The sequence below is a fragment of the Lethenteron reissneri genome, chromosome 69, assembly GCF_015708825.2.
Source record: "Lethenteron reissneri isolate LAM-NWPU_2019-01 chromosome 69, ASM1570882v1, whole genome shotgun sequence".
In the NCBI taxonomy this organism is placed as follows: domain Eukaryota; kingdom Metazoa; phylum Chordata; class Hyperoartia; order Petromyzontiformes; family Petromyzontidae; genus Lethenteron; species Lethenteron reissneri.
Window position 1 is genome coordinate 1,982,034 of NC_083847.1, and position 63,449 is coordinate 2,045,482.

General features: G+C 49.2%; 1 protein-coding gene across 1 annotated transcript; it reads right to left on the bottom strand.

The window, feature by feature from the left end:
• Window positions 1–37,633: 37,633 nt before the first annotated feature.
• On the bottom strand, window positions 37,634–53,161 carry LOC133360810 (uncharacterized). The gene is made up of 4 exons (XM_061579681.1): window positions 53,124–53,161; window positions 51,892–51,952; window positions 49,508–49,596; window positions 37,634–46,644 (listed from the first exon to the last, which is right to left on the bottom strand). The coding sequence occupies exons 3-4, from the start codon at window positions 49,577–49,579 to the stop codon at window positions 38,593–38,595; spliced, it is 8,124 nt and encodes a 2,707-aa protein (XP_061435665.1). The 5' UTR covers window positions 49,580–49,596; window positions 51,892–51,952; window positions 53,124–53,161; the 3' UTR covers window positions 37,634–38,592.
• Between the last annotated feature and the right edge of the window lie 10,288 nt (window positions 53,162–63,449).

Genomic DNA, 63,449 nt, shown 5'->3' on the forward strand with positions numbered 1-63,449 from the left:
TTCTTGAACCCTCGAGAAGGCTCCGGACCCCGACCACGTAACCCCCAGGGTCGCCCCTGGACCCTGGCCCCCACCTTCATCCAATCACGTGTCTGGCCGGGGTCATCCAGAGTGCCACAGCCTGACACGACCTCCGTGGCACACGTCAACAGCCTCCGCACTGCCCGACCTGGCAGTGACGTCGTGTGTGTACTGACCCGACATGATAGTGACGTCATATGTCACAACACAAGTATTACTGTCTCCGATCTGCGTCACTACAGTTGCATTCAATGAGAGTGCATATTCACTTAAAAATTTGTCCATCAAAGCTAACTGATTCTTCACACGAGGTGGTTATCATCAAATTTGTATTTTTCAAATGTTAATTGAAATCACAACACAAGAACCGTTGTTATTTAAATAGCAATGATTTGCAAAAATAATATATTGTGATTTTGCTTCAAACTTGATCCCTCTTTGGTTTAATTATTCACATTGTCCCAGGAATCACGTGAGCTACCAATTCTTTAATTTAGCCAGGAAAGCCTCGCTGGGCCCCGTAAATGTTTCTTTACATCCTGCATTGAAATGAGTTACGAGTTCTGTTAAATAGCATTTTGCAAAAGTGGGGAATATCTTTACATTCGAAATTTCATCTCTCTCGTTCATAGAAGGGAGTTACAGTTTACTTTGCAATTGTGTTAACATTTATACGCAGTGGCGGCTCCTGCAAAATCTCTCAGGGGGGGGGCAAATTTCTGGATGATTGATAAAGATAAGGTCCACCCATGCAATGGATAAATTAACAGCTTAAGCATGTAAAGGCAACTTCACTACTTTAATATTAATGAAAAATAAAGTGACTCTTACAAGACATCTCCTTGTTTGTTTCTATACTCACTATTATTACACTGCTTACATCACATTACTCGCTTAATACACTGCTTACTTATATTGAAATTTTGCTCTTCTCTCTTTCAAAGTAGCAAAGTGATCAATTACTCTCTCATTGAAAGCAGGCATGTTCCTGACTAGTTCCCTCTCCATGGAAAGCATAGCCATTGCATTCCGACGTTCCTGTCCCATTACATTCCTCAGCAATGTTTTGATTCTCTTTAAGGTTGAGAAACACCTCTCAACTTCAGCAGTTGTCATGGGAGTGGTTATGAGGATGTTCAACAGAGCAACAGTCTCTGAAAAAGTATCCTGGAGGTTGTACTTCAGCAAAACCTGGTACAGCGCCAGTGCACCACAGCAGCCCTTGAATTCTGGACTCTCATAAATGAGAGACAGTTCAGTCTTCAGCTTCGCCTCATTTAACATAGGGTATGCCCTGACAGTGATGTTCAGAGCCTCTACAGGGAATATATGGCCATGCTGTTGAAACATCTCTCCCTGTAGCAGTGTGGCACTTACAAGGTGGTCGGTAAAGGAGAACCTTTCTTTGGTGTGGACCAAGATTGTGTCGCAGACCTGACAAAATAAATAAATTTATTTTAGTTATAAAATAAATTATTTATTATAATATAAATATTGAGATACAAGGTTTTCATCCCGACAGCAACAATGTATCAGGCAGAATCCATATTTTATATCTCCATATTTTTTCAAAAATTAATGCTATTGGTCACCCTTTACATCTGTCAATGTGTTTTACAAATATTTAACCAATGAAAAGCATTAAAAGAGCTTGGAAATTATTTTGGGGAAAAAACAGGTTTTCTTTCGTTTCCTGAAAAGTAACAGTTTTGGACATACAAGGCTTCCGTCCGACAGCGATGATTTGTGTGTGTTGTTACGTTAATTAACATTTTACCAAAATTCCACTAGATGGCGACAAATGATATTGTTGACTCAAACGTGCTTACGTATGATGACGTAGGCACGTTAGTGCGAGCCCTCCCGGAAGCCATAGAGAATGCATTGCAGCGCCAAAGTTCGAAAAAAAACATCTTTGAATGTAAGTCCATGGGAACACTCTGGGCGATTCTCAGCCAGAGTGAAATCGCCCAAAAAGAGGCGGTACTCCACAGAACGTGACATGACGCTGATTGGACTATATCCAGAGGCACAGTAACGGCTAGCGTAACTCTGTGGTTGAATGACAGCTGCTTGCGTTGTGGCCGAAACGTCGTGATAATTATTGTATTATTATTATTATGTTTTATTTTATTATTTTATTACTTCCCTTCTACATGACTTTACCGAAAGAACCAAGAAGATTATAAATGTGATTGAAAAAGTCGCTTTCACACTTTGGTGGTGCGTCGCCCAATCACCCTAATGAAGAAACCGCCCCTGTTTATACGTCAATTTGTACACAAGAGTGGGATATTTTAAAAGTATCTCATTGGAACGAAAGAGAAAACGCCAATCTGCCTGAAGAGCGTTTTAATGAGTGTTTGAATCCTGCAATTACAGTTCGTGTGTACGGTAGCACGGAGTGGTTTATGCTTGGGGATACCTTTATAATTTTAGTTATTATTATTACAGTGATCCCTCGTTTATCGCGGTTAATGGGGACCGGAACCCCCCGCGAAAAGTGAAAATCCGCGAAGTAGGATTGGCCCCCTAGGAATTTCCATATATGTGTGTGTGGGTACCAGAATGTTTAAAATATGTATATTTATACTTTATATATATTTTACTTAAATCTATTTAATTGTAAAACCTTAATATTATACATTCACTCTCTCTCTCATACGATACGTATTATGGTGTTCTACACTCACCAGTTAATTTCGAACACAACACTAAGATACGCGAGACACAGTTGACAGCATGAACGAGAGTGGCGAGATACAACAAGAAGCTGGGAGAGGATGCGATGATGCGCAGCCAATCAGCTCACGGGATACTGTACATCCATTCGTGCTCTCATTCGTCGATCTCGCGCCGGGAACCAATCACGTGCCTTGTCTGAAAAATCCGCGATGCACTGAGGCCGCGAAACTTGAACCGCGAAGTGGCGAGGGATTACTGTACACGCTTTTTATTTAACTCACTCTGTTGTCGTTTTCGTCGTCATTGTCATATCTTCAAATCTTGTAACTCAATTTTAACCCACTTCCCAATGAGGTATCGACTGCAAACTTGGTATACTTGTGTCTTACTGATGACAATACCATATTCTATTATTAAAAAATAAAAATACATTTTTTGTAACAATCATTTGTATATGTTCTGGTTCGGCTTCGATCTAATTGGCCACACTCAACTAACGTTGGCTGTTAATCACCACGGCCCCTTACGCTATGGCAAGCCTCAGGGCCACTTCCTGGAGTCGTGGAGTTCTGCCATTACTCGTACGGTACATTTCATTAAAGCGTGTTTTTAAAAAAGTATTCTTAAATATTACTTATTGTGTTTTAATGGCATGGCGGAGACAGGGGGCCCGCGGAGCGTGTAAAGTGGGTCGTGCGGGGAGCTAAGCGTGGCTCGCCGAGGGGCGGGGGTTGTGGACGGAGGGGAGGGGCGATGGGGGAAGGGCGCACGGGGAGGGGCAGCTCGGAGTTGGCCGGGGAGGAGTTGTGGGGAGACGCGGGGATTCATGGGATGACAGCTCGCCAGTGCTGGCTGCTGTGCTGTGTGGTGGTGTGTTGGGTGTTGTACTGGGTGGTGTTGTACTGGGTATTGTACTGGGTGGTGTTGTACTAGGTGGTGCTGTGTTGGGTGTTGTACTGGATGGTGCTGTGTTGGGTGTTGTACTCGATGGTGCTGTGTTGGGTGTTGTACTGGGTGGTGCTGTGCTGGGTGCTTTGCTGGGTGGTGCTGAGTGCTATCCTATGTGGTACTGGGTGGTGCTGGGTGATGTTCTTCGTGGTATTGGGTGCTGTGCTGGGTGATGCTAGGTGACTTCCTGAAAAGTGCTATTACCTATTGTATCTAACCCCTAAAATGATGTCTCTGATGACCAATATTGAATGATGACGAGGATTGTGCTTCTGTTTTCTTTAGTTTTGACGACAGTCGTGGTGGTGTTGATGGTGGTCATGCTGGTCTTCATATGTGCTACTCGCTAACAGCACTTGCTCCTACAGTCTGTTAAGGCTATACGGGAGATCTTTGTATTTGATGGTGATTATGGCGGTGGTGGTGTTGTTGGTTAGCGCGCTGTGCTTCGAACCTGGCGACCCGAGTTCGATTCCTGCTCACGGCCAACACCAATGACGATTATCTGAAGCGGTCCTGGGCTTCCCCTAGGCCGACTCAGCCTCAAATGAGTACCTGGTGCTGTGTGTAAACATCGCCACTGGGGAGACACAGGTCGTGGTTCTGGCTACGCACACCCTCGTGTGCAATGTCATCTTTCATAGATTCTCGCTCACCGCACTTACTCGACGAAAGAAGCCCTGCAACACTGCTGCCCTAGAAGAAATGGGACGATTGAGAAAGTACGACCCCGATCAAGAGAACCATTATCCTTCATCAAAATTCTTTAAGACTTATAAATGTTTTAACTTTTGTCCATAATTCATCAAATATAATTTGGTAACAATATTTGATGCCACTAAAACGTACTAAATAAAATATATTTAAAACACGTTTTTTTTAACCACGCTTTTATGAAACGTACTAAAAGTTAAAAATACATATTTTCTGTTCAAGTACTTTGCATTATATATGTTTCATATACTCTTGTTGTAACTGACTATATAAAAGCGTGGTGCGCGCGTACTATTTTAGAGCAAATGTCTATTCACAATGGGAAGCAATTGTTCATATCTTGTTAATATGTAATAATTTGAACGTAAAGGTTTTAAGCCGTTTATTTTTGGGAATGTCTGTATTGAGAATGCAAAGTAACTGTTCATATGTAGTGAATATCTTATTATTGTAACGTACAGTTTTTCATGCGTTGATGTTTGTGAATTGTGATGCCGCCGCCACGAAGCCGTTCGGCAGGCGCCCAAATCCCCGACCTCGCCACCACCAAGCAACGGAGCCAACCCCGCGTCCCCCTCACCTCACCTCACATGAACACACCCGCACGCATTTTCCCCCACCCATAGAGCTGGAAGGGGAGGTTACCTGGCCGACCAGTTTTTATCCGAGAAACCCTTATCGGGGTTAACTCTCACGGTTTCTGGCGATCAGGGAATTGGACGACCTCCCCTGTGCTACGTTGCGCCGCGGCGCTGCGACCAGCCTTAATATGGTGTGGTCGCGGCATGGGGCATTCGGCCACCGCGGTTGAGGCGCATTTTCCCCCCACACACACCCCCACGGGTCGACGAGACAGGCGGAGGAGGGAGGGGACAGCATGAATAGCGGAACCGCAGGGGCTCTGGCGGATAGTCATGGAGGGTTGGGATCATTACGCTTGAGCGCGCAGGCCCCATTGTTAGGAAGGGTAAGGGATTAATTAGGATTTACGCCGCGCACGCCGCTCACTGATTAGCATATTAAAAGCGCCCGGAACCGCCGTGCGCGTGCTCGAGGTGCGCGAGCCCATTGTTCAGCACAGCATCCCTTTGAGGTAGGGAGGATAAATAGGGGGGGCGCAAAGGGGAAATCGCTCTCTTCTCTCCAGGCCAGCGGACCAGCCGCAGCTCCAGCCAGCGACCCGGACGTCCGTGCGACGCATCGAGGTGCGCTGTTAGCACAGGGAGCAGCGAACCACCGCGGGCACCAAACAGTGAGTGGGGAGGTGAAGTAGGGTATCGTAAGCCGATAAATAGGGAATAGGTACAGGTTTAGTGGAATAGGCCAGCCTCGTCGACTCACTGATTCAACATCAATTCGCAGGTAGCATATAATAAATCATTAATAGCGAAGCGTGGTCTCGCGTGATCTTGTCGTGCAGAGTGTCGCGTGGGGAGCTGCGTGTGTGTGCGTGCGTCCACCCCGGGTGCGATACAGGTGCGCGATCATAACGCGAGTAGTCAGGGGTGAGTGTAGTGCTGCGGCTCACCTCGGGGGAGCGCTGCGCAGAGCGGCGCGAGAGTGGGTGTCGCGTGTGTTCACTCCGTGTGTGATACAGGTGCGCGATCATAACGTGAGTGGAGTTTCAGTGCGCGGAGCGGCGTGTGTGTGGGAGTGCGCATACGTTCGTTACGTGTCGGATACGGATGCGCATTGGTAACGGGCCGCACAGGGCTATAGGCGGGCACACGCTCGCAGTATACGAGAGCTGTACGTTGCGGTGTAAAGAGGGGGAGTGTGGCGTTTGATTGATGATGCTGTGCGCACGTATGCTCGCAGCGTGGGAGCGCGGCGCGAGGCTGTAACAGTAGGGGCGTCGCGTTCGAATGCCGGCGAAACCGTAGCGGGTAATAGGGAGGTGGGGTAACGTAAACAGAATAGGGGATGCAGGCGGGAGGGACCCCGGGGGCCAACGGCCCCCACATATTGGTGTCAGAAACGGGACGATCCCCTGCACCCCCAAGGGAAAGAGGCCCCCCAACCCAGATTAAAATCAAATGCACATTTACGGGCAAAGGAATTCCATCATGGAAATCGTTTGCCGCAGCATCAGGGGGGCTAAAAAGGTTAATGGGTGGACAGATGAGGAGGCGTTGCAGCAGTTAGAACTACATTTAGATGGACGGGCAGCTGACTTTGTGGAAGCTTTGCCCGCAAGCGCTCAAACTCATTGGGAGGAACTAATGTGCCAACTCGAAGAGCGCTTCGGCAAGTATGATGAGGAGGAGGCGCAGGCGGCATTAGAGGCACGCCGCCGCCAACCCGGCGAAGATTTACGAGATTACGCCGAGGACGTACGCATGTTGACCCAGCTCGCGTACCCGGAGCATGAGTCAAAAATAATTGAGGGCCTCGCCGCCGGGAAGGTCCAGCGATATTTGGCACACACCCCGTGGTGGCAGCCAAATGTCGACGGTGCACGCCTCTCCTTTGACACCCTCGTCAAGCGCGCGCGCAAATGCGAGAAACTCTCGGGTGAGCGCGCGCAGACTCGAGGGAGGGGACGAGAGTGCGCCGTAGCAAGCCTACTCTCCGACGAGGAGGAAGAGCCCGCCATCGCAGTAAGGGGACGGGCAAGGGAGCCCCAGAGACCCAGCGAGACCACCCCGGGGTGGGTAGCTGGGTTACAGGCCGGTGTGGGAGATATGATAACCCAAGCACGCGAGGAAGCGAATAAAAATGTGAAGACCATCCAGTCTGAGATGGGCGAGCTACACTCCACAGTAGAGGGGCTGGCCGGGAAGGTATCCCAATTAGAGTCCGAGTTGGAACAACTGCGTACAGGGAGAGGGAGCGGGCAGGGGACCCACTACGGAGCCGCCACCCCCCCCCCGGACGTGTTATGTGTGCGATCATCAAGGGCATCTCATGAGGGATTGCCCTCAGCTCTCCCGTGCGAGGCAGATGCATAGGTCAAACACTAAGGCCCCCCTAGAGAGGGGACCACCGGGGGGTGAAATCGACGTAACCCCGACCCAAACAAGCTGTAGTGATAATGGCGAACGAGTGATCTCCACACAGGTTCCAGCAACAACGCCCACGGAAACGGTGACTCCTGGCGACTGGCTACGGGAGCTGGTGGCGGGGATCACGGGGGCCACGTCGCTGGTGGAAGGGGAGGTAAACAGAGTGCGTACCCGAATTCTGCTGGACACGGGGGCGGTGGCTTCGCTCGTGAGTGCAGCGCACTGCAGCGCGATCGGGGTCGACGTGCGCCACCTGCAGGCCCCGGACCGCGCGCTGCACACGGCGAGCGGAGCCGGAATGGGGTTGCTGGGGAGAGCCACCCTAGAGGTCCGCATAGGCAGTCAGGTGTGCACCCAGGAGTTCTACGTGTCGAGTGCGTTGTGTCACGAGTGTATCGCAGGTACCGACCTCTTAGAACGGCTGGGACTCAACATGCAACCCCGCCAGCGATGCGCCACCGTGGAGAGCAACGGCGAGCGGATACCGTTCCTGGGACGAGAACCGACGCGCCCCCGCTTCGCACCTGTGGCCGCTATCCTGGCGACGGCAGTCACCATCGGCCCGCTCACCGAGATGCTGGTGCCGGTGGCAACATCCCCCACCGACCCCGCGCTCCGACCATCAGGGGAGGTAATGCTAACTCCTCACCCGGAGTTGGCAAAACGGTATGGTATCGTGGGATCCGCCACGTTGGTAAACGCAGATGGGGACCGATTGTTTATGCGGATGTTTAACCCCCACAGTACCCCAGCGATACTGCGACGGCGCACCCCGATAGCCACCGAACACCCCCTGCACGCACGCCACTCTAACGACTCGGTGTTCGCACTCTGGGCTGAGGACACCGGTCGTCCTGAGGGTGACCAGGACCTGGCCTGGCGAGTCGGCCCGACTCCCCGAGCCGAGGTCGTTCCCCTGCTCGACGCGTTACATGTGTAGTGGTGATACGCGCTGGGATTAGGGATCGTATGCCAGCGCGTAATGATTGGCTGTGTATGTGGTGACGCGCGCTGACGGTGGAGGATCAGGGGTCAGCGCGGGGTCGTGGGTTACGGGGTACTGATTGGCTGTGTGCCGGTGACGCGCTGAGAGGGAGTGATCGGGTGGCAGCGCGGTGTGATTGGTGGAGTAGTGTTAACACGCGCTGGGGAAAACGGATCGTAGAGAGAGTGCGTCGTGATTGGTTCACTAAGGAGCGATGCTCACGTCGACGTCCGCATCAGCTCCGTCTCTCGTGAGCAGGGGCTATAAAAGGGGATGCACACAGGCGTAAGGGCAGTATGTAACCAGCGAAGAATGAAGACGGGGATGAAGACATAGGGCCCTGCGGTACCTAGTCCCGCTGTCCTAACGGGACCGGGACTCTGTGTAACCCAGAGGCGAGTGTAGTGTGTGTAGCCATAGGCATAGGGTCTACACGAGCCGAATACATTGTGTGTAGCCAGAGGCATAGGGTCTACACGAGTCAAGTGTATTGTGTAGCCAGAGGCATAGGGTCTACACGAGTCAAGAGTATTGTGTGTAGCCAGAGGCATAGAGTCTACACGAGTTAAGTGGAGTGTATAGTCCAAAGGATAGAGACCACCCGTTGTATTGTGACACGTCAAGATTTAATAAAAGTGTGTTACCCGTCCAGAAGTTCCTGCCGTCAATTCCAATACTTCAACTGGCGTCAGAAGTGAAACGGTCTTCCAAGCATGGATACAAGGAAGACCCGTCGGACCCATGGGATTGACCGCGGGGACAACCTCGACGACTCGGGCCAGCTGGCATCGGGGGGTGAGGACGAAGAATTGCCCACGCTGCAGGATCCGCCGACGGTGCCGGACGAGCGACGGGGGACCGATGCCGTGCTCCGGGAGGCGCACTCCCGTCTGGCGGAGCTGCTGCTCGCCGCCGCGTCCATCCTGGCGGAGATCAGCTCGTCTGGAGGAGCGGGGACGGCGGCGGATATTCTACAGGGTCGCCCCGCAGATTCCCGCCAAAGTGACTTGGCGATTCCCGCCATTTCATCTGCGCCGACTTTTGGCGGGAACGGCCATCACCACGTGGCAGCGGTTCTTCAAGCGCGCCCGCTTACGTCACCAACGCGCGCTGCAGACCGCCATCAGACACCCGCCACTGGGGCCGCCATCTTACGCACAGACGGGGCGGCGGTGAGGAACCACGAGGCGGAGGACGACTTCATCTTTCAACAGCGCCTTCCCACATTGTCAGCCTTCAAGGCGGAAGGCGGGGACTGGGGCCAATTTCAGCGCAGGTTTTTGGCGCATCAGGAGATGTCCGCCTGGTCCGACGCTACGGCGCTGCGGGCACTGCCTGCCATGCTGGACGACAACGCGCTCGCGGCCTTCACGTCCGCACGCAGGTCGGACCGCTCCACGCTCAAGGATGCGCTGGCTCTCATGGCCAAGGTCTACGGTCCTCCCTCGGCGTGTCGCCATCATTTTTATGCAAGGCGGAAGGCGGACACGGAGACCGTGCTCGCCTATCGCACGGCGTTGCTGGCTCTTGCCGACGCCGCGTTCCTTCGTATGGACGAGGAGGGCAAAGATGCGATGGTTTTGGAGCAACTGCTCAAGTTGGCGCAGGACCTGGGGGTCCCCATCAACACGGCCGACGAGATCGATATTTCTTCCTTGCGGGTCGCTACAAGTATACAAGCGCACGAGGTCCTTCAACGTAAACAGGTGGTCGTCTGCAACGCTGCCGTGGCCTCGGCTCCGGGCCCGGTAGTCACCGAACCCCAAGTCGTCAGCCCACGAGAGGAGGCGTTCGCCGCGGGACGACCGGGGGACTGGAGGTCGGGGGGTCGTTCGCCTCTGCGATCGGCCCGCAAGCTGGAGCAACCGAGATCTCCGACGACCCTCATCACGTGTTATAACTGCGGCCTCCGGGGCCACGTGGCGTCCGGCTGCCGCGCCCCACGTCAGCGCGCCATGGGACCTCGGCTGGACGACGAACAAGGCCCCAAGTCATCCCTACAAACCCCGGCGAGTCGCAGCACCTCACATGCTCGGCCCGCATACTCGACACGCATGGTCCGTCGCGTTGCGGCGGAGGAGAGCCGGTTAGGGTTCGGGGATTCGGTTCGGCGAGGGGGGTTCGGCCGGGACCGGGGAGACATTAAATGGTCGGAGTTGGGGCACAGAATAGTGGCTGCCAGAGCGGGTTCATCCGTCGTTACGGGATCTATTGATGGGGTCGAGGTCAGGGTGTTAGTGGACACGGGGGCATCGGCGACTATTATATCGGATCTCATTTACAACATTCTCCCTGTACAATGTCGTCCGCTGCTTCCAGTGGATGTGCCATTTTACGCCGCTAATGGGGGATCGTTGGGCATTATCGGTCAGATTAGGGCGTCTATTTGCATTGGGGATATCAAATTGTCGGGACCCGTTTTCGTTTCGTCCTCCCTGGCGGTTCCTTGTCTATTGGGCACTGATTTTTTGGCAAAAATGCCCATCAAAATTCTCATTGATCAGCGTTGCATTGAACTACCATCGGGTCGCCGTATTTCATTTTTGACGAACCCTACTGAAATTCGGACGGCGTGCGCTACGATACAAGCGTTAGCAACACAGACCGTGCACGTGCCCCCGGGTTCACAAATGTTAATTCCCCCCCGGTTGCGGAAACCATGGGTGAGGGAGACCTCGGATCAAGGCACGCTTTTGGGTCCTTCTAATAGGGCTGTTGGAGGTCTCGATTTGTCGGTGGCTCACACTTTGGTTGGGGCTGACAGGGATCCGTTTGTCATGGGTTTAAACGCTGGGTCGCGGCCGGCCGTCATTCAGCAGGGCACCGTGCTAGCTCACGCGGCACGGGTCCCTGCGGAAGAGCGGCTGGTTGCGCAGGCTGATCCGAGCCCCACGCAAAACGTTAATCCGAAGGAGGACCTCGAATGGGTCGATTCGCTGCGCGCGCGACACACAAATGCCGATGCTCTGTCGCGATTGTTGCCTTGTCACAAATGTGCGTGCTTATCGGGATCGGCGCGCTGTAAACCGCCAGTTACGGAAGGCGAGGGGGCATTGGTTGCGACCGCGGGCACACCAATTGGGGATGGTCCCGCTACCCCAGGGGGTCAGGACTCGCTGCTCTCACTGTCGCTGATTGAGTGGGGCCGTCTCCAAATGGCGGACAGCTCTCTGCTAGCATTGCGCCGAAGGACGGGGGGTTCCGAAGGTGACCATGAACGAAATGGCTCCTACGTACTTAAGCAAGGCCTGTTAATGAGATGGGACAGTTTGTCCCGGCGGCACGCGATTGTGGTGCCTTCTGCTGTGAAGGGGAAAATTGTCTTGGCCGCACACGAACGCCTCTTGCATTTGGGAGTTAACAAAACGCTTGCCCTGCGTCAGCGTGACTATTATTGGCCGGGAATGGGGAGTGACGTGGTGAATATTCTGAAGGGTTGTGTTGAGTGCGCCAGACGGAAACCACCGCCCGTGGCAGCTAATCCACCGCTGCAATCTATTCAGGTCTCGCGCACCAACGAGCTCGTTGCGCTCGATATTCTGGGGCCTTTTCCAGTCACGCCTAGGGGTAATAAGTACCTGTTGGTGGGGGTCGAATATTTTACCCGGTGGCCTATGGCGTGGCCACTCGCCAACCAGTCGGCGGCGGCTGTGACGGACGCCTTTGTCCAGGGCTACGTCCTGGACAAGGGGGCTCCCGAACGCTTGCTGACAGACCAAGGGAAAAATTTTTCGAGTAAATTACTGCAAGAGGTGTGCGACCTGTTGGGTACTAAGAAGGTGCGTACCTCCCCGTACCACCCGCAGACGGACGGGATGGTGGAGAGACTCTACAGGACATTGACTTCTATGCTGTGCCAGCAGGTGTGTGAGGCACATGTTGATTGGGACCTGCAGGTCCCTGGGGTCCTCGCCGCGTATAGAATGGCCCCCCATGCAGCTACGGGATTTTCCCTGTTCTATCTGATGTACGGTCGGGAAGCCGACCCGCCCATGGAAACGCAGCTGGGCCTGCCCGCACCACGAACTAATTCGAAATTGGCAGAGCATATTAAATTTAATATTCATAAGCTGACGGAGGCAAGGGAGGCCGCACGGCTTAATTCGCGGGCTCGCCAAATTGCAAACGAGCGGTTGCGTGCACGGAAGGTGTCGGTGCACAACTGGGAACCAGGTGACAGGGCCTGGCTGCATTGCCCTCAGGCACCTTTGGCTACGTCGCCTAAATTGTTGAAGCCGTGGCGGGGACCCGTGGAGGTCGTGCGGGTTGCACGCCCCCAGTGCGTTCAGATAAAATGGGGAAAACTCCGTTGGTACGTCCACCCCTCCCGACTGAAACCGTTCTCGCCTCCATATGGCCTCCCCTTGTGTCGTGAGGGCCGAGCATGTGACGTGACCGACGACCCCAAGGGGGAAATGTCTTTGCCTGATCCACACATGTCTCCGCCTGATTTGCTCCCAGGTGTCTCGGAACTGACAGCTGCCGACCACCGGCGGCCGGATCTTCGCGGCGGGGCCGGTCCTTCCTAGGCCCGATCCGCGCCGTCTTGAGCTGCCGGAGCCACCGGACGGTCGCCAGCGTCCCGTCCCATACGACGGACCGGCCAGACGGACTCGCGCTAGGTCGCGCTACTTTTTATGACCTACCACGTGAGGAGTCGAGGCAGCCGGAGCGCCTCGTCACTGCGTTTAGTCACAGAGACACTTGGCGCGTTCGTTTTCTGGAGTTCGCTTTTATTGTGTTGTTCGTCGGGCTGTATATTGCTTCTTATTTAAGTGTTGCTGTTGTGTTGTTGTTGTTGCGTTACGGGGCACACTGGGGGGTGGGGTTTTTTTTTTATTACTGCGTTGACGTTGGGTTGTGTTGTTGGTTAACAGCCGGGCCGGCTGCAAGCTATGTGGGAGGGGGTGATGTAGTGGTGATACGCGCTGGGATTAGGGATCGTATGCCAGCGCGTAATGATTGGCTGTGTATGTGGTGACGCGCGCTGACGGTGGAGGATCAGGGGTCAGCGCGGGGTCGTGGGTTACGGGGTACTGATTGGCTGTGTGCCGGTGACGCGCTGAGAGGGAGTGATCGGGTGGCAGCGCGGTGTGATTGGTGGAGTAGTGTTAACACGCGCTGGGGAAAACGGATCGTAGAGAGAGTGCGTCGTGATTGGTTCACTAAGGAGCGATGCTCACGTCGACGTCCGCATCAGCTCCGTCTCTCGTGAGCAGGGGCTATAAAAGGGGATGCACACAGGCGTAAGGGCAGTATGTAACCAGCGAAGAATGAAGACGGGGATGAAGACATAGGGCCCTGCGGTACCTAGTCCCGCTGTCCTAACGGGACCGGGACTCTGTGTAACCCAGAGGCGAGTGTAGTGTGTGTAGCCATAGGCATAGGGTCTACACGAGCCGAATGCATTGTGTGTAGCCAGAGGCATAGGGTCTACACGAGTCAAGTGTATTGTGTAGCCAGAGGCATAGGGTCTACACGAGTCAAGAGTATTGTGTGTAGCCAGAGGCATAGAGTCTACACGAGTTAAGTGGAGTGTATAGTCCAAAGGATAGAGACCACCCGTTGTATTGTGACACGTCAAGATTTAATAAAAGTGTGTTACCCGTCAAGAAGTTCCTGCCGTCAATTCCAATACTTCACATGTACCATGGGCGGATTTACCTAAGGGAGAGGCCGATCGGCTGTGCGAGTTACTGCGGGAGTATGCCGACGTGTTCAGCGAACACGACTCGGACGTTGGTCGGACCGACCTTGTTAAGCACAAAATTGACACCGGTGCAGCCCGACCCATCAAACTCCCTGCGTACGGAGTGGGCGCACCCGAACGCACCCAGATCAAAGAGGCGGTTGGGGACATGCTTCGTGATAACATAATTCAGCCCTCGGCGAGCCCCTGGTCAGCCCCGGTGGTACTAGTAACGAACAAGGATGGGTCAACCCGGTTCTGCGTCGATTACCGTAAATTGAACGCAGTCACGCTCGGCGACGCCTTCCCCATACCTCGCATCGACGACACTTTTGACAGCCTCGCCGGAGCGCGATACTTCTCCACCCTCGATCTCGCGTCCGGGTACTGGCAGGTGGAGATGGCGGAGGAGGATCGGCCGAAAACCGCATTCACCACCCCGATGGGACTATTCGAGTTTCGAGTACTCCCGTTCGGACTCACCAATGCACCCGCGACGTTCCAGCGGCTGATGGAGTTGGTGATGCGGGGTTTGCAATGGGAACAGTGCCTGATTTACTTGGACGATGTGATCGTGTTCAGTAGATCTTTGTCTGAGCATTGGTCCAGGCTACGAGAGGTGTTCCAGCGACTGCGAGCGGCTCATCTCAAGCTCAAGCCACGTAAGTGTTACATCGCACAACGCGAGGTGGGGTACCTCGGGCATCGCGTCAGCGAGGCAGGCGTGCGCACCGATCCGGAGAAGGTACGCGCCGTAGTGGAGTGGCCACGGCCAAGGAATCTGACGGAGATCAGATCATTTTTGGGGCTCGCCACCTATTATCGTCGATTTGTAAAGGGATTCAGCGAGATTGCACGCCCCCTCACCCAACTCACCTCCCCTAAGCACCCCTATCAGTGGACGGGGGCCTGCCAGACGGCCTTCACCACTCTCAAAGACCACCTCACCCACGCCCCCACCCTCGCTTTCCCCGATTTTACCACCAATTTTATTTTGGACACCGACGCCTGCAGCAGCGGGCTGGGCGCGGTGTTGTCACAGGTACAGGATGGGACGGAACGAGTCATCGCGTACGCCAGCCTGACCTTGAGTGGGGCCGAGCTGAACTATTGCGTGACCCGCCAAGAGTTGTACGCCGTGATTTTCGCATGTAAGCAGTTCCGGCCGTATTTGTATGGCAGGAGATGTCGCGTACGCACTGACCATTATGCTCTTCAGTTCCTTCTTACATTCAAGAGCCGCGGGGGCAGATGGCCCGTTGGTTGGCGCAGTTGCAGGAGTACAACCTGCAAATCGAGTATCGGGCTGGCCGGACGCATGCAAACGCGGACGCCTTGTCGAGGCGGCCCACGGTGTACGCCGAGACAAGGGCGGAGGAGGCCTGCCCGTGTTTCACAGGGGGACGCTGCCGGCAGGCAACGGACCCCCGAGAGGCCGCGGCCACTGACCCCCCCCCAGCGAGAGAGAGTGCAGTGTGCGCCACAGAGACCCTCACAGGTGGCACCGAGGATCCCGTCGACCGCCCGGCAAGCGCGGGACCCGCGGCCCGGGACCCAATCGGACGGATCCAGGAGGACGTCGGCTGCGCCTTCCCGGGCCTAAACGACGAGCAGCTGAGACAGACCCAGCAGCGAGATCCGGATCTGGCGGCAGTGGAGGCGGCACTGCGGGGAGAAAAGAGCGCCCTACCAGGACCCTGGAGCGGTTTGTATGCCCGGTTGTGTGTGCAGAACGGAGTGGTACGGGAATTAACCGAGGCCGGCCAGCCGGGGTGCATCTGTGTTCCCGCCCAGGTGCGACCCCAGCTGCTACGGCTGGTGCATGACCACCCACTCGGGGGCCACGATGGGGAACGACGCACTCGAGAGACCCTGCGTCGCCAGTATCTCTGGCCCAAATTGGCACAAGACGTGGCTGCCTGGGTACAGGGCTGCCGCGCCTGTCAGCAGTGTGGGCCGAAACCGGCACGATACCAGGTACCCCTAAGGCCGTTCCGCGTCAGCCGCACGAATCAGCTGGTCGGGATCGATCTACAGGGGCCATTCCCACGATCCCATCAAGGCAACCGGTATATTCTAGTCGCAGTAGAGTATTTCACCCGCTACCCCGTGGCAGTGGCCATCCCTGATAAAACGGCCTTGGTGGTGGCCCGGGCATTCGTGGAACATTACGTACTCAAGCACGGGATCCCAGAACGAGTCCTCACCGACCAGGGTAGCGAGTTCGAGGCCGAGCTGTTCCAGGCACTGTGCCGAGAATTCGGAATCCAGAAGGACCGAACCACAGCGTACCACCCCCAAGCGAACGGTATGGTAGAGCGCATGAATCAGACCCTAGCGGGGAAACTCAAACGTATGGCGGCCCCAAATCAACGGGATTGGGACGAACACCTCCCTTACGCCCTTTTCGCCTACGCCACCACCGTACACACGTCGACGGGACAAACCCCGTTTTTAATGATGTTCGGCCGAGGGTGTCTCGTTTACCCGCAGATCTGCTATTCGGCGTCCCTTCCCCCCAGCCGGAGGAGGGAAGCCGCCCAGTGGAACACCTGTTGGAGACCCTGCGAGAAGCCCAAGGCTGAGCATACCCGCAAGGGGAAGCCGCGCATCGGCGGCAGGAACAGGGCACCCGACCCCGCATGGAACCCCCCTTATTCCTGACAGGCGCTAAGGTGTGGCTACACACCCCTCGCGTCGGGGCCGGGCAGGTGGGGAAACTGACGACCTACTGGCGGGGACCCTGGACCGTGGTGCGGCAGATATCCCCCTGGACGGTACTAATTTATGGCGGGGAGAGGGGTCGAGAGACGGTGGTCAATGTCCGCCGCTTAAAACCATGGAAAGCGGCCCCGGCGAGAGAGAACCCCGTCACCCGAAGGCCCCGCACCCCTCGTGTTGGGGGGCCTCGCACACTACATGGGCCCCGCCGGGCCCCCGAGACGCCCCGATCCAGTCCGGAGACGGCGCGGACGACGGCCACTAAACCCTTTCGCTGCTGAGTTTGTGCCCCAGCCCACAGGTGCCGGAGGACGGGGAGAGCCGCTGGAGTGGAGGAGGAGACCGCCGCAGGAGCTACAGAGGACGGAACCACCCGCCCCGAGGCCAGCCACCAGGTCCGGACGGATCCCCCAGACCCCACAACGTTTCCTCGTGGGCGCGGCCCAAGCGAGGTGCTCCAGTCAACCCGGGACGGGGACTGGCACCTCGGGGGGCTATGTGATGCCGCCGCCACGAAGCCGTTCGGCAGGCGCCCAAATCCCTGACCTCGCCACCACCAAGCAACGGAGCCAACCCCGCGTCCCCCTCACCTCACCTCACATGAACACACCCGCACGCATTTTCCCCCACCCATAGAGCTGGAAGGGGAGGTTACCAGGCCGACCGGTTTTTATCTGAGAAACCCTTATCGGGGTTAACTCTCACGGCTTCCGGCGATCAGGGAATTGGACGACCTCCCCCATGCTACGTTGCGCCGCGGCGCTGCGACCAGCCTTAATATGGTGTGGTCGCGGCATGGGGCATTCGGCCACCGCGGTTGAGGCGCATTTTCCCCCCACACACACCCCCACGGGTCGACGAGACAGGCGGAGGAGGGAGGGGACAGCATGAATAGCGGGACCGCAGGGGCTCTGGCGGATAGTCATGGAGGGTTGGGATCATTACACTTGAGCGCGCAGGCCCCATTGTTAGGAAGGGTAAGGGATTAATTAGGATTTACGCCGCGCACGCCGCTCACTGATTAGCATATTAAAAGCGCCCGGAACCGCCGTGCGCGTGCTCGAGGTGCGCGAGCCCATTGTTTAGCGCAGCATCCCTTTGAGGTAGGGAGGATAAATAGGGGGGGCGCAAAGGGGAAATCGCTCTCTTCTCTCCAGGCCAGCGGACCAGCCTCAGCTCCAGCCAGCGACCCGGACGTCCGTGCGACGCATCGAGGTGCGCTGTTAGCACAGGGAGCAGCGAACCACCGCGGGCACCAAACAGTGAGTGGGGAGGTGAAGTAGGGTATCGTAAGCCGATAAATAGGGAATAGGTACAGGTTTAGTGGAATAGGCCAGCCTCGTCGACTCACTGATTCAACATCAATTCGCAGGTAGCATATAATAAATCATTAATAGCGAAGCGTGGTCTCGCGTGATCTTGTCGTGCAGAGTGTCGCGTGGGGAGCTGCGTGTGTGTGCGTGCGTCCACCCCGGGTGCGATACAGGTGCGCGATCATAACGCGAGTAGTCAGGGGTGAGTGTAGTGCTGCGGCTCGCCTCGGGGGAGCGCTGCGCAGAGCGGCGCGAGAGTGGGTGTCGCGTGTGTTCACTCCGTGTGTGATACAGGTGCGCGATCATAACGTGAGTGGAGTTTGAGTGCGCGGAGCGGCGTGTGTGTGGGAGTGCGCATACGTTCGTTACGTGTCGGATACGGATGCGCATTGGTAACGGGCCGCACAGGGCTATAGGCAGGCACACGCTCGCAGTATACGAGAGCTGTACGTTGCGGTGTAAAGAGGGGGAGTGTGGCGTTTGATTGATGATGCTGTGCGCATGTATGCTCGCAGCGTGGGAGCCCGGCGCGAGGCTGTAACAGTAGGGGCGTCGCGTTCGAATGCCGGCGAAACCGTAGCGGGTAATAGGGAGGTGGGGTAACGTAAACAGAATAGGGGATGCAGGCGGGAGGGACCCCGGGGGCCAACGGCCCCCACATATTGGTGTCAGAAACGGGACGATCCCCCGCACCCCCAAGGAAAAGAGGCCCCCCAACCCAGATTAAAATCAAATGCACATTTACGGGCAAAGGAATTCCATCATGGAAATCGTTTGCCCGCAGCATCAGGGGGGCTAAAAAGGTTAATGGGTGGACAGATGAGGAGGCGTTGCAGCAGTTAGAACTACATTTAGATGGACGGGCAGCTGACTTTGTGGAAGCTTTGCCCGCAAGCGCTCAAACTCATTGGGAGGAACTAATGTGCCAACTCGAAGAGCGCTTCGGCAAGTATGATGAGGAGGAGGCGCAGGCGGCATTAGAGGCACGCCGCCGCCAACCCGGCGAAGATTTACGAGATTACGCCGAGGACGTACGCATGTTGACCCAGCTCGCGTACCCGGAGTATGAGTCAAAAATAATTGAGGGCCTCGCCGCCGGGAAGGTCCAGCGATATTTGGCACACACCCCGTGGTGGCAGCCAAATGTCGACGGTGCACGCCTCTCCTTTGACACCCTCGTCAAGCGCGCGCGCAAATGCGAGAAACTCTCGGGTGAGCGCGCGCAGCCTCGAGGGAGGGGACGAGAGTGCGCCGTAGCAAGCCTACTCTCCGACGAGGAGGAAGAGCCCGCCATCGCAGTAAGGGGACGGGCAAGGGAGCCCCAGAGACCCAGCGAGACCACCCCGGGGTGGGTAGCTGGGTTACAGGCCGGTGTGGGAGATATGATAACCCAAGCACGCGAGGAAGCGAATAAAAATGTGAAGACCATCCAGTCTGAGATGGGCGAGCTACACTCCACAGTAGGGGGGCTGGCCGGGAAGGTATCCCAATTAGAGTCCGAGTTGGAACAACTGCGTACAGGGAGAGGGAGCGGGCAGGGGACCCACTACGGAGCCGCCACCCCCCCCCCGGACGTGTTATGTGTGCGATCATCAAGGGCATCTCATGAGGGAGTGCCCTCAGCTTTCCCGTGCGAGGCAGATGCATAGGTCAAACACTAAGGCCCCCCTAGAGAGGGGACCACCGGGGGGTGAAATCGACGTAACCCCGACCCAAACAAGCTGTAGTGATAATGGCGAGCGAGTGATCTCCACACAGGTTCCAGCAACAACGCCTACGGAAACGGTGACTCCTGGCGACTGGCTACGGGAGCTGGTGGCGGGGATCACGGGGGCCACGTCGCTGGTGGAAGGGGAGGTAAACAGAGTGCGTACCCGAATTCTGCTGGACACGGGGGCGGTGGCTTCGCTCGTGAGTGCAGCGCACTGCAGCGCGATCGGGGTCGACGTGCGCCACCTGCAGGCCCCGGACCGCGCGCTGCACACGGCGAGCGGAGCCGGAATGGGGTTACTGGGGAGAGCCACCCTAGAGGTCCGCATAGGCAGTCAGGTGTGCACCCAGGAGTTCTACGTGTCGAGTGCGTTGTGTCACGAGTGTATCGCAGGTACCGACCTCTTAGAACGGCTGGGACTCAACATGCAACCCCGCCAGCGATGCGCCACCGTGGAGAGCAACGGCGAGCGGATACCGTTCCTGGGACGAGAACCGACGCGCCCCCGCTTCGCACCTGTGGCCGCTATCCTGGCGACGGCAGTCACCATCGGCCCGCTCACCGAGATGCTGGTGCCGGTGGCAACATCCCCCACCGACCCCGCGCTCCGACCATCAGGGGAGGTAATGCTAACTCCTCACCCGGAGTTGGCAAAACGGTATGGTATCGTGGGATCCGCCACGTTGGTAAACGCAGATGGGGACCGATTGTTTATGCGGATGTTTAACCCCCACAGTACCCCAGCGATACTGCGACGGCGCACCCCGATAGCCACCGTACACCCCCTGCACGCACGCCACTCTAACGACTCGGTGTTCGCACTCTGGGCTGAGGACACCGGTCGTCCTGAGGGTGACCAGGACCTGGCCTGGCGAGTCGGCCCGACTCCCCGAGCCGAGGTCGTTCCCCTGCTCGACGCGTTACATGTGTAGTGGTGATACGCGCTGGGATTAGGGATCGTATGCCAGCGCGTAATGATTGGCTGTGTATGTGGTGACGCGCGCTGACGGTGGAGGATCAGGGGTCAGCGCGGGGTCGTGGGTTACGGGGTACTGATTGGCTGTGTGCCGGTGACGCGCTGAGAGGGAGTGATCGGGTGGCAGCGCGGTGTGATTGGTGGAGTAGTGTTAACACGCGCTGGGGAAAACGGATCGTAGAGAGAGTGCGTCGTGATTGGTTCACTAAGGAGCGATGCTCACGTCGACGTCCGCATCAGCTCCGTCTCTCGTGAGCAGGGGCTATAAAAGGGGATGCACACAGGCGTAAGGGCAGTATGTAACCAGCGAAGAATGAAGACGGGGATGAAGACATAGGGCCCTGCGGTACCTAGTCCCGCTGTCCTAACGGGACCGGGACTCTGTGTAACCCAGAGGCGAGTGTAGTGTGTGTAGCCATAGGCATAGGGTCTACACGAGCCGAATACATTGTGTGTAGCCAGAGGCATAGGGTCTACACGAGTCAAGTGTATTGTGTAGCCAGAGGCATAGGGTCTACACGAGTCAAGAGTATTGTGTGTAGCCAGAGGCATAGAGTCTACACGAGTTAAGTGGAGTGTATAGTCCAAAGGATAGAGACCACCCGTTGTATTGTGACACGTCAAGATTTAATAAAAGTGTGTTACCCGTCCAGAAGTTCCTGCCGTCAATTCCAATACTTCAACTGGCGTCAGAAGTGAAACGGTCTTCCAAGCATGGATACAAGGAAGACCCGTCGGACCCACGGGATTGACCGCGGGGACAACCTCGACGACTCGGGCCAGCTGGCATCGGGGGGTGAGGACGAAGAATTGCCCACGCTGCAGGATCCGCCGACGGTGCCGGACGAGCGACGGGGGACCGATGCCGTGCTCCGGGAGGCGCACTCCCGTCTGGCGGAGCTGCTGCTCGCCGCCGCGTCCATCCTGGCGGAGATCAGCTCGTCTGGAGGAGCGGGGACGGCGGCGAATATTCTACAGGGTCGCCCCGCAGATTCCCGCCAAAGTGACTTGGCGATTCCCGCCATTTCATCTGCGCCGACTTTTGGCGGGAACGGCCATCACCACGTGGCAGCGGTTCTTCAAGCGCGCCCGCTTACGTCACCAACGCGCGCTGCAGACCGCCATCAGACACCCGCCACTGGGGCCGCCATCTTACGCACAGACGGGGCGGCGGTGAGGAACCACGAGGCGGAGGACGACTTCATCTTTCAACAGCGCCTTCCCACATTGTCAGCCTTCAAGGCGGAAGGCGGGGACTGGGGCCAATTTCAGCGCAGGTTTTTGGCGCATCAGGAGATGTCCGCCTGGTCCGACGCTACGGCGCTGCGGGCACTGCCTGCCATGCTGGACGACAACGCGCTCGCGGCCTTCACGTCCGCACGCAGGTCGGACCGCTCCACGCTCAAGGATGCGCTGGCTCTCATGGCCAAGGTCTACGGTCCTCCCTCGGCGTGTCGCCATCATTTTTATGCAAGGCGGAAGGCGGACACGGAGACCGTGCTCGCCTATCGCACGGCGTTGCTGGCTCTCGCCGACGCCGCGTTCCCTCGTATGGACGAGGAGGGCAAAGATGCGATGGTTTTGGAGCAACTGCTCAAGTTGGCGCAGGACCTGGGGGTCCCCATCAACACGGCCGACGAGATCGATATTTCTTCCTTGCGGGTCGCTACAAGTATACAAGCGCACGAGGTCCTTCAACGTAAACAGGTGGTCGTCTGCAACGCTGCCGTGGCCTCGGCTCCGGGCCCGGTAGTCACCGAACCCCAAGTCGTCAGCCCACGAGAGGAGGCGTTCGCCGCGGGACGACCGGGGGACTGGAGGTCGGGGGGTCGTTCGCCTCTGCGATCGGCCCGCAAGCTGGAGCAACCGAGATCTCCGACGACCCTCATCACGTGTTATAACTGCGGCCTCCGGGGCCACGTGGCGTCCGGCTACCGCGCCCCACGTCAGCGCGCCATGGGACCTCGGCTGGACGACGAACAAGGCCCCAAGTCATCCCTACAAACCCCGGCGAGTCGCAGCACCTCACATGCTCGGCCCGCATACTCGACACGCATGGTCCGTCGCGTTGCGGCGGAGGAGAGCCGGTTAGGGTTCGGGGATTCGGTTCGGCGAGGGGGGTTCGGCCGGGACCGGGGAGACATTAAATGGTCGGAGTTGGGGCACAGAATAGTGGCTGCCAGAGCGGGTTCATCCGTCGTTACGGGATCTATTGATGGGGTCGAGGTCAGGGTGTTAGTGGACACGGGGGCATCGGCGACTATTATATCGGATCTCATTTACAACATTCTCCCTGTACAATGTCGTCCGCTGCTTCCAGTGGATGTGCCATTTTACGCCGCTAATGGGGGATCGTTGGGCATTATCGGTCAGATTAGGGCGTCTATTTGCATTGGGGATATCAAATTGTCGGGACCCGTTTTCGTTTCGCCCTCCCTGGCGGTTCCTTGTCTATTGGGCACTGATTTTTTGGCAAAAATGCCCATCAAAATTCTCATTGATCAGCGTTGCATTGAACTACCATCGGGTCGCCGTATTTCATTTTTGACGAACCCTACTGAAATTCGGACGGCGTGCGCTACGATACAAGCGTTAGCAACACAGACCGTGCACGTGCCCCCGGGTTCACAAATGTTAATTCCCCCCCGGTTGCGGAAACCATGGGTGAGGGAGACCTCGGATCAAGGCACGCTTTTGGGTCCTTCTAATAGGGCTGTTGGAGGTCTCGATTTGTCGGTGGCTCACACTTTGGTTGGGGCTGACAGGGATCCGTTTGTCATGGGTTTAAACGCTGGGTCGCGGCCGGCCGTCATTCAGCAGGGCACCGTGCTAGCTCACGCGGCACGGGTCCCTGCGGAAGAGCGGCTGGTTGCGCAGGCTGATCCGAGCCCCACGCAAAACGTTAATCCGAAGGAGGACCTCGAATGGGTCGATTCGCTGCGCGCGCGACACACAAATGCCGATGCTCTGTCGCGATTGTTGCCTTGTCACAAATGTGCGTGCTTATCGGGATCGGCGCGCTGTAAACCGCCAGTTACGGAAGGCGAGGGGGCATTGGTTGCGACCGTGGGCACACCAATTGGGGATGGTCCCGCTACCCCAGGGGGTCAGGACTCGCTGCTCTCACTGTCGCTGATTGAGTGGGGCCGTCTCCAAATGGCGGACAGCTCTCTGCTAGCATTGCGCCGAAGGACGGGGGGTTCCGAAGGTGACCATGAACGAAATGGCTCCTACGTACTTAAGCAAGGCCTGTTAATGAGATGGGACAGTTTGTCCCGGCGGCACGCGATTGTGGTGCCTTCTGCTGTGAAGAGGAAAATTGTCTTGGCCGCACACGAACGCCTCTTGCATTTGGGAGTTAACAAAACGCTTGCCCTGCTTCAGCGTGACTATTATTGGCCGGGAATGGGGAGTGACGTGGTGAGTATTCTGAAGAGTTGTGTTGAGTGCGCCAGACGGAAACCACCGCCCGTGGCAGCTAATCCACCGCTGCAATCTATTCAGGTCTCGCGCACCAACGAGCTCGTTGCGCTCGATATTCTGGGGCCTTTTCCAGTCACGCCTAGGGGTAATAAGTACCTGTTGGTGGGGGTCGAATATTTTACCCGGTGGCCTATGGCGTGGCCACTCGCCAACCAGTCGGCGGTGGCTGTGACGGACGCCTTTGTCCAGGGCTACGTCCTGGACAAGGGGGCTCCCGAACGCTTGCTGACCGACCAAGGGAAAAATTTTTCGAGTAAATTACTGCAAGAGGTGTGCGACCTGTTGGGTACTAAGAAGGTGCGTACCTCCCCGTACCACCCGCAGACGGACGGGATGGTGGAGAGATTCCACAGGACATTGACTTCTATGCTGTGCCAGCAGGTGTGTGAGGCACATGTTGATTGGGACCTGCAGGTCCCTGGGGTCCTTGCCGCGTATAGAATGGCCCCCCATGCAGCTACGGGATTTTCCCCGTTCTATCTGATGTACGGTCGGGAAGCCGACCCGCCCATGGAAACGCAGCTGGGCCTGCCCGCACCACGAACTAATTCGAAATTGGCAGAGCATATTAAATTTAATATTCATAAGCTGACGGAGGCAAGGGAGGCCGCACGGCTTAATTCGCGGGCTCGCCAAATTGCAAACGAGCGGTTGCGTGCACGGAAGGTGTCGGTGCACAACTGGGAACCAGGTGACAGGGCCTGGCTGCATTGCCCTCAGGCACCTTTGGCTACGTCGCCTAAATTGTTGAAGCCGTGGCGGGGACCCGTGGAGGTCGTGCGGGTTGCACGCCCCCAGTGCGTTCAGATAAAATGGGGAAAACGCCGTTGGTACGTCCACCCCTCCCGACTGAAACCGTTCTCACCTCCATATGGCCTCCCCTTGTGTCGTGAGGGCCGAGCATGTGACGTGACCGACGACCCCAAGGGGGAAATGTCTTTGCCTGATCCACACATGTCTCCGCCTGATCCGCTCCCAGGTGTCTCGGAACTGACAGCTGCCGACCACCGGCGGCCGGATCTTCGCGGCGGGGCCGGTCCTTCCTAGGCCCGATCCGCGCCGTCTTGAGCTGCCGGAGCCACCGGACGGTCGCCAGCGTCCCGTCCCATACGACGGACCGGCCAGACGGACTCGCGCTAGGTCGCGCTACTTTTTATGACCTACCACGTGAGGAGTCGAGGCAGCCGGAGTGCCTCGTCACTGCGTTTAGTCACAGAGACACTTGGCGCGTTCGTTTTCTGGAGTTCGCTTTTATTGTGTTGTTCGTCGGGCTGTATATTGCTTCTTATTTAAGTGTTGCTGTTGTGTTGTTGTTGTTGCGTTACGGGGCACACTGGGGGGTGGGGTTTTTTTTTTATTACTGCGTTGACGTTGGGTTGTGTTGTTGGTTAACAGCCGGGCCGGCTGCAAGCTATGTGGGAGGGGGTGATGTAGTGGTGATACGCGCTGGGATTAGGGATCGTATGCCAGCGCGTAATGATTGGCTGTGTATGTGGTGACGCGCGCTGACGGTGGAGGATCAGGGGTCAGCGCGGGGTCGTGGGTTACGGGGTACTGATTGGCTGTGTGCCGGTGACGCGCTGAGAGGGAGTGATCGGGTGGCAGCGCGGTGTGATTGGTGGAGTAGTGTTAACACGCGCTGGGGAAAACGGATCGTAGAGAGAGTGCGTCGTGATTGGTTCACTAAGGAGCGATGCTCACGTCGACGTCCGCATCAGCTCCGTCTCTCGTGAGCAGGGGCTATAAAAGGGGATGCACACAGGCGTAAGGGCAGTATGTAACCAGCGAAGAATGAAGACGGGGATGAAGACATAGGGCCCTGCGGTACCTAGTCCCGCTGTCCTAACGGGACCGGGACTCTGTGTAACCCAGAGGCGAGTGTAGTGTGTGTAGCCATAGGCATAGGGTCTACACGAGCCGAAGGCATTGTGTGTAGCCAGAGGCATAGGGTCTACACGAGTCAAGTGTATTGTGTAGCCAGAGGCATAGGGTCTACACGAGTCAAGAGTATTGTGTGTAGCCAGAGGCATAGAGTCTACACGAGTTAAGTGGAGTGTATAGTCCAAAGGATAGAGACCACCCGTTGTATTGTGACACGTCAAGATTTAATAAAAGTGTGTTACCCGTCAAGAAGTTCCTGCCGTCAATTCCAATACTTCACATGTACCATGGGCGGATTTACCTAAGGGAGAGGCCGATCGGCTGTGCGAGTTACTGCGGGAGTATGCCGACGTGTTCAGCGAACACGACCCAGGCGTTGGTCGGACCGACCTTGTTAAGCACAAAATTGACACCGGTGCAGCCCGACCCATCAAACTCCCTGCGTACGGAGTGGGCGCACCCGAACGCACCCAGATCAAAGAGGCGGTTGGGGACATGCTTCGTGATAACATAATTCAGCCCTCGGCGAGCCCCTGGTCAGCCCCGGTGGTACTAGTAACGAACAAGGATGGGTCAACCCGGTTCTGCGTCGATTACCGTAAATTGAACGCAGTCACGCTCGGCGACGCCTTCCCCATACCTCGCATCGACGACACTTTTGACAGCCTCGCCGGAGCGCGATACTTCTCCACCCTCGATCTCGCGTCCGGGTACTGGCAGGTGGAGATGGCGGAGGAGGATCGGCCGAAAACCGCATTCACCACCCCGATGGGACTATTCGAGTTTCGAGTACTCCCGTTCGGACTCACCAATGCACCCGCGACGTTCCAGCGGCTGATGGAGTTGGTGATGCGGGGTTTGCAATGGGAACAGTGCCTGATTTACTTGGACGATGTGATCGTGTTCAGTAGATCTTTGTCTGAGCATTGGTCCAGGCTACGAGAGGTGTTCCAGCGACTGCGAGCGGCTCATCTCAAGCTCAAGCCACGTAAGTGTTACATCGCACAACGCGAGGTGGGGTACCTCGGGCATCGCGTCAGCGAGGCAGGCGTGCGCACCGATCCGGAGAAGGTACGCGCCGTAGTGGAGTGGCCACGGCCAAGGAATCTGACGGAGATCAGATCATTTTTGGGGCTCGCCACCTATTATCGTCGATTTGTAAAGGGATTCAGCGAGATTGCACGCCCCCTCACCCAACTCACCTCCCCTAAGCACCCCTATCAGTGGACGGGGGCCTGCCAGACGGCCTTCACCACTCTCAAAGACCACCTCACCCACGCCCCCACCCTCGCTTTCCCCGATTTTACCACCAATTTTATTTTGGACACCGACGCCTGCAGCAGCGGGCTGGGCGCGGTGTTGTCACAGGTACAGGATGGGACGGAACGAGTCATCGCGTACGCCAGCCTGACCTTGAGTGGGGCCGAGCTGAACTATTGCGTGACCCGCCAAGAGTTGTACGCCGTGATTTTCGCATGTAAGCAGTTCCGGCCGTATTTGTATGGCAGGAGATGTCGCGTACGCACTGACCATTATGCTCTTCAGTTCCTTCTTACATTCAAGAGCCGCGGGGGCAGATGGCCCGTTGGTTGGCGCAGTTGCAGGAGTACAACCTGCAAATCGAGTATCGGGCTGGCCGGACGCATGCAAACGCGGACGCCTTGTCGAGGCGGCCCACGGTGTACGCCGAGACAAGGGCGGAGGAGGCCTGCCCGTGTTTCACAGGGGGACGCTGCCGGCAGGCAACGGACCCCCGAGAGGCCGCGGCCACTGACCCCCCCCCAGCGAGAGAGAGTGCAGTGTGCGCCACAGAGACCCTCACAGGTGGCACCGAGGATCCCGTCGACGGCCCGGCAAGCGCGGGACCCGCGGCCCGGGACCCAATCGGACGGATCCAGGAGGACGTCGGCTGCGCCTTCCCGGGCCTAAACGACGAGCAGCTGAGACAGACCCAGCAGTGAGATCCGGATCTGGCGGCAGTGGAGGCGGCACTGCGGGGAGAAAAGAGCGCCCTACCAGGACCCTGGAGCGGTTTGTATGCCCGGTTGTGTGTGCAGAACGGAGTGGTACGGGAATTAACCGAGGCCGGCCAGCCGGGGTGCATCTGTGTTCCCGCCCAGGTGCGACCCCAGCTGCTACGGCTGGTGCATGACCACCCACTCGGGGGCCACGATGGGGAACGACGCACTCGAGAGACCCTGCGTCGCCAGTATCTCTGGCCCAAATTGGCACAAGACGTGGCTGCCTGGGTACAGGGCTGCCGCGCCTGTCAGCAGTGTGGGCCGAAACCGGCACGATACCAGGTACCCCTAAGGCCGTTCCGCGTCAGCCGCACGAATCAGCTGGTCGGGATCGATCTACAGGGGCCATTCCCACGATCCCATCAAGGCAACCGGTATATTCTAGTCGCAGTAGAGTATTTCACCCGCTACCCCGTGGCAGTGGCCATCCCTGATAAAACGGCCTTGGTGGTGGCCCGGGCATTCGTGGAACATTACGTACTCAAGCACGGGATCCCAGAACGAGTCCTCACCGACCAGGGTAGCGAGTTCGAGGCCGAGCTGTTCCAGGCACTGTGCCGAGAATTCGGAATCCAGAAGGACCGAACCACAGCGTACCACCCCCAAGCGAACGGTATGGTGGAGCGCATGAATCAGACCCTAGCGGGGAAACTCAAACGTATGGCGGCCGCAAATCAACGGGATTGGGACAAACACCTCCCTTACGCCCTTTTTGCCTACGCCACCACCGTACACACGTCGACGGGACAAACCCCGTTTTTAATGATGTTCGGCCGAGGGTGTCTCGTTTACCCGCAGATCTGCTATTCGGCGTCCCTTCTCCCCAGCCGGAGGAGGGAAGCCGCCCCGTGGAACACCTGTTGGAGACCCTGCGAGAAGCCCAAGGCTGAGCATACCCGCAAGGGGAAGCTGCGCATCGGCGGCAGGAACAGGGCACCCGACCCCGCATGGAACCCCCCTTATTCCTGACAGGCGCTAAGGTGTGGCTACACACCCCTCGCGTCGGGGCCGGGCAGGTGGGGAAACTGACGACCTACTGGCGGGGACCCTGGACCGTGGTGCGGCAGATATCCCCCTGGACGGTACTAATTTATGGCGGGGAGAGGGGTCGAGAGACGGTGGTCAATGTCCGCCGCTTTAAACCATGGAAAGCGGCCCCGGCGAGAGAGAACCCCGTCACCCGAAGGCCCCGAAATCCCGGAGTACCCGCACCCCTCGTGTTGGGGGGCCTCGCACACTACATGGGCCCCGCCGGGCCCCCGAGACGCCCCGATCCAGTTCGGAGACGGCGCGGACGACGGCCACTAAACCCTTCCGCTGCTGAGTTTGTGCCCCAGCCCACAGGTGCCGGAGGACGGGGAGAGCCGCTGGAGTGGAGGAGGAGACCGCCGCAGGAGCTACAGAGGACGGAACCACCCGCCCCGAGGCCAGCCACCAGGTCCGGACGGATCCCCCAGACCCCGCAACGTTTCCTCGTGGGCGCGGCCCAAGCGAGGTGCTCCAGTCAACCCGGGACGGGGACTGGCACCTCGGGGGGCTATGTGATGCCGCCGCCACGAAGCCGTTCGGCAGGCGCCCAAATCCCCGACCTCGCCACCACCAAGCAACGGAGCCAACCCCGCGTCCCCCTCACCTCACCTCACATGAACACACCCGCACGCATTTTCCCCCACCTATAGAGCTGGAAGGGGAGGTTACCTGGCCGACCGGTTTTTATCTGAGAAACCCTTATCGGGGTTAACTCTCACGGCTTCCGGCGATCAGGGAATTGGACGACCTCCCCCGTGCTACGTTGCGCCGCGGCGCTGCGACCAGCCTTAATATGGTGTGGTCGCGGCATGGGGCATTCGGCCACCGCGGTTGAGGCGCATTTTCCCCCCACACACACCCCCACGGGTCGACGAGACAGGCGGAGGAGGGAGGGGACAGCATGAATAGCGGGACCGCAGGGGCTCTGGCGGATAGTCATGGAGGGTTGGGATCATTACGCTTGAGCGCGCAGGCCCCATTGTTAGGAAGGGTAAGGGATTAATTAGGATTTACGCCGCGCACGCCGCTCACTGATTAGCATATTAAAAGCGCCCGGAACCGCCGTGCGCGTGCTCGAGGTGCGCGAGCCCATTGTTCAGCGCAGCATCCCTTTGAGGTAGGGAGGATAAATAGGGGGGGCGCAAAGGGGAAATCGCTCTCTTCTCTCCAGGCCAGCGGACCAGCCGCAGCTCCAGCCAGCGACCCGGACGTCCGTGCGACGCATCGAGGTGCGCTGTTAGCACAGGGAGCAGCGAACCACCGCGGGCACCAAACAGTGAGTGGGGAGGTAAAGTAGGGTATCGTAAGCCGATAAATAGGGAATAGGTACAGGTTTAGTGGAATAGGCCAGCCTCGTCGACTCACTGATTCAACATCAATTCGCAGGTAGCATATAATAAATCATTAATAGCGAAGCGTGGTCTCGCGTGATCTTGTCGTGCAGAGTGTCGCGTGGGGAGCTGCGTGTGTGTGCGTGCGTCCACCCCGGGTGCGATACAGGTGCGCGATCATAACGCGAGTAGTCAGGGGTGAGTGTAGTGCTGCGGCTCGCCTCGGGGGAGCGCTGCGCAGAGCGGCGCGAGAGTGGGTGTCGCGTGTGTTCACTCCGTGTGTGATACAGGTGCGCGATCATAACGTGAGTGGAGTTTGAGTGCGCGGAGCGGCGTGTGTGTGGGAGTGCGCATACGTTCGTTACGTGTCGGATACGGATGCGCATTGGTAACGGGCCGTACAGGGCTATAGGCGGGCACACGCTCGCAGTATAAGAGAGCTGTACGTAGAGGTGTAAAGAGGGGGAGTGTGGCGTTTGATTGATGATGCTGTGCGCACGTATGCTCGCAGCGTGGGAGCCCGGCGCGAGGCTGTAACAGTAGGGGCGTCGCGTTCGAATGCCGGCGAAACCGTAGCGGGTAATAGGGAGGTGGGGTAACGTAAACGGAATAGGGGATGCAGGCGGGAGGGACCCCGGGGGCCAACGGCCCCCACAGAATGTCTCAATTGATAATCGCAAGTCACTGGTGATAAAACGCAGGGTGGCGTTTTGTGGTTTGGGCTGATGTGGTGCCTCTTGGTAATCGACCTCTTCCTCAGCTCGTTGTTCTTGTTCCAGCTGCATCAGATCCTCATTTGACAGCTCCCCACCATGAGACTTTAGCAACTCCACAACGTTCTTACTCTTCCACATTGTCGAGTCCAGCTTCCCTCCATGGAGGGAAATCCCTTCCACGTGGCACGTGCTTAGCACATAGTGTACAGCATTACATCACAAAATAGTCCGTTTTTATCGCGTCCATTCCGAGTAAAAAAAATTGTCCAAAAATATTTGTGCATAACAAAACATTTTCAATTCATTAAAGGTATAAGGAAATGTGTTCCTGAATTCATCAGCAACGTACATGCGAAACCGCATGTGGCAACTTCTAGCGGGGAATTGCTGTATATTAATAACTAGCTTTACTACCTGGCTTCGCCCGGGACTTGGATTCTTGTCTTGAATTAATACACGGCCTACGTGGAGGGAAGGGGGGGTGCGTGACGTCAGCAGGCACACTACGTTACGCTTCCCCATGCGCGGGTGACATGACAGAGGGACGTCACAGCTCACTTGCCGTGCAAAATATATGCATTATTGCGCCCCCCCCCAAAAAAAAAATACAAAGTATATTTTTATATTTTTTGCATGGTGTACAGTCTGGAAAGTACCCACATGGCAAATTTCAAGTTTGTTGCATGTCGGGAAGTACGCTAAACATTTCGAACAGACATATTCACAAATTTCTCCTTTATATATATGTAGGGGTGTCAGGGGAAGGATTCCCACCAATAGAAGGGTTAGTGGGAGGGGTAATCGAGGAGATATAAGGGGAGAACGGGCGGGAAGAAGGGGCCTTTGGCGGGAACGAGATTGGGACGGCTGGGGACGGGTGTGGATGGGAGAAAAGGATTAAAAGACGAAACCCCTGCAATCTTGTGTCGGCTCTCCTTTACATATAGATTAATTAACTAGCTTTAGTACCCGGCCTTGCCCGAGACTTGGATTCTTGTCTTGGATTAATACACGGCCTACGCGGAGGGTGGAGGGGATGCTGACGTCAGCAGACACTGCGTGACGCTACCGCATGCGGGTAACATCACAGATGTGACGTCACCACTCACTTGGCGTGCAAAATATATGCATTATCGCGCCCCCCCCCCACCAAAAATATTAAAATCTATTTTTATACTTTTTGCATTGTGTACAGTCTGGAAACTACCCACATGCCAAATTTAAAGTTTGTTGCAAGTGGGGAAGTATGCTAAACATTTTGAACAGACACATATTCACAAATTTCCCTTGTGTATATATATATAGAAGATAATTAGCATACAATAATGCTTCCACCTATCAATTACAATATTTACATTCATCATACATTCGTTGAATTGAGTCTGAAAGAACTGACTTTAATTTTGTATTAATGATATGCATATTAATTACAAATGTTACCTTTTGGTAAAACGTATTGGCCGTCTTATTAGGAGCCATAATGAGAAAACATACAAAGAGTCGAACGAGACAACCTTTTATATTCATTAAATTGAACTATGATCCATATTCATGACTTCCTTGCATCATGGAGTGTTTGTATATGTACTTATGTTGAACTAATTTCGCACCGTATGTAGCCAACGTTGCTAATCAGAGGCATATGTTTTGTAACCAGTTGAGAGCCCGTTGAGACTAAATGCCTATTTAAAAAGACAGACCAACAGTAATACGGAATAGAGTATATATGTACGTAGTTAACTCAACAGCATCATGAAACTAATAAAAGCGGACATTCAACGGTGAACAATACACTTTTTTTCAGAATAAAACTTCATTTCCATTATATAACTAATATGCTATCGTTTGAAATAAATATACAATTAAAATTTTACATCTATTTTACATTTATAATTTGACATTTATGAGTAATTTGACAAATAATTATTTGTCCAATCATGACTGATGTTAATTCTAATAATATTCGAAGGGCTGTAATCTGAAATGTGCACTAACAAAGTCAAGTTTATGCTGACACCTAAATGTATTAACTTCTGCCCCCTTACATTTTCACTATAAACCCCACAATAATAGCGGTGAAATGTTAACCTAGGCCTACGGAACAGGCGTTTGCAGATTCTCAAGGGTGCTCAACATTAACACAGCCAATATAGTGGGATGCGCTATGGGTATGGCAGGCAAATGGTGGCCCCAACCAAATTCTGATTCTGCCCTTTGAGGTAACCGGCTGGGCTAACACCACACACACACACACACGGCTTGTGGGCTCCTGTGATACAGCGTGGTGGCCGTAGCCACTACTACGGTCATAAGCACACTGCCCATGTATGTGGATTGTGGCGCTAATTAATTGCAAACCGAGGACAGGAAGTCACGCTCCATCTGGCATCACTGCATCGTGGCTATGAACCCAGCAATCCTGGTTCGATTTCGAGCCACGGCTAAAATTAGTGGTGAGAGATTTTTAACCAGCGGTCCTGCATGGTCCCTGCTGCTGCCTCCATCCAATAAGATCTACCATTCAAATATCCAAAATGATAGGCACCTGCAAGCACTGTGGTTCTTCATTTGTAGTAAGTGTTACATTTGATGTTTTATTACTTTATTTAAAATTATCATTTGTTTTTATCGCTGGAAATTTTTTTTTCCAGGAGTGGAAAATGTTGGGGCTAAAACGTATCCCAACTTGTAACAAGGGAACCAATTGGAAAACCATTATCGTTTCATGAGTTTTCGTTTACCGAACAATTTTCACGGAACGTATCTCACTCGTAAAGTGAGAAAAGCCTGCACATGGTATATAACACCCAGACAGGTGCTTAGTTTTTGTGAGGCTGATGGTAAGGCCCTGTTCCTTAGTGGAACGCTACAGGCTCAGCTCTTCAACTCTTCATAGTGAGCAGCAATGACCAGATCATAAACATACATCACCTAGTTGACCAATAGTCATCCCTTGACCACACTTGGGCATGTTCAGCCTCCCATTGCATCTGTACAAGATGGACATTTCTTTGGTACAGCCATGGTAAGCTTCTCAAACTACGTGGTCGAAAAAGAAGTTGAAGAGTGTAAGAGCCAGATGACATTACTGTTCACCCCGATGTGGACAGGGAAAGGCTGTGACACCCAGCCACGCAGCTTCACTCTGCTGGCCCACCGTCATGAAGGTCCTTAGTGATTGTGAGCAGAGTCAGGTTCTCCGAAGCGTATTAGTAAATCGAGACCTTAACTACCTCAGCTTGCAAACAGGAGGTCCTGGGTTCGATCCCGACCCTGACGCCAGCTTTATATTTGGATTTTGAATGTTCTCGTGGTCGCGTGGTATTTTGTCCAGATCCTCCAGTTTTTTCTCCACATTTAGAAACATGCATGTAGAGTATTTGCTTGCTATACATTTCCAAGTGATAAGCCACTTCGTTGAGCTATCATTTGTGGTCAGGTCGCTTCTGAAAAAGAGCTATCGAGCTCGGTGTCCTTGCCTGGTAAAATACAAAATAATTTAAATAATTTAATAGTTTGATCCCGTCCTGATCGACCACACTCATGCACAGAGGCCACACACAGTCTAAGCTTATTATATTTAATTGTACAATCGCAAATGTCACGCAACTCTAAGGGAATGTTACTGAGGGAAGGAAACACTCAACCCTTGGTCAGAGTTCGCTCAGTTTACGAATCGACCCTGCCTCTCTACTCTTCTAATGCAGTTTGCGCACGCACCCACCCTGGATGCACCTATCAAAATCTAAGTATTAAATACTCTAACTAAAAGTTAACACACGCGGCGTGCGTCTCGGTCTCCAAATATGAAATACTGCAGTTAAACAGTCAACACGCAATGCCCGAGAAATTAACACATACACAATTTCAGTATTTTTAATTGTATTAGTTATCCTAATATACAGCGTGGCATTCGAACAAACTACCTACATGTTGTGCGTACCCGTATCTTCACTAGAGCCAAGCTATTATAGCAAAAAAAAAGCCTGCCTCTTGACTCGCCCGGGAAGTGCGTGGTACCATGCCGCCACCTCACAAGCCACGGTTACCACCCTCACGCAGAGGGGCAAATGGCTCCTCCCCTTCCACCCATACCGGCGTGCTCCATGGGGCATCACAGTCATCCGGCTCACCGGGAGGTGGTCCTCTTTGCTCAACTCTTTCGACGACTATCGCAGGGGCTGGGTTTCCCCCTCTGTACATTTGGCTTTGCCCAATTCTCTCCCCCTGAGGAAACCCTCTGCGTCTCCATCCTAGCTATTGTGACTATGCACGTGGCCTGTGGAGGGAGCGACGGTTGTTGGATCACACAAATGACAAACCGTTGCTCGTATCTCTTTACGTGGACATCGAGGCGCAATACCCTGGCTCACCAGCAGAAAGCAGTACAGCAACGTATGAACTAATACACAGGTCAACAAAAAAAACATTGTTTCTGGCCTGGACTTTTGCAGCTGTTTTAGACTCATTTCAGGGTGCTGATTCCATTTCTGATCTCAGATTTGCGCTATCACATCTCATTTTTATGCTATCGGCATACCCCATTTTCATTGAGTTTACCCGAAATTAACTCCGTCACTTATGATTGCAAGTTGTTGCGAGTCAGTGACTGCTTTAGTGTTAAAATATGGTGCTGTATTTTTAGGATAGTGTGTTTATAATATAATTTTATGTAGATATCCACATTTATTGAATATTTTTCTACTGCAGTTTTTATTGAAAATGCAATATTTGATATCTCAAAAACCTGATGTGATAGACAAAAAACTGATGCCAGATTTGGAATCAGCACCCCAAAATTACAATAAAAACCGTTGGAATACCTTATGCCAGAAAAAGTGTGTTGACCAGTGATATCATTGTCCCTTCTCTAAGGAATAGAGTTCATCCCCTCACATTTATTTTCTTCGGGTGGCGTCACAACTCCACGGTCCAGTGCCTAATCAATGTTACCTCGTTGTTCACATGGGGGTTGAGTCGATGCAGCAGAGATCACCTACCTCAACGAGGTAGACTTTTGTGTCACATGGAGTATGGTATGTGCTCACATAGGATGAATATACATACACGTCAAGTCTCACGAATTATCTTTCGCCAAAAGTAGACTCACCCTTGCCTGCCTCCGTGACAGATACATGTTTTCCCAAGATTTTTCAGTGAGTGTCTCAATGATTTGTACCATTTTGGGGTTCTTATGTACATACAGAATACTTCAAAAAGGTGAAACTAAAAAGGTGTTACAGATATTTTGGAATGGTTAGACATTCATGACAAAAAAATGGTGACTGTCGTAAGATTACCCATCTTCAAAATAAAACATTCGTATTATATTTCCGCTCACGTGCAATGCACGCGCTCTTTTTATTTAATGTTGTGCATGAGCACAAGCGCTCGGCTTCGTCTCTGTAGTGCCCAATACACATTTAACTGTCACACAGCCGAGGGCGAGTCTATTTTTAGATAAAAAACGGGTGGGGTATTACCATGAGTCTTACAGATAATCCGTGAGACTTCACGTGTGGAAATGGCACAGCAAGTTATCTGTAATCAATCCAATATTCAGCAAAACGCTGAAAGAAATGTGTGGGAGTCTATAATTCAAATGATTTCTCATATGAAACCTGTATTTAATTTGCTTATGCTTTGTGCTCTTAACCCACTCAAATATTTGTTTAAAAACATAATCATGTCATTTCAGAGATTAGTGCATTGCACTATGAAGTGGATAACGCGGGTTTGATTCCCGGCTTACATCGGTGTTGAGTGATTACTGAAGCAGTCCTGGGTGCCCCCACGTCATCAACCTGCACTTATCAGCATGGTGAAGTATGGCAAAAAAAATCCTTGATCGACATGGCCTGGGGAGGCCTTGGATTCACGAATACATAAACATTTACATACGGTATTAAAATATTTGCAATTTTTTTTACCACTCATTTCAAACTCCAGTCAAATTATGTTTTGCGGACAATGGACGCTAGAGTTTTGGTGGACTCTTGTATTGTTAGAACACACAGCCACATACAGGTCGTTAGCTATCTACCTGCTCTGTGGCATTTTTTCACCCAGGCTGCGTGAAAACCCACAGTCCACTTTGCAGGCCCATCACTTGACACTTGCCCAGATACTTTAACCCCATCTGTGATTATTTCAATATAAATAAATTTCATTCGTGTTTGAAATGCTTTAGTGAATTGATGGGTTACATCGCTGAATTAAATGTGGCTGTTGTTCTTTGCTGCGACCAACCTTGAAGATGCTTAAATTGGATTCGTGGATACGTGGATAGGTGGACAGTATAGAATCCTCACGTGAAGTAATATCAGCAGCTGATATCCCAATCACAATAACATCATAAAACATTCCATGAATGACAACCCTTACCAGAGAGTGCATTGGCTTTATTAAATCAAACATTTGTAAAATCGGAATTAAAACTCAAAATAGCATATAGATGTTCAACAATTCACTGGTGATACAACGGAACTTCTACCCACCACCTTTATCAACGTAAAAAATCCCAAAATACAACAAGCCATAATCCATAGGAATACATGTGAAATCGATACATTACATAAAAGCAAATTATAAATATAACATAATAATGTGATTAAAATATGCACCAATCAAGATATCAAGACTAGATGCAGCTTTATTATACATTTAAGACAATTGATCATGTGTCGGGTTATTATAAAAGGGTTAAAATGATTTTACCACTGGAATAATGAGAAAAACAATGGTCTGTGGATTTTCTCTCCCCTCAACAAGTTATTCAAATAATGCTATCGGAATTATGTCATGAGACTGCATTTGGAACGCTTGCAGTCAGCAGTGCACCAACCCATGTGAGATTGACCAGCAGAAAGAGATCACAGAATTACATCCGATATCGCTTCAAGTGACCCATTTTTTGTATCCACAAAGACGAGGGCACTTTCCAACACACCTTGCTAGAGGAATGTTTGTAACGCTCCTGCTGTGTAATCGGAGCGATTGAAATGACCAATTGTGGGGCAATCCAATGCTGATTAAATTCATTCAATTTTGATGCAATAGATTGTCACGATGAGAATTATACCCTTAACATTTCCTCCATTGTAACACAAACATTTTAAATAATTACATCCCCGAAAAAAATCTCACAAGCTAAAAGCGTTGGTTTAAAAAAAATTACACTGTTCACTATAGCATGACAGTACTTCAGCCTAATTATGGCAATGTAAAATATTTAGTAACTATCATAATTATCAATACAATAGTGGATAGTTATGCTTTGAATTATACTTCATCTTTTCATAACTCACTCAAACATATAATATTCACTTAAGATACATCTACTAGCTCGATGCACCATCGAGTCTTATTTTTCAATCAACACGCGGATTTTCGCCAGGATAGAATTAAGATGCAGATTTCCACACTTATTCGTTTGTAGCTGATCTTTTGTTGCTGGACGCAGTTCCATAGTTTGGGCGATCTGCTGATGCAATTCTTGAAAAAACCATCGCATTAGGGTATCAAAAGTGGCATTACAGTGAGAGTCGAATTTCCAATTGCTGCATTCTGGAAGAGCTTTTGCCTCGGACCATTTCATTTGTTTGTCACCCCAATAGACTCGACGACCATCGCTCCATGAATGGCAACTCTCTGCCAATAACTCTTTAGTTATTTTATTATGTGTACCGTGAAGGCCCAATGGCTGGTGAGAGGAATGATGTTTTCTGGTTTCATCACTATCCTCATCGTGTCCACGGGATCCCCAGCACAGAGCTCCACACCAGGGGCAATTATTTGTGCATCCAATCCTTTTCATCACCTTCATATTTGTTGATGGATTTTTTAAATACAATTTTTTCGGACCATTATACATTTTTGAGTTTTTAAACCCGTTTAAGATGCAATCTCTAAATACAGATAGGCCCATTGTTGAGATGTCATGGTTATTCAAGCTGCTTTTGTATTCAATATTATCAACATTCGCCAAATAATCGTGAGTAAATTGGAGGATTGATGGAATATTTGAGCAATTGTTGATTTTTTCAACCACATGCTCATACTGTGATGTAAATGTATTTTTAAAAATGTATTTCTCCTTAGCACACACGTGACCATCGACGGTCTTACTAAACCACTTATCAATTGACGTCTTTGGACGTCTGAAGTACTCAACTGCCTCTGCTGTTTGTCCTTTCTGGACCTGAGAAGCCAGGCACTCAAAGTACTTTAGCCGAACACTTTCACTGTTGGTTGTCCAAGGCAGATCAAGCACTGCGTCGACCCTCAAGTCATTCACACTCTTTGTGGCTTTCTGGTTGATTGCCTTAAGAAGATATTCTGCAATGAGGATTGCTTCAGAAGCTGCACAAAACCCAAATTTAAGGCGGGTGTCTATCATTGTCTTAAGTTCCTGTTCTCTCTTATTTAGTATTTCAGTTGGCTTGTGCTTTTTTTCCCATTTAATTTGACAGTCTTTCATTTCTTGGCAAAATATCTGCAGAGTAAATATATGGGCATCCTGCTTTCTTTTTGGTTCAAGTTTATTATCAAATTTGGATAAAATATCATCTATTTTTTTGTTTATTTCCCTAATCATTCCATTTTCATAATGTTCAACATTCCGACTATCTAGCATTGACGTTGCAATATTTTCAAGACTATTACTAAGACTTATTATATTGTTAGACGATTTCTTGAAGCATTTTCGAAGAAAATAATCAAACCAGCCTTCATTTCGATTTAATACATTTTCCGAATTAGATGTATTTGCCATTGCTTTGCAAACATAGGGTGAGTTTTCATACACGAGAATAATTTCGCTTTGGATTTTTCTATCATCAGGAATATCAATATTTTTTTCATTCGCGATCTTGTAAAGAGTTTTCCAAATCGTGTCCACAATATGTTTTCGTTCTGCATCAGTAAACTTCCTACCTGGCCGCTTCTCTAATTCCAACTTTAGTTGCCGACTGATTTCATCCAAAAACTCCACCGAGTAGCCTTTACCAACAATAGCAGCATCAAGCATTTGTGTAAGAGTCTTCATTGTGGACTTGCGGACTTGCTGAGTATACCTGTTTATTGTTTGCATTACATCATGCTCACACTGATGTTTTTTGGCGTAATCAATAAGACGTCCACGCTGTTCTATTACACCAATACATTGCTTACAATCCTGACAAGCGATTGGAATTAGTTTCAATTCTTCCTGACACGTTTTCAAAACACTTTCGCGAATTTGGTGCTGGGATTCGTTGGTCAATTTTTGCATCGCCTGGTTCAGAATAGTTTTAAGTCTCTGTCGATGCATGTAAAATGTGGAATCAATTGTATCTTTCAAGGCTGCTATTTGCTTCCCACGTTCAATAAATTCGTCCATCTCCTGTATATTTTTGAATCGGACAGCAAAATTTTCATTCAAAACGCAACTCCAGTAGTTCTGCACGAGTGAGTACCAATCCGAGAACAGCATCTTGTTATCTGATTGCTGGCATGCATCTAGAATAGTTTTGTACAAATCCACCACGTCAGCGTGGTACTGCTCTGATGGGGGGGCTCCAGCACTCGCGCCGTTTTTAAACGGACGGAATTGTTTGAGAAGCTCTTCATTCTGGATTCGGGCTGCTAATTTTTTCAAACAATTCACATCTAATATCCCCACATCAACATCCTTTTCTCGTGTAAGCTTTATTGCATTCTCAAGCGCCTCACAGAATTGGTCTTGTCCTGACGATGTCTTCGTTAGATTTCTCTCTGACAGATGCTGAACCATGAGAATGTCTGGTGCCATTTTAACCTGTTCTAGTCGTGCCATTGCCACAATGGCAATCTGCAGGATCTCAGTCAAACTATTCATGTACTCTCCAAGAACGTTGATGATTGTCAAGTTGCTCACACTCATTGCAAATGTTGCCAGTGTTCGGTCTTTCTTTTCTGCTTCAACATCATTAACTTTCTCTGGCGCTCCTAGTCCCTCTGTGTCAATGAGCAGAATGGCATCCGTCTGGAGTCTTTCACCAAGAGCCTTCTCCAGAAAGAGGAGCCGCATGAAGAGACCGCGGGTGCAGCGACCAACAGAGACCGCAAACTTGCAAGCAAAGAGAGCATTGAGGAGTGTGGATTTCCCAGAAGACTGCAGGCCAAGTATAGAAATCACGAAAATCCGCAAGTTTGGGTAATCTTCAGAAATGTGTTGACATATTTTTAAGAACCAGGCACCAGGCATTTCACCTGTGTCACCATTAAGCAGCTCTATTGCATGCCCGTTGATCATCAGTTCCGCATATGATCTGGGAAGTTTATTGACATTATTATCCACGTAATTTTTTTTGTCTCCTTGTGTTAAATCGTAGATGTGACCTAATTCTCGAAAGAAATGCTCTTGACCCAAGCTAATTTTATCCAACTGTTCAATGTCTGAACAGATCTTCCATTTTATCTGCATTACATTCACCTGGTTTTGACCTGTCAAGGTGCTTTGCCGCCTTAACTCATTTCTGTTTTTCGATATTTTATCCCTAAGATTCGCGCTTTCGCTGTTTGAAAGCACAGAAATTTGTCTCTCAACATGCGTGAATGCTCTTAGCCTGTCAGCAAGTGGTAAACTTAACACTTGACAAAGAAGTTGAATCACTTCTTGTAGTACTTCATTGCCTTCCCATAAAGCAGTTGTTCTCTTATTTTGCTTCTCCTGGCTCTGAAATTTCATGGAACTCCTGATTGTTTGGCAATGCTTTTCTGAAATAAATTGTATAAGTTTCTGCGATTCCTTGCACTCAACACCCTTAGTTGGATGCAATGACATACCAAGCTGAGAATAGTTCAGCTCCATATGATCTTCCATCTTAACTAATTGTGATGTTAAGGCTTTGCTGAATATCTGTCGCACCTTCCCTAACATGTCATCATTTGTCAGCAATGCTGTTTCAATTATACAATCTGCTTCATTGTACTCATTTGGATCCACCATTAGGTAAAGCATATTATCTTCAGAATCGGTGAGACTGGCTAATGTGTCACATTTTGATGACATGTTTTCTTCATCTGGCATGACAAACACAATGTACGTTGAAGTGATTTTTTTCAAGAACTGGATAATCTCGGGGTACTCAGAGGCATCTCCATGAAGGTTCGCCAGCAGCACGATCTCATTTTCTTCACGCGCGTAAAACTGCTTCAGGACAGACTCCCAGAGCCCAGCCCCACACGTTTCCTGTGTGAGCCACGTGAACTCCACCGTCCCAGCCAGGGTCAGAGGCGGCCCTCGGTGGGCTCCAGGTTCCCCACATGATGAGAACAAATGCTCCACACTCATGAGCTGGTTGAGGATCGTGCTCTTTCCAAGTGAATTGGTACCGAGCCTAACGGCCAGAATCAGTCTGAAAGCGCTGATGAACAGGTTGTTCTCAACGATGACACCCGACTGAGCCTCCCACTTGATGATGTTGCCAGAGAGCAGTGGCAGCATCACCTTGTACTTTTCTTTCATCTCCAGGTCGGGCATCACCAGTGGGAGCGCCATCGGAAACTTCATCATGACCTGCAGTAGATCCTGAGCGACGGTGCAATCGGCACAGCTGAGCAGAGCAACAACGCAGTCAAGTCGAGAGAACGGGACTATCTTCTGCTCTTGTGTTTGCCTGCTATTTGTGGGAGCTGATTTTTTGCCAAAAGTGGGACGTTTAAAAGCATGTCCACTCTGAGTTGTCTTAGCATCTACTTTAACTAAGCTAGAGATGGCGTTCGCTTGAAGAACATTTCCACCCCACATTTTAAGATTTTGCAGAAGAAATGGGAGAACCATAGGCATGATACGTAACATTTTGTCAATGTAGACATTTGGTTTCTGCGTGATATCACATACTTCAATGTAACCCTTAGCCGTTGTCCAAGACAGAGAGTCACCAAATATTGAGTGAAAATCTGTATGAACACTTACAAACGTTTTGACAATTGTTGTACTTGGTAAATTAGAGTCACCATTGTTGAAAAATATATTGATACCCTCTGAGCTAGTTAAACATCTGACTGAGTTTTGCTCTTCCATAAATGTGCTAATATTTTCTATTGCTTTCCTGACTGTCTGTAGACACCAAACGTCGTCAAAAAGCTTATCCTTTGTGTTCCAGTAAATCAAAGAACTTGCTTCAAGTAGGGATCTCTCCAAATTCATATTTTTGGTAATGGATTTTCTCATTACTTCTCCAAAATTGGGAGGCATTTCATTGGTTTTCAGAATTTTCTTGAATATGTTTAGGGCACTTTCCAGACTGTCAATATTTTCTGGCATGACAAACTCCGAAAATTCCCTATTAAAATGTGACAGCTCTTGAATTTCCTCTGGCATGTATTTCGTATCGGTAATGTTAAATTTGTGCTTCAGTGAGCTAATCATTTGCAGAATATTATGATCATGAATCACATTTTTTATCAGGTACTTGAATGATGAATTGGTCCACAGATCTTCCCAATGGATTCTTTCAAAACTGTCACTTGACAGTAATTGCAACAAACCAATTGTTATTTTAGGGTCATTGAGATTTGCCAGCTCATCAAGAGTAGAATGTATTGCAAACAGTCGATGGTCATACTGCAGTTTCGCCAGGTTTTCAATGACACTGTAAATTTGATAATTTTTTATGCATTCAATTATACTAGATTCGACAAAATGGCTTTTTTTCAAGTCAACTCGGTCCACATATGTTTTAATAGTATCATGCACACTAAGAAAACAAGAGTCGTTTTGATAAACTTGTCTTAATATGTGAATCAGTGACGTTACATGAAGTATGCCTTGTTCCTGTTTATAGGCAGATAATTGGTCATTCAGATATATTTTAATTCCTTTACACTTTTGTTCAAATTCACTCTCCTGCCAACTCAAAACTAAAAGTTTTAGTTTATCTGGGCACTGTGGGTCATTATAAACTGACTGTATATCACTGTTAACCTTGCTCATACTCGCATCAGTGTGTTGACATGGTGATGACTCAATTTGATCAATGGTCAATTTAGCAATCTCAACCTTAGCCAGAAATGTATTACGTGGTCTCAACCAGACTTGAAGTGCAGTACAGATCAATTCACAGTCTTGCTTCGTCAGAACCTCATTTTCAAATGTTTGGGCCACATTTTTCCAACCATGTTTCTCTAGAATACTGCCTATTTCTGGATTCTCTCGAATTGCAAATGAAGCAACTGTCGCAATTACATACGTGTCATCGAAATGAAGACAACTGCGTGCAATGCTCAGTGCATCAGTAAGTGATTGATCTGCATTTTCGTTGAAAGATGACATCTTGAGTTGAGCATAATCTTCCCGGGAATGCTTGATTTGATGCACACGTTCAATTGTTCTCAGAGCGTAATTAGCTCTCTTAACATACATAGAACACTGCAGGGAATCTGGTGAGAGGACACATAAATCTGGCTCTTTGTTTTCAGAAGATTCAGCAATCTTGAAAAGATCAAAAAGAATCAAAATGTCGAGATGATCCAAGCATATTGCTTTGATTATTCCACCACGGAAAACGAACAGCAATGGGGCTTCATGCTGGTTGGGGTCTGGGATTCCCAGACTACCAACCACCCACCTTACATTGGCATTGACAGGATTGATTAAGTTAATACGGAGCTGATGTATGGCTTCACGTGCAGTGTCCAATGCATCTATTGGAACAAAGAAGATCCAGTGGTTGTTACCAGACAAAATACACTCCAAAGATTCCATGTAGGAAGATGTAATGTGTACATCTTCTACTTTCAAGATCTTTACCAAGCGATGTAATTCGTGAAGTGCATTTGACTGAAGTGGTAATTCAATTTCATAGAGTGAAGCCATAATTGTGTAGAAACGAGATTCCATTGAAGAGTCCCTCTTCACTGCAGCACTGAGAATCCCGAGAATCCATGCAATATCAGTGGAATCATGATTGGTTAACTTTTCTTTAACCTTTATGGAAAGACAGAAGCTGTCAGAGATGCTGGGCAGTGCAATCCCCACCTCTATATTGAGCTCTTTCAGTGTTTGGCTGAGGTTAAAGAGGCGATTGAAGGCCCCACTGGTGGAGTCACCCTTTGTGTACAACAATATTTTAATGTTTGATTCAGTGCTGATCCACTCACGCAGTGATTCACGGTTGGTGAGGAGACAGATGTCTGCACCCATTCGAGTTTCATCTTCTGCATGGATTCCACCAAGTTCACGTTTTCCATCAACCACAAAGTCTTCCACTTTTGCATACAAGTCAACGACACTAAAGTCAGAAGTTCCATATTCTTGCAAAATAGCATGCAGGTCACTGGATGTAGCAATCGCTCTCTTGTATTCCTTTAGAACCTTGCAGGCACGAATAAAAATGAATTCCATTTTCTTGTTTAACATATTTTCATATTTTGAAATGTTTTGAGAGAGTTCAGAATTAGGATCTGAGAGAATTAGACTGAGACGATTGTCTTTCTCGAGCACTCGCCTCTTAATGCACCCAGGACCACGCGAATCCTGAAGAGAAATGAGCATTGTACGAAAGTCTTCTCGCAGAGTCTCATCGATCTGCATGTAGAGCCGCTCAACCTTCACATCTAGGAACTGAGCAATCGGTACAAGCACCCAACGGACAGGGACTCCCATGATGCTTGGGTCAATGAACTTGAAGTGTCGCTCTTCTGCGACTAATGTGTCCACCTTCTCCAACAAGTCAAACATTTCTTTTATAGTTGATGGCTGCTGTTGCCTCATTGGTGGCTTGGAGTGAATGGCAATTTGTGTCTCATAGTTTTGTGCTTTATCAGAGTCCAGCAACTCCAACTTGGCTTTCACAGAGGCACTTATTTTTCCAAAGACAAGTTTCCCAATTACACTGCCTTTGATGTCATCTCTCTTGTTGGTTTCAGTGTTCCTTACTCTTATGTGTGCATTTACCTCTGCTCCCAAAATCAAGCCATGTACTACGTGTGTGGCTTTGATGTTTCCATTCATTAGCAAGTCTGTAATAGTTTGATTTATCACAGTTTTGGCCTGTGGAAGTAAGAATACCGAACCATTTTCCAAATTATACTGGCATACGAGTTTCTCTTCATTCCCACTGCTTGTGACATTTCCATTATACTCGCCACAACCTTCCACCTTAATAAGCCCAGACAAGAACTCCATACTCATGGCACCACTGAGTTTAACCAATTTCACATGGTCCTCAGTGTTCTTTAAACGAGTCAGATTGTAATTAGATGTCTTTAATGGGTGAAATATTACGTGTTCCTTCTGAAGCTGTTTCCCAAACAGATTGTGATGGGTGGATTTAGAGCGGTGACAATCCCAAAGCTCACCAAGACCGCAAACCCCATTTTCTGTAATGGGCAGAACAATTGTCACATCTTCCATGTAGACGTTGTTTTCATTGGGATTAATTTCTTTTCCCTAAAAGATTCAGAGATAACACGTGTGAGAGGAAATATTGACACCAAATGACATCGTGAATTCACTTGTAGGCTGCATTAACTCTAAATGAGTTAACCTACATTCGGTTAGAAGGCAATCCCTTAAAAAACTTGCCTACGAGCATTTATCTAAAACAACTGATTACTATTTTAATTAACTCTGCATTGTATCAGATTGTTGAAAATAATACAAGACACATAGACAACAGATATTCTGTTGTCTATGTGTCTTGGCAATAAATACATAGGTTTCTGTCTCTCCAATGAATCTTCATCCATAACTCCAATGTCTTCCACGCCTTTTTAAAAGAGATATAGGACCACGTAAAAAAACGTAAACAGAAGATCACAACAAATGATATAGCATGATGATGTTTTCAGAACAGAGAGTAATATATAGATATAGTAAAGATATATGAGATATGCATCAGAGATAGAAGTAAATCAGGAAATGTCTTTACAGATGAAGAACTATGGAGTGGCTGGCTGAGGTGCCATCTGTTGAGGAAGTACTGAAGGTGATCCGGAGTCTGAGTTCAGGAAAGGCACCGGGCAGAGATGATTTCCCAAGCGAAATGCTGTGGGAAGGTGGCGTTTGTGCAAAGACTGCCCTATATGACATCATAACAACAGTCTGGACCACTGGACGGGTTCCGCAGGATTGGAAGGATGCCCTGGTGGTCCACCTCTTTAAGAAGGGGGACCACACAAACTGTAACAGCTACAGGGGCATCTCACTCCTCAGTGTGACGGGAAAGGTCCTGGCAAGGATTATTCCACATCGCCTTGCTAGGAACGCTGAGGAGAAGCTTGTGGAGCCCCAATGCAGTTTCAGGAAAGGGCAGTCCTGCACAGATGCCATATTTTCTGTCCGTCTGCTACAGAGGTGTAGGGAATACCAACAAGACCTAAATCTCTGCTTTATTGACCTGGTCAAGGCCTATGCTACCTTCAGTAGGCCTGGGCTCTGGGTTGTTCTTCGTGCTTTCGGAGTCCCTGACCCTCTGCTCACGATCATTAAGGACCTTCATGATGGTGAGTGGGCCCGAGTTAAACTACTTGGCCGGGAGTCAGAGCCATTCCCTGTACACCTTGGGGTGCAACAGGGATGTCCTCTGGCTCCCATATTATTTAACATATATTTTGACCACGTAGTTCATGAAGCCTTCAATAGCTGTACTGGGGGAATTTCCATTTGGTACAGATATAATGGGAGGCTCATTGATGCCCGGGTGCGATCAAGGGATGGCTCCCTATTGGTCAACCACGTTATGTATGTCGATAATTTGGTAATAGCTGCTCATTCAGAGGAGACGTTGGAGACGCTGCTGCTGAGACTGGAGCATGCCACTAAGAGGTGGGGCCTTACCATCAGTTCTACCAAAACTAAGCACCTGCCTGGGTATTTTGTACCATCGGACACCCCACCCCCACAACTCCCAATCGGTGATGGGGCAGTTGTGGAGAGTGTGGAGAGTTTCCCATACCTGGGCAGTGTGCTTATGACCGGCTCCAGTTTAACAGCAGAGGTCTCACTCCGAATCAGTCGAGCGGCAATATCTTTTCATCGGTTGCGTAACGCTGTGTGGAAGCTATCTGGTCTGTAGCTCCGCACGAAGCTTCAGGTCTTCTCGGCCACAATCATTCCCTCCCTTCTCTACGCTTGCGAAACGTGGACCCCCCTAATGGAGCATCTTCGCTGGTTAAAAACATTTAGGCTGGCCTGCCTACGATCCTTCCTGGGTTTAACCAGGCTAGATTGTGTGAGGAGCTCACAAATCCTTGAAAGATCTGGACAAAGTCCCATCGGTGAGCTCCTCCGGCAGGCAAGGCTGCGTTGGCTGGGTCATGTAGCCCGCATACCCAGCCACCGCATGCCTAAACAGCTTTTGTTCGGCCGGATCGAGGGGGCTAAACGGGCGCGGCACGGGCTAGAGAAGAGATGGAGTGATGTGGTACAGATGGACGTGGAGCTGAGTGGACTTGCCAATGACTGGTACCAGTGGTGTCAAGATCGGCCTCTGTGGGGGAGGCTCGTGAAGGACGCTACTGGGCAGTTGGAGGCAGTCGCCCTCCAACAACAACGGAGGGTGGAGGAGCGACGCTTACAACAACGAGCGGAGCGCCAGGTGGCTAAAGCACAGAAAGTTGGCACAGTAGGGGGCACAGGTGGTGCATCAGCCAGTCATCTCGGTCATCTCAGTCAGTCGACCCGTGGCACCTGGGTCTGCCCCGTGACCACCTGCCAGCGGGCTTTCGACACTTCACGTGGCCTCAAGGTGCACATGGCCTGGCACAAGCGTCGTGGTAACGTTACCGTCACTTAGTGGCGAATGGCGGTTGTTGTCTGGGTTGTGTCTCTCTGCTTGTGTGTCTGTCTGTGTGTCTCCGTTTCTGTGTTTTGTCTCTCTCTCAAATTTAGTTCTATCTGATGACGGTTGATTGTGTTGCAATCGAAACGTCATACTCTATTATTTAATTTATTTTCTTTCTACGTGACTTTACCGAAAAAACCAAAAAGTTATTCCTGCAGTCACAAAAGCTTCAAATCAAGTGTTGTATACATGAGGTTGTGGGTTTGATCCCGACCCTGATGATGCCTGTATATTTGGAGTTTGCATGTTCTTCCCGGTGTTTAACTCCACATTTAGAATAAATTTTCATTTACTATAAAACTCCACATGATAAGCCACTTCGTTGAGCTATCATTTGGGACCAGGTCACGTCTTAAAAATAGCTATATAGCTCAGTGGGTGTTACCTGGTAAATAAAAATAGAATAGTTAGTATCACTTTATTTTTGACAGAGTAGTGATCATGCATAACTAGGTCCGTTACGAATACCTGGATCGGACGAGAATAACCACTTGGAAGATTTCCCTGAGGTTGCTTGTGTTTGTCCGTAAGCTCCATCATGGGAGCTAACTTGTGACCTGTCAAACAAATTGCAATGAAAGATATAAATCACGACCTACTACTACAATTTGGCATTTTGAGTCCAGTCACACCAACTATGTTCTTGATTTAATTGCTGCCACCGTGCAAACACCACATTTTCTTGCTCACTCAAAATCACATTTATTATTATTCTTATGGGTATTTGTTGAATTGGCAAATCAAGGGTTGCGTTTTCATCTAAGATAGGATTTTTACGTGTTAAAATTAATCACGTGGGGCTAGTAACTTGCTTCTCACGTGGGGATAGTACATACGATGTACAGTACATGAGTTGTAGCTGCTAAAATAATCTTTATACATAAGTGATAACACGCGTAAACATGCCTGTCAAAAAAATTAAATGTTACTGAACTTCAAATTTAACTGATAAAGGAAGGGCACTGCCTTGGTTTAATGCTTAGCACTGTGGATGATAACATCTCCCAGCGTGAAAGATTAAAGAATTATGCAAGAATCATAAATCGACCACCCCACCCCTCCGCTAAACCTCTATCCAACACGTAGTATTTTTTGCATTTGGTAAACTAGTTTTCACAGGTTTTTTTAATCGGTTAGTAACCACAATTCAAAAACACCTCGCGCTTTGCACGGAGATAGTTGGTGCATTTCAAGCACGTAAAAATCCTATTTTAGATCAAATCAAAACCCGTGATGCGACAATTCAACAAATAATTGTTGGATTCGATTGCATAAGTAAAATATAAAAATTGCAATCCCTCTAGTGTAGGCTCTTCAGCCAGCAGTGGCGCTAGCAAGGAATTGCAGGATTGCACCTTATCCTATTAAATGAGAAACAAGGGCAATTGTACCATGTGGGGACTTAGGCTGCCATTCAGTTTGTACATTCACGCACGCCAGTCAATGAATTCATGACTCCAATTCCACTTGAAACAGTTCCTAACCTTCTGAACCAGTACAATCATACCCCGATTTACGCCCTCCTGGTGTACACACTTTCGTTATAACGTGCAAATTTTTTTTATACCAATCCCGTTTCATGTACTGCATACCTCGCCATAAAGTAACTCGAGATGTATTAATTGAATTATACAGGTAGGAACAACCTGTATAATAAACACTGCCCACCAGGGATTATTTGTCTGTCTGTCTGTCGTACAAAGCCACGCCCTCGATTTGTATTTCATAGAGCGCTTCGGGCGGGCTCAGCACCACAGGACGCGCCGCGTGACACGGATTACACGAATGCGCTGTCCAACCAAGTTCCTGCCTGCCCACTCTGAAGGAACGTGTTGCAGACCCACATTTATTACGTTGCAATGTGACAATCAGGCGCCAGATGGCGCCCCAGCGTTAGCGTCCCTGACTGTCTACAGTCTCTTTCATTTGGTACACCAACTCTTAATATGTTTTCTGCACGTACGTTTATTATGCGACTTTATTTATGCAAGTGTAATTTTTTTTATATTATTGTGGTAATACTGTTAATTGTAGTTAATGCAGACATGATTCCTTGTAAAAAGTTTCAGTTTGGTGTTTTAACATCTTAATACCTATTTTGTTGCCAGAAAAACTGGGAAAACCTATTCTCATATTTTAATATTGGCAAAGGAGGTCCCATTATATTGTTTTATATTGTTTAACAACCCTAATAGAAAAACATAGATAATTCTTTAGACTCCTCGTGAGTATTACTGTCCAAACCCCAGCAGATGTTAATACATATACAAATAGGATGGAAATGCCGCAACCATGGACATTATTGAGCCTCTACTTGTAGTCGAAGACTCCTGAAACTCAACTATGGCTCAATGTACAAGAGAAAGACGAAATGGGACCAAAATCTCTGTGTACTCCGACACAAATGCAAGTTGCAGACCACAAAGGTGAATATGATACGAATGAAAATTTGGAATTGGTGATAGAGTTTGATTGTGTGGTGATACCATAATAGCTGTACATGTACAGCCTTGACTATATTGTCTCATTAATCCTGTATTCAACCACGACACTAATCAAACGTTTCTCTTGCTTCTTAAACTGTTCTACTTTGGAATTCCCTCCCACCGCCTATTCTCTAAGATTGTCAGCTTTTCTCAAATCAAGAAATGTATTCACACCAATTTGTTTACTTTCAAGAGTGCGATTTATTGCTGACTACTTGGCATTGTGGCCATATTGGGCTGTGCTTCGTAAAAAAACATATCAGGATGAAGGTCTCGGCACATTTTGTGCTAAGTGAATATTGTGTTATCATACTGCACTATGCTGGTCAATAAATTGTTGCCAACGTTTAACAAGTGGACACTCACCACGTCTCAATCACAGCAGGGGCAGGGCATGACCAGGGCAGGCGGCTTGAACCCCAGCTCTCTGTACTCACAACACCACGGAGAGGGCATGGTTAAGTATCAACGTTAATTTTACTCCATGTTCAAGAATAAATTCGGCATTTACAATAGTACTACTAACTTGTTCGGTTATGGGAGTTATTTTTCCATCCTCTTAGGGTGAAGAGGGGCGCAGTACCGTGTCAGATATCGATCGTCATTGGGGTTATCAGTGGCCAGAAATAATGTCGTATTGCCGGGTTGATAGCAAAAAGAATAACACACTGCTCCATAACTCAACCCAACCATTTTAAGCAACGCCATTACTATACTATAAGTCCAAAACAAAACTAGTGAGTTGATTGTTAATTAATAACATAACATATCTTATATTCTAAGGGTGCGGAGGAACAGGAATATTTGTTCACAGTAACGAATCTAATTTTGTGTTTTCTTTATTGATCTCAGTGTCCTGAAAGTAAGTTTTTTGTGAGATTAGGCAGAATAATTTTATAAAAGAAGCGAGTGAGTATATTGAATGTACAACTAGCCCTTTGTGGAGAGATTATACGAAATTGTTTATTCTCAACTGCTGCAACGAAGTGATGAAACAAAGAATAGGCTTTATCCATAGATATGTTATAACAAAGTGATGCAGCTATGCAACACATAAAGTCACAACAATTTCCGCAACTCCGATTAGCACTGTTGGCAACGTATGGTGCAAAATAAGTTCAAAATACATCAGTGCAAAGGTTGTCTTAACGTATTATTTCTTTCCAGGACACCCGTTAAAATTTGGACAATTCTCAATTGCAGCAGTCACATTATATATGACTACATGTTCTAATTGATTTCTTTAAACCAATGATAAATGTGCACATAGGATTTGACAGAGAAATAATCCTGCTATGAGTTAGCAACATTATTGCGATAAAAAAAACCCACAGTCACTTGATGCATCGACCAATCTACCAACCCCATAGCCAGCTCTGAACGCCACTACAGCGACACAATTCATCCTCTTTCCCTCTGCAAGTATGCTGTTACATTTTCATGAAAAAATACGTGACTTTGGTGATTTTATGTATTACTGAATATCCCCTGAAAAACAATTAAATACATTTTACACGTGTTCACTTGCGTGTCTAAAACTCCGCACAATTGATATACGAAGTCAGCATTAAGCACAATTGAGAAAGAGCATGACTCACTGTCACAGAGGAGAAGCAGCCAACAGCCTTCCTCGTCGTCTCTCAGCCTCTTCAAGCCCCATCGCCCTCCCTTTTATCATCAACCCAGCAGACGACCACGCCCTGTTCATCTCTACCCATAGGCTCTCCAGCATTACACCACAAAACCGCATCCAACAATCATATATGAACCTTATGGCGGGATCCCGGGGTCCCATAAGCCCCCGGCTCTCGCATAAACATTATATTATAATGTAACAAAAACTTTGCTCTTTTTCACCAATGGGCTTGAAGAATGATTGCAAGTGTTGTCTTGTTAAACTATGCCTTTAAAACTGAAAACAACTTACCTGCAGTACCTATATTTAAATAAACTATCGAAAAAATGTTTTACACCCCTCTGTCAATAATCGTGTTTCTCAGTGTGGATTTGTGAACACACTTTGTAAACAGTACATAAAATAGCACGCGTTTTCCATGCGCTGTTCATATTGTAACAAGCGTTTATACCAATGTTACTCTACAGAGTAGTGGGAAGCCACTCCTCTTATCCGCATTGATACGAGTGGTATCTGGGGACTATGGCTTAACCGCAAAAAAAAACTATCTTCACAGATGCATACAAAAAGAGAAGTAATATCAAACAGGAGGAATTAACGGTGCAACACATCTCATCTGTTAAATATCTGTAGGTAAGAGAATTGTCATCGATTGATCCTGGCTGCAGACATTCGTAGGTAAAAAATAATAATGAAGATAAGAGAGCAGTTTCACTATATTATGCATACCGTTATTAAAAATAAAGGACTTAAGCCGTGAAAGCAGTTTGAGCAGCTTCGGATAAGACATTATCCTGCCATAAGGTTCATATCAGAACATATTATATTGGAGCAAGTGTGAGTTTCTTACTTTTGCAAGCCAATTTTTGGTGTGACATTTTTTTAAACTTTGATATTCAATTAAGTATCGATTTTATGTATTTTTAATTGTCAGTTAAAGTGTTGACTAAACGATTGGGAAACTAACATCCGGTTTACGACAATCAAATTTGAGACACACATTTACGATATGTAAGTGAGGCTACCATTTTAGCCACCCTGCACTCCGCTCTCTTGTTGTCGGAGAGTGACTGCCTCCAATGAACCAGTAGTGTCCTTCACGAACCTCCTCCATAGAGGCCGATCTTGACAGATCTGGTACCAATCATAGGCAAGTCCACTCAGCTCTACTACCTTCTGTACCGCATGAGTCCATCTGTTCGATAGCCTGTGTAGTGCACGTTTAGCCCCCTCTATCCTGCCAAACAGAACCTGCTTGGGCATGCAGTGACTGGGCATGCGGGCTACATGACCCAGCCAACGCAGCATTTCCTGCCGGAAGAGCTCACTTATGGGAATGTATCCAGATCGTCCAATGATTTGTGAGTTTCTCACACAATCCAGCCTGGTTAAACTTAGGATGGATCATAGACAGTCCAGCCTGAATATTTCTAATCGGGCAAATATTCCATTAGCGGGGTCCACGTTTCACAAGCATAGAAAACGGAGGGCATGACTGTGTCGCGCGATATGTATGACCATGTCTCACATGGTCGATGGTTTTTAAATGGCTGAGAGACCGAGGCCAATTAATGCTGCGGCGCGACGGTCCTCCATGATCTTCAAGCAATCATATGTATTTTTCGATGTAAAGCTTTCGTGACTGCAGGGATTCATCTTCTTGGTTCTTTCGGTAAAGTCACGTAGAAGGGAAGTAATAAAGTAATAAAAATAAAACATAATAAAATAATTCGTACGACGTTTCGGCCACAACGCAAGCAGCCGTCCTCAGGTGAAAACCAGGTCTGTCGAGGCGACAGCGTCTGAATGAAACAGCACACGAGCTTGGAGCATATATATAAGCTGGGTGCCTTGACAAAGGAATTTGCATATCAAGAGGAATTTAGCATATTTATGGGAAATGCAGGAATGTGATTAGTACTGCATATGTATGTGCATTATGCAGGATTACCAGCATCAAAGGGAGAGGATATTGGTAATGCAGATATGCGAATAGTACTAATTCAGCATCAAAGGGAGGGGATAGGGGTAGCATTAACAAAGGGAAGGAGTGTTAATAGCATGTAGCTGCAGTAACCAAAACCAACACGTAAACAACTAAAGTATAAACTACATAGTATCATCAGTATACTTACTATACTCTACAATAAGCTGAGTTACCAACAGTAAGTAATACATTACAATTCTACGTCGTAAAAATTATATAATATGCTTCCATCTAAACTTTATTCTCTTACATCACACGAGTCTACACCGTACCATATACTGCCAAAGACAAACCCAACATTAAATTATATACTGTATTGCTATAAACCACCTTATCCATTGTAATATTACACTATGTATTATTCTACCCACCCTAATGTGTATCACACTGCTATATATTTACTATACAATTACGATACTATATATTACTTTGTACATTGTACTAAGCATATAAATGTTATACTATTTGTTATTATACACTGTACCATTGACCGTCGTGTCAATGGGTGATTAGTGGGAGGAAACTTGCAGCGGAGCAAAGAATCCATTCCCTGCGAAGAATACAATGCCAGTGAGTGGAACGCGGTCTGAAAGTCACCGTAAACGTGAACGCAATCAGTTAAGATCCGAAATGGTTTATTACGTCAATCAATGATTGGAAGGACGTAATAAACCATTTCGGAGACAGTGATGTAAATTCTACATTCTGACAGCACGACCTGTCTCCATGAACTGACTTTTATTCATCTTCTTGGTTCTTTCGGTAAAGTCACGCAGAAGGGAAGTAATAAAATAATAAAAATAAAACAACATTTTATTACTTCCCTTCTACGTGACTTTACCGAAAGAACCAAGAAGATGAATCCCTGCAGTCACGAAAGCTTTAAATCGAAATTTGACTTTTATTCTTTGACACAAACAGGTATTGTCTTGGTCAGCGATGCCACCCTATTATAAGGAAAACAAAATCTAGAAAACCAAAGCATATGCATGGATTCTGTAACGATTTATAACATGATTGTCAGTGGAGGAATTTGATTAACGATAATCACATTAGGTTGCAAGCTGCACAGCGAGATGATGTACAATTATGCCTGATGATTAACATTGAAATTAATTTGAAGCATGGGAGCATTATGCTTGCTATAGAAGGGGGAGGAATGCATACAATTGTAATAAACGACTTTCACGACGATTCTTGTAAGAGTGCTTCTTTTTTTAACTGTAGTCCTGCACAGCTCCGCTCCTTCCCTCTCCGGGTCATTTCCCTTCTCACAACGCCACGGACGAAGCATCTCTCTCCGGTCCACTAGCGAAGTTCGCTCCGCTCCCCCTGTCTCGCCATTGGATGGCGGCGTGCCAGAAAGAAGAGACGAGCTTCGCTAGAGAACCCGCCACGTGGTCGGTGGCGAAGAGAAGAGTTGACGAGCAGCGACGCAGTCCGGACCCAAGGCTTCCCACACCGATCCACGGGTCCTCCCCTGCAAGGAACTTTGGTGAATAAGGAAACCACATAATCGCAAACATTGAAGACTTGGTTAATCAAGGACTGAATACTGGGGTACCCCCCCTGGTGAGACACTGCTTAACCAGTACATACTTCACCTGGAATTGAACTTTCTACAAACAAACTGAGGGCACCCCAATCGGCTCCCCCTTATCTCCGGTTGTAGCCAACGTTTTCATGGATAAATTTGAGACTGACGCCATCCAGACTGCCACTCTACGCCAGACCTTATGGAAGAGGTACGTAGATTACACTTTTGTCATCTGGCCACATGGCCGGCCTGCTCTAGACCAATTTCTCGACCACATCAATTCCATACACCCAGCCATCAGATTCACCATGGAAGTCGAAAAAGATGGCAAGCTACCCTTTTTGGATGTCCTAATTAAAAGGAGACCTGATGGTTCAATGAGCCACTCTGTCTACAGGAAAGCCACCCATACGGATGCTTACCTAAAACCGGATTCCCACCACCATCCATCCCAGAAGAATTCCCTCATCAAGACTCTATACCATAGAGCCCAATGCATCTCCGACCAGGAACACATTGCCAGTGAACTCAAACACGTACGTCAAGCTCTTAAGGCTAATGGTTACTCCGACTACACAATCCGCAAAGCCATCACTCAAACCATCAAGAAGGATCCTGTTGAGGAGCCTTTCAAGACCATCACCTTACCCTACATTGCTGGGGTCACAAAAAAAGATCTCCAAAATCCTGATAAAACACAAGATCCAGGTCCGATTCAACACAGTACATAAAATCCGTGATCTGGTCCCGTCTGTAAAAGATGTGGTTCCAGACATACAGTACCCTGGCGTCTACAAACTAAGTTTCCTCTGTGGTAGCAGTTACATTGGAGAAACCAAACGACATGTCTTGGACCGCATCCGTGAACATAAAGCAGACTTTAAACACGGTAGGACAAACACCTCAGCCGTGGCAGATCACTGTTACAATTCAGTGGGCTCACATGATATTGACTTCTCCAAGACAGAGGTTCTCTGCAAGCCATCAGGCTACCATGTGAGATTCGTTCATGAGGCGATCCACATATACAAACACAGAGACAATTTCAACCGAGAAGATGGATTCTATTTCGATTTAAAGCTTTCGTGACTGCAGGGATTCATCTTCTTGGTTCTTTCGGTAAAGTCACGTAGAAGGGAAGTAATAAAATAATAAAACATAATAAAACAATTCTCACGACGTTTCGGCCACAACGCAAGCAGCCGTCCTCAGGTGAAAACCAGGTCCGTCGAGGCGACAGAGTCTGAATGAAACAGCACACGGGCTTGGAGCATATATATAAGCTGGGCGCATTGACAAAGGAATTTGCATATCAACAGGAATTTAGCATATTTATGGGAAATGCAGGAATGTAATTAGTACTGCATATGCATGTGCATTATGCAGGATTAACAGCATCAAAGGGAGCTGCAGTTACTGCTGCTGCAGCAGTTGCTGCTGCTGCTGCAGTTTCTGCTGCTGCTGCAGTTGCTGCTGCTGCTGCAGTTGCTGCTGCTGCTGCACTTGCTGCTGCTGCACTTGCTGCTGCTGCTGCACTTGCTGCTGCTGCTGCAGTTGCTGCCTTATCCATTTTAATATAACACTATGTATTATTCTACCCACCCTAATGTGTATCATACTGCTATATGTTTACTGTACAATTACGACACCATACATTACTCTGCACACTGCACCATGCCAGTGAGTGGAACGCGGTCTGAAAGTCACCGTTAACGTGAATATGCTAAATTCCTGTTGATATGCAAATTCCTTTGTCAATGCGCCCAGCTTATATATATGCTCCAAGCCCGTGTGCTGTTTCATTCAGACTCTGTCGCCTCGACGGACCTGGTTTTCACCTGAGGACGGCTGCTTGCGTTGTGGCCGAAACGTCGTGAGAATTGTTTTATTATGTTTTATTTTTATTATTTTATTACTTCCCTTCTACGTGACTTTACCGAAAGAACCAAGAAGATGGATTCTGGCTTAGCAATCATTGGAAGAACGTAATACACCATTTCGGATCTTAACTGATTGTGTCCACTTTAACGGTGACTTTCAGACCGCGTTCCACTCACTGGCATTGTATTCTTTGCAGGGAATGGATTCTTTGCCCCGCTGCAAGTTTCCTTCTACTACTCTCCAATTGACATATTTCGTTGCTTCCTCTTAGTATCTTTCACACGACGGTCAATGATACAGTGTATAATAACAAATAGTATAACATTTATATGCTTTATACAATGTACAAAGTAGTATATAGTATCGTAATTGTATAGTGAATATACAGCAGTGTGATATACATTAGGGTGGGTAGAATAATACATAGTGTAATATTACAATGTATAAGGTTTAGGGTGGTTTATAGCAATACAGTATATAATTTAATGTTGGGTTTATCTATGGCAGTATATAGTACGGTGTAGACTCGTGTGATGTAAGAGAATAAAGTTTAGATGGAAGCATATTATATTTTTTACAATGTAGAATTGTAATGTATTACTTACTGTTAGTAACTCAGCTTATTGTAGAGAATATTTAGTATCCTGATGATACTATGTAGTTTATACTTTAGTTTTCTTAGGTTTTTTCGGTAAAGTCACGTAGGTAAAACATTAAAATTAATAAAAGTAAAATAAAATAAAACTCACGACGTTTCGGAGGCAACACAAGCTTCCATCTTCAGGTGGAACCGTCACAGCCACGACAGCTGTATCAAGTAAATGAGAGATTGCAGGAGCTACCACTCCGTTTATATAATGGTTGGAGAGGGGGGGGGGAAGGGCCAAGTAAAGCACACTTTTTATTCATATGGTAAGGTGAGGTTTAAGAGGGTGAGCCTTTGTTATGGAGAGGTACGGTTTGTGACTCAACCTGTGATAAGGAGACAACCATTAAACATGGTAAACCTGTAATAGTAGTCTGTCAAATAAGATTGGCCAACTAAGTGTAGTTAAATCTTTTTTGCATGGTTAATCACATCTTTCCAATGATTACTCAGTTTGTAACCATCATCACGGCTGAAATTATGCCTGTGTTTGTATATTTGTATGGCTTCGTGTACAAAGCTTTGATGATAGCCAGGAGGTTTGCAGAGAACCTTGGTCTCGGAAAAGACAATTTCATGAGAGCCCACCGAGTTGTAGCAATGATCGGCAACGGCCGAAGAATCAGTTCTGCCGTGTTCCAGATCTGACTTGTGCTCGCGGACACGATCAGAAACATGATGTTTCGTTTCTCCAATGTAGCAATCACCACAAATGCAACTCAATTTGTAGACTCCAGGATACTGTAAGTCAGGAACGACATCTTTCACAGATGGAATCAGATCACGGATTTTATGCACTGTACTGAATCGGACTTAGATCTTATGTTTGTTTAGAATTTTGGATATCTTTTTGGTCACGCCTGCTATGTATGGTAACGTGATAGTTTTGGTCGGAGTTTCATGTGGCTGTTTCTGTGTGGTGGGAGAAACAGCTTGGCGGATAGTGCGGTCAGAGTATCCGTTCACCCTCTTAAGCCTCACCTTACAATATGAATAAAAAAAGTGTGCTTTACTTGGCCCTTCCCCCCCCCCCTCTCCAACCATTATATAAACGGAGTGGTAGCTCCTGCAATCTCTCATTTACTTGATACAGCTGTCGTGGCTGTGACGGTTCCACCTGAAGATGGAAGCTTGTGTTGCCTCCGAAACGTCGTGAGTTTTATTTTATTTTACTTTTATTAATTTTAATGTTTTACCTACGTGACTTTACCGAAAAAACCTAAGAATATGAATCCTTGCAGTCACGAAAGCTTCAAATCTAGAATTATACTTTAGTTGTTCACGTGGTGTTTTTTTTACTGCAGCTACATACTATTAACACTCCTTCCCTTTATTAATGCTACCCCTATCCCTTCCCTTTGATGCTGCTAATCCTGCATAATGCACGGGAATAAGTAATACTAATCACATACCTGCATTTCCCATATCCCCTCCCTTTGATGCTGCTAATCCTGCATAATGCACAGCAATAAGTAATACTAATCACATACCTGCATTTCCCATAAATATGCTAAATTCCTCTTGATATGCAAACTCCTTTGTCAAGGCGCTCTTCCCCTCCAACCCAGCTTAAATATACGCTGCCAAGCCCTGGTGGTGTTCATTCAGACGCTGTCTTTCTGACAGACCTGTTCTTCACCTGAGGACGGCTGCTTGCATTGTGGCCGAAACGTCGTGAGAATTATTTTATTATGTTTTATATTTATTATTTTATTATTTCCATTCTTCGTGACTTTACCGAAAGAACCAAGAAGATGTATTCCTGCAGTCACTTCTCTTCTTTAGTGCTGCCTAACGGCGTGTGCGGCTTCACGATGATATTGGTCCCGGTCTAGCACGGCGTGTAGAGTTTGTGCTGTTGTTAATTGTAGCCATGTTTTGATGTTACTGAGCCATGTCGTTTTTGGCCGTCCTGGTCGTTTTTTTCCTTCGATTTTTCCTTCCAGGATTTGCTTTAATAGCTGGTATTTGTGGTCGTTTCGGGCAATGTGGCCTAGGTAGTAACACTTCCTGCTAATGATGGTCTTCAGCAGTTGCCTGTCAGTGCCCATATCTTGCAGAACTTGTGTATTGGTGGTTTTGGCTGTCCATGGGATTTTCAGCATTTTTCGATACAGCCACATCTCGAAAGCTTCGAGCCTTTTTGTTGCTGTTGTTGTCAGTGTCCACGTCTCTACTCCGTACAGCAAAATTGACCAGATGTAGCATTTCAGTGTGCGCAGTTTCAGTGATGTACTCAAGTTGCGGTCTGCAAGGAGTGTTTTCCATTTAATAAATGCTTGCCTTGCTTGTACAATTCTGCTCTTGATTTCGACTTCATGGTTCAACTGATCGTCAATGATTACACCAAGGTATTTAAATCGGTGTACTTGTTACAATTTTTCGCTGCCCAGCTTGATTGTTATTTCGCTTGTAGTTCGGCTGACCTTCATAACATTTGTTTTCTTTTTATTAATTCGTAAGCCCCATATTTGACTCTCTGTGGCAACCTCGTCCAAGATTTGTTGTAGGTCTTGTTCTGAATCGGCCAGCAATGCAGTGTCGTCGGCATACCTGATGTTGTTGATGTATTGTCCATTGACTTTAATACCAATGTTTTTATCTGCTAGTGTTCGATCAAAAATCTGCTCCGAGTAGATGTTGAAAAGACTGGGTGAAAGTGGGCAGCCCTGTCGTACACCTTTTTGTATTGGTGTTGGGTCTGTCAATTCGTTGTCATATCGGAGTTGGGCTGTTTGCTTCCAATAAAGAGCAATGATGAAGTTGATGTCGTTTTTATCTAGTCCCAGTTGTTTTAATAGAGCTGCTAGTCGGTCGTGGTCGACTGAGTCAAAGGCTTTCTCGTAATCTATGAAGCAGATGTACACTTCTTTCTGATGTTTGTAGCATCGCTGTAGTAGTATCTGTAGACAGAAGATTGCTTCTCTTGTGCCTAGTCCTTTACAGAAGCCAAACTGTGTGTTCTTCAATGCATTTTCGCATGTGGAGCGTATGCGCTGTTGGATCACCTTCAGGAAGACTTTCAGCACGTGGCTCATCAAGCTTATCAATCTGTAGTCCTCGCATTTCCGGCTTGTTGCTTTCTTTGGTATGGCCACAAAGATGGATTGTAGCCAGTCGGATGGAATTTTATTGCCAATGTATATTTGATTGTACCAATTAGTCAGTTGTCGTATGTTGTTGCTGTCTAATAGTTTGAGCAATTCTACATGGATTGTGTCGGGCCCGCACGCTTTGCCTGACTTAGCTGTTTTGATTGCATGTTCTACTTCTGATGTTAAAATGTGTAGAGCGTCTTTCGACATCTGTTGGTCTTTTTCTGCAGGTGTTCTCGCGGCGCCATAGAGCTTGTGTATATAGTTTGTCCAGGTGTCCATTTTTTCTTGTTTATTTAGGATTGGTTGGTTGTTGTCCGCATACAAGGTAGCTGTTGGGGCTGGTCTGTAGATGTTACCAGCTTCTTTGAGCTTCTTGTGCAGAGTAAAATTGTCATGTTTTTTAATTAGTTCTTCAATCTCGGCGCATTGTTCTTCCATCCACTTTTCTTTTGCCTGTCGGATTGCTTCACTGATCTTCTGTTGCATTTGTTTGTACTTCTCCAAGTCGTTATTTTTGTACATTCTTCGTTTGCTCATTAGATCGAGAATATAATGTGTCATCCATCGTTGTTTCTTTTTCGGTGGCTGATGTCCCAGCATGACTTCTGTTGTTTCTGTGATGCATTGTTTGAACGAGCGCCAGTACTCCTGAACATCTGCTGTTTCTGTTGTTATTAAGCGGATGCTATCGTTGAGATGTTGCTGTACTTGTCTTTTATCGGCGCTGTTCTTCAGTTTCTCCAGGTCTGCTCGTCTCGTCTTTGTACATTGTATTGATCGCAATTTAAGTCTTATTGTAGCTGTTACTGGGTTATGATCTGACGATAATATCGGCTCCAGGGTAGGTTTTTGCTGTAATCACACTGGACTTAAACCTGATGTTAATTAGGATATAATCGATTTGGTTCCTGACGATGTTGTTGTCGGAGTCTTGCGGCGAGGTCCACGTGTACAAAACCCGAAAGCTTTAAATCGAAAATTAGTAAACATACCTATACAAATAAGCAAATGGTATTCATCACTATAGTTGTGAAGCATTAAAAGATAGTAGAGCTCAGACTGCTGTCGACTTAGTGAGATTGAAATCCTGTTGTAAATCAAATCATATTTTTTTCTACCATGTTTTGCCATATACGCAT

Bases quoted from the DNA above. Each gene is read 5' to 3' on its own strand.
- LOC133360810 (XM_061579681.1), bottom strand. From the start codon at position 49,579: ATGATGGAGCTTACGGACAAACACAAGCAACCTCAGGGAAATCTTCCA. The intron at 46,645-49,507 runs GTATTCGTAACG...TGAATCTTTTAG, and splicing joins GTTATTCTCGTCCGATCCAG to GGAAAAGAAATTAATCCCAA.